General features: G+C 46.2%; 2 protein-coding genes across 3 annotated transcripts; both read left to right on the top strand.

Annotated features, from left to right (window-relative positions):
- The first annotated feature begins 2,949 nt into the window (after positions 1-2,949).
- Positions 2,950-8,603, top strand: LOC118782361 (aromatase-like). 2 transcript variants are annotated; one of them, XM_036535681.1, is made up of 9 exons: positions 4,183-4,351; positions 4,886-5,036; positions 5,284-5,438; positions 6,113-6,289; positions 6,387-6,501; positions 6,742-6,853; positions 7,133-7,295; positions 7,847-8,088; positions 8,346-8,603. In XM_036535681.1, exons 1-9 carry the CDS (start codon positions 4,183-4,185, stop codon positions 8,583-8,585), a joined length of 1,524 nt encoding a protein of 507 aa, XP_036391574.1. In that variant the 3' UTR covers positions 8,586-8,603. The 2 variants fall into 2 exon arrangements, with proteins under 2 accessions (XP_036391575.1, XP_036391574.1); XM_036535682.1 differs by lacking the exons at positions 7,847-8,088; positions 8,346-8,603 and adding an exon at positions 2,950-3,012 and having other exon boundaries at positions 4,192-4,351; positions 7,133-7,503.
- A 30,226-nt stretch (positions 8,604-38,829) lies between these two features.
- On the top strand, positions 38,830-69,434 carry LOC118782342 (tumor necrosis factor alpha-induced protein 8-like protein 3). The gene is made up of 2 exons (XM_036535659.1): positions 38,830-38,928; positions 68,872-69,434. The coding sequence occupies exons 1-2, from the start codon at positions 38,883-38,885 to the stop codon at positions 69,432-69,434; spliced, it is 609 nt and encodes a 202-aa protein (XP_036391552.1). The 5' UTR covers positions 38,830-38,882.
- The last annotated feature ends 2,655 nt before the right edge of the window (positions 69,435-72,089 follow it).

Here is a 72,089-nt window from a genome sequence, read left to right as displayed (position 1 = left end):
TAACAGGTGCATAAAATCAAGCACATAGCCATGCAATCTCCATAGACAAACCCTGGAAGTAGAATGGGTCGTACTGGAGAGCTCCGTGACTTTAAACGTTTCACTGTCACAGCATGCCATCTTTGTCACAAGTCAGTCTGCGAAATTTCTGCCCTGCTAGATCTGCCCAGGTCAAATGTAAGTGCTATTACTGTCAAGTGGAAGCATCTAGGAGCAACAACAGCTCAGCCATGAAGCGCTAAACCACGCAAACTTACAGAGCGGGGCTGCCGAGTTCTGAAGCGGGTAGCACGTAAAAACTGCCTATCCTCTGTTGAATCACTCATTACAGAGTTCCAAACTGTCTCTGGCTGTAACATCAGCACAAGAACTGTGCCTCAGGAGCTTCATGAAATGGCTTTCCACGGCCAAGCAGCTGCTCACAAGCCCAACATCACTATGTGCGATGCCAAGCAATGGCTGGAGTGGTGCAAAGCATGCCACCACTGGACTCTGGAGCAGTGGAAACGCATTCTCTGGAGTGATGAATCACTGTTCACTATCTGGCAGTCTGATGGGCGAATCTGGCATACCTACTGGAATGCACAGTGCCTACTGTAAAGTTTGGTAGAGGAGGGACAATGGTCTGGGGCTGTTTTTCAGGGATTGGGCTAGGCCTCTTAGTTCCAGTGAAGGGTAACATTAATGCTACAGCATACAAAGACATTTTAAACAATTGTATGCTTCCAACTTTGTGGCAACAGTTTGGGGAAGGCCCTTTCCAGCGTGACTGTGCTCCTGTGGCCCTTTCCAGCGTGACTGTGCTTCCAGCATGACTGTGCTCCTGTGCACAAAGCAACATCCATAAAGACAGTTTGGTGTGGAGGAACTCCAGTGGCCTGCACAGAGCCCTGACCTCAATCCCATTGAACACCTTTTGGATGAAGTAGAATGCCTGACATCACAAATGCTCTTTTGGCCAAATGGGCACAAATTCCTACAGACACGCACCAAAATCTTGTGGAAAGCCTTCCCAGAAGAGTGGAGGCTGTTATAGCTGCAAAGGGCAGGACAACTCCATATTAATGCCCATGGTTTTGGAATGGGATGTCCAATAAGCTCATACAGGTGTGATGGTCAGGTGTCCAAATACTTTTACTTTCCAAATGTAGTGTGCATTCATTGAACATCCCTCAGAACTATCCATGCAGTGTTAAGTCAATGTTAAATGGTGTTAAATTTCTTGTTTCTCTTGTTGCTCTGCCATCTAGTGGCAAAAAGATTTGTTTCCATGGCAGACAAACCGATCTCTTTGAAACCTGATTGGCTCCAGTATGAGTTTTTAAAACCACCTGCCACTCATTCATTGACTAAATGGATTGCATTAATAGTACCACCTACTTCATACCCATAATTTTGTCTTCCCAGTGCTGTGCATATTAGAATAGTTTATCTGCATGTTAGCCCAACAAAATTAGTAGGTATTTCTCACTGTAATATGATCTTATGTATATAAATTAAAAGTCAGAAATGAAATAATATCTGACAGGAAGAAAGTAATGTATTATTCACCTCTTGAATAAAGAATATTTCTGTTCATGTGTTTTATTGGTTATAGTCCCTTTTTCTTCTGACTTATAGTACATGCACTGATGACTATTGGTGTACACAATAAAAGAGAAACTGTACAGCAGCAACCATCAAAATGCAATCAGAGATAATTTTATGCATACTTTAGATTTTTCTATGTGAAGTAGTGTTATTTTCTATCACCACAAATAATAAATGTGTTGTACACGTGTTCATTTGGGCACATGCTGACAAGTGTTGGGGGACATCACAAGTGCCTCATCAAAAACATCTTAATGGAAAAGAAAGGAGGCACCAGTTAGTTTGTGTCTGTTTTTGTTTTATTTTTTAAAGGCATCCTCAAAGAACTCAAAGAAAGTAAGAAAGCTGATTGAGTCCACTCTGTAGCACTGACAGCGATAGGGTGTCCGTTTCCCTGGTGACAAGAAGAGACGGAACATGACTGAATTGGCATGGTGTTTCCCTCGGCTTTTTGTCTGTGATCACAAAAATTTGAGACATAATTAAACTGTGACCTCCATTGCACCAGCCACTGTGAGTGCAATGACCTTACAGACACTATATGGACAAAAGTATTTGGCCACACCTGTTTCATGTTTCATTCTTCAGTCATTTTCAACATTTACTAAATGATTTAGGCATTTTCTAAATATAGTATAGAACGCAAGATGGAGGGAACACAGAGTTGAATATCAGTCTGTACAGGAAGTGTGTAAGACCATACACCTATGTGAGGACAGGCAGTCCTAACCACCGTGGGGAAAGGAGAAGTAGAAGACCTGGACAGTGAAACGCAAGACCTGGAATTCTTTCCCATGGGCAACATTGGTACTCTGGCCTGGCATACAACAGCAACTTGTTGGGCATGGAAAATTCTAAAGGGATGCAGATGGTAGATTGAGAGCCTAAGTGCCATTGTGTTTTTTTCCATCATTACTCAGCAAGTTTTTCAGAATTATGAGACAAATAAAACCTCCCACAAGGATTTAGCTGGGTCAAGCTGACCCACGTTATTTACTTGCACTTCAAAGGCCTCTTCAGCTGATGGATTAGATGGAGATTTGCCCAGCGCCAAAGGTGAGGTAACTAAAGAAAAATTGAAACACCACATCCAGGCTTCTGGGTCCTCATTTTTTAGTCAACTTAATTTGAGGGGTGTGAGTGGGTGTGTGAGGGGTGCAGCTGGCGGTTTTTCCCTCTCACCAAAAAGGCTTTGCTTCACTTGTTGTGCTTGAGGGGGCTTTAATGCCAATTTGGAACATTTGATGGCATTTGAGACCACATTTGAAGGTGTATCCAAGCAACCATTAAATTAGAAGCTTCCCACACTATTACAAAAGCTGGAAGGATAGAGGGGAGAGAGAATGCAGAGAAGGAGAGGATGGCCTTAAATATGCATCTGAACTAATCAGAGCACCCTCAGAGTGCCAAGGAGAAAGCTGGGTGAGTAAGAGCTAAATGATTATTAAATTTAATAATGAATAAAGCCAAAATATTCATTGAGGATTCAACAAGAATTTGGTTGTTTTTTTACTTTGATGATTGTTTGCCATAGTTCTGGCTGTTTTGTAGCTGTGCTGTGCCTGTGTTGTTCCTCCTGTGATATATAATCGTACCCTGTCAGCCTTACAAGTAGTTCCAGATTATAGCATCAGACAAGGAAAAAAATGTTTGTAATGTCAGTAACAAGAGAAATAATAAAAGAGGATATCTGATAATGTGATATATGTATTTTTTGCCCTCACCGCCAATGACACACTGGACAACAGTATGTCAAGACTACAGATGATACCAGTGATGTTTTCAAATGCATGTAAATATACATATAGCTTTTTTAGGATATTGCAAAACGATGTCTGGATGGTTACTAATTGCAAAGCATGTGTTAGCTTCCCCTGAAGAATGTCTTTCTACAATCCCAAAGATTCTGTTCATCGAATGACATTATTGTGACGACTCAAATGCATGGGCTGGAGTTGGTAACCCATGTTTTCATTTGCAACTGAGGGATTTTTAAATGTTATAATGCATTCAAGGAGATAACACTGCAATACTGTCATGCAGGCAAAGAAGACTGCCAAGCCCCAGCTGAGGAGATGTACAACATCTTGAGCACAATGATAAAAATATAAACATAGAGATTTATTGCTGGCAGATAAATGCACTTTAAAACACAACAGGTGTTCAAATATCTTTTTCTTTGCTAAGCGTTTGGCACACTGTAGAGAGTAAGCTAAACTTGTACGCTTTGATGTAGAAATGAATATATCTCCCACTCCACCCAACAGCTGTTGGCAGGACGAATAAGAGGTCAAATGAGAAAACTTTAATGTCGTGTGTTTTCGTAACACGTTTCACATCGTGCACCAACTTTTTCAAAGCTATAAGATGCTCAAGGGCGATGTGAGTTGGAAAATTCTGAAAAAAACAAGGTTATCCACGTGTTTGTTTAAAACTTTCCCCTTTGTTTTGACTTTTGAATCACCCTGACCTGTCTATTAACCAAACGTGCCGCTATATAAGTGTACATGGGGCCAATGAGAGCCCTAAGCTCAGACCGGCTGAATAGGTTCCCTCATGGCGACAGGACTCTTCTCACCCGACCTTCGCACCATGAAACAGGTGCATCTAGAGGATGAGGTGATGGAGCTCCTCATCCCGGTTCCGCGCAACCTCACGGATACGGCGTGCAAGGTGGTGTCCGGGTCGACGGCCACCTTGTTCTTCATTCTCTGCGTGCTTCTCGCGTTGAGAAGCCGATCGGACAAATCGCCTGTGCCAGGTCAGTCACTAATACCGAGCATAGCAACAGCGCCAAGAAACGTTAAGACAACGCACTGCTGCACACTTTCCTTTGTTATTTACTTATTGTCACATCGAATGCAAAGTGAAGTCGCAGTGCCAAAACTCATTAGCAAAAGGGGTGGAATCTTTTGCACGTGTAAGCATATACATACGCTGGCTGAAGTTCATGCTTATGTTATATTAACGCACTGATTCATATTTTTCACAATATTAATTTCATCATAAATTCTAAATTCTAAACTAATCCTTTCAATACCGTGATCTAGAGCAACGGTTAGGCAGTAGTTAAGCAATCGTGAAAATTATGGAATTTTATAAAGCATGAAAGTAAGATCATGAAAGTACGAAATAGCGTGTGTAAATATGTGCCATAACTTGCTATAAAGTTGAGGAATGAAACAGAAGAAAACCACTGTCTTGCAAGTTTCACTAAATTCCAAAGGAATTTGTTTCTTTGTTATGTTGCTGAATTGTCCTGGGTTTATCTGCGGTGTCTGTCGTTGAGCCTCAGGTCCGTCCTTCTGTTTGGGAATCGGCCCCATTCTGACTTACTGCAGATTCATCTGGACCGGCATTGGCACCGCCAGCAACTATTACAACGAGAGATACGGAGATATAGTCAGAGTGTGGATAAATGGAGAGGAGACGATCATCCTTAGCAGGCAAGCACAGTCACTGATACACAGGACATGGCATGCGGTGGTTGTTATCGAGAAGCAAATGTCACTGCAAAACGCCACTCTGTTTTACTGCAACAAGAAACATGAAGTTTCTGAAACAAGAAACTTTCGGAAAGTGGAAAAACGGACGATAAATTAAAAGGTGTAGCCTACCATTTTAACACGTTTTAACGTGCTGTTTTCTCACTATCGAGTTGTTAAACGTGTGTTTTATTATGACGTTCCCCAGATCCTCTGCAGTCTACCAGGTCCTGAAGAAAGCTCAGTACACCTCTAGATTTGGCAGTAAACAAGGGCTGCGGTGTATCGGTATGAATGACAAGGGCCTCATCTTCAACTGCAACGTCACTCTGTGGAAAACAGCCCGCACGTACTTCGCTAAAGGTACAGACCTGTCCGTCTCGGATTAAGAAAAGAGAAAAGAGCATTGCTATGATACATCAAACACAAGTCATGACAAGAACGTTGAGCCTGAAAATACCAATCTGCATTTGATCGGAAAAATCATATATTATTCGTCAGGGCTATCAAACATAATTCCTGGATGGTCAGTGTCTATGTATTGTTCCAAGCAATAATTAATCATTTAAACAGCCGTCTTCAGAGCATGGGTCCCTAATTTTGTCATTTTAAAATCACAATTCGTCAATTATCAGGTATATAAATATCAGGATTGTGGACTCACTCATGCCTACTTGGTTCTCTGCATGTGGGCATTTGGGGTTGGCCTTTGTGCTCTCTGTGATTTTTTTTTCTTTTTTGGCTATGCCAAGTCAATGAAGAGCCTTTCTATATTTCTTTGTAACTATCTCTCAGGAATACCTTGGATTACTTTCATACGAAAGCTCAAGTTCCCCGTTAGAGCGTGTTCACTGACTTGTGATAATTGGATTTTGGTTGGACATGTTCAGCCTTAAACTGAAATGACCCGAATGGACAAGTCAAGTCATTGAGCAATATGGCTGGAGCAACAAAATAAAGCACGCCTTCCGTTTCTCTCCAAAGACGGAATTTGCGTCCGAAGCCTTTGAATTTCAAAATGTCCACTCTCTCACCAGCTCTCACGGGTCCCGGGCTGCAGAAGACTGTGGCTATCTGCGTCTCCTCCACGGACAACCATCTAGACCGCCTGAAGGAGCTGACCGACTGCGCGGGACACGTAGACGTCCTGAATTTACTGCGCTGCATCGTGGTGGATGTTTCCAACCGACTCTTTCTGAGGGTGCCGCTGGACGGTCAGCCTCATTCCTGCGCAAGACGTCATGCGTACTTGCTGCGAGTAGTTACACCGTGGGAGCGCGGTCTTTACAGTTTCTTTGATTTTCGTTTCAGAGAAGGAGCTCCTTGCTAAGATTGAGAAATATTTCGAAACCTGGCAGACAGTCATTATCAAGCCTGACTTCTTCTTCAGATACGAGTGGATGTATAAGGATCACAAGCGTGCTGTGTAAGTCAGCTCCAAACACATTCCTCATCTGTGGCTTAATGGTCCCTTCATAATGGCAACGTCCCGTTTCAAACCGTCATTTATCATAGGTTACGTACATGTTTGCTGTTTATTAGACTTTGTAAATCACTGATAACATTTTGAATCTATTTTTAAAATATCTTTTCAACTCGTGTTCTTTACAAAACGTTTTCCAATTGGTTTTGCTGTAAGCTTTCCCTTTATTTATTTATTTTTTAGACAGGATCTGCAGGATGCAATTGAAAGCCTCGTAGAGAAAAAACGGAAGGCACTGCTTGAGGCAGAGAAGCTGGACGAAATTGACTTCACCACCGACTTAATATTCGCTCAGGTGAGACGCGATCTGCCTGCTGTAAGGCTACAATGGGAGGGTGAGGCCTTGTGAACCCCAGAACGGATGGAGCCATCACGTTATGTAGGGAATCAATTATTTGAACCACTCACAGAGCTTTGTCTTTTAACTGGGTTCAGACGAGCCAGTGGTCGGCAGCATATTGTAGCTCCTCCAACAATAAGGTTTCCAAAGCCTCACTCTCATGTCGATATTGTCAGTGTAAGAGTTAGCCATAAAAAGCAGCGACGATTTGACTGTGCACTGCGTCTGTCGCAGAACCACGGGGAGCTGTCAGCGGACAACGTGAGGCAGTGCGTGCTAGAGATGGTGATAGCTGGCCCAGACACGATGTCCATCACTATATTCTTCATGTTGATGCTGCTACGACAAAACCCCAACGTTGAGCAGGAAATACTGGCTGAACTGGACACTGTTATAGGTGACTGCCACCTGAATCTCTGCTGCAAATGACACCAAAAAAGGACAACCAGTGTGATGTCACAAATCACCACATGAACAGAGCCGCTTGCTTCAGCTGAAGAAATTACATTGGTTCAGCCTCTCTTAAAATGCCCTTTGCTTTAAATCAGTCTGTTGATGATGGATTGTCTCAGCATGTTTGGTGATTTGATCCATGAAAAGCCTCTTGAGACAATGTTGTGCACTACATACACTACAGCTGCTTTGCAAACACTCCTATTCAGAAGGAATTTCATATCTCACTATGTTTGTGTGTTACTCGTTTGTAAAGCCGTATATTTACTAAGGCAAGTCGAAGTAAGTGCCTTGCCGTTGTGTTTAATACATCTTTCACTCATATCGACAATACACGAAAGTGAAACAACACAATGAACTCTGTCCTTGCGAGATAAACGCATAATCATTACTTTTTACCTAACCCCAATTGCTTGTAAAATAGAATGGAGTTCTTTGGAAGTTCTTTCAGAGTGTGTTGCCATGGTCTCATACCGTTTAAAACTGTGTTTACAGATGACAGGGCTATACAAAACGCTGACTTACAGAACTTGAGGGTCTTGGAGAGTTTCATCAATGAGGCTCTGAGGTTTCATCCTGTGGTGGACTTCACGATGAGGAAAGCATTGGCAGATGACGTTATTGACGGCTATAAGGTGTCAAAGGGAACAAACATTATTTTAAATATTGGACGCATGCATAAAACAGAGTTCTTCCCCAGACCAAACGAATTCAGCTTAGAAAACTTCGAGAAAACTGTGAGTAACACTTTGGGAATTTTTTTATTTGTTTGTTTGATTGGTTGGTTTTTGATATTCTACGCGTGTACAGCTAAAGTTCCATCCTTATAACAACGATGAATTATCATGCCGCGATATCACCGAACTATTTCTATCTTTAAAACGTGTTTAATCCATTCAAAATGTGGAGCGTCAATAAAAATTCAAGATGCAACAGGTTTAACATGAAGTCATTTTATCGTATAGCTCAAATGGTCTAATCTCTCACGGCACAGGTACCAAGTCGATTCTTCCAGCCCTTCGGTTCCGGTCCTCGCTCATGCGTGGGAAAGCACATTGCCATGGTAATGATGAAAGCCATCCTCGTGACCCTGCTGTCACGGTACACGGTCTGTCCCCGTGACGGCTGCACCCTCGACACCATCCAACAAACCAACAACCTGTCGCAACAGCCGGTGGACACAAATAACGATCTGACGATGATGTTTATTCCCAGACAGAAACGGCTACGTTAACAGGAAAACACCGACATCCAGCAGTAATGTAGAAGTTTTGTCCACTTTGCGTTAGTGTTGTAGGAAATTCTTCGTCGATTCACAGCTTTTATATTGTACAGTGTTTTAAATTTTTTTATTTTAGTTGCTTAAAATATTAACCTTAAAGTTTCGTTACAGGTACGGTATTTAGTACTTTTGTGTTGAGTATTACTGGACAAGTTTCAAAGCGTATAACTGTTTGAATTAATTCCTCATCGCTTAACATTATGAAAGATTTTTTTTATCACATTATTCCTCAAAGACAGAGTGATATGCCATCGTTCTCTATCTTTCAATGTACCCAATCGCTAAAATAAAAAATGAATATTAACTGGGGTTGTGTTCATTCTCCATTTTTGGCACGTAATAAACCTCATGCAATAAACCATTTAGACATACGTATCGTAATTATGCAATTGATATAATCCATCCCCATATAACACCTACTAGGGCATTTGTAATAGTATGTACATGTACCGTTCCGATTACTATGTGCTTTGTTGCCAACCTTTACATTGTATCTGGAAACTGAAAATGCATGACAAAATAAATATTTTAACATTTATATGACATAGCAAGTATTGTATCCTTGTCAAAGTTCTTATCAGCTATGAACATTTAATTATGTACATTGTGCGCAAAGGGCATTTACAGTGACTATGACTGCCTCTCCCGAAAGCTACGTGTGCTCGGTTTAATCAACAGAGGGCGACAAAGAAAACAATAGAATATTCAACTGAGGTACAGGTTATAACAACAGGAGGGATCAGGCACAGCTGGATGCGACACGTGAATAACCAAAATTGCAATACGGGGGGGCGAGGGGTAATTGAATCAGTTTTTATTAAAACATTATTTTATATAGTGAACTATTACAAAAGATGAAAGACATGAAGATGCATATGAAACATTAGCTAGTCAGTTTGGTCACTGGAAATCCCAGAAACTAGAAACACGATCGAAATGATGAGTATATGTGTGATGTGTGCTCTGAGTCATAGTTGCTGAGTGCACTTCATAATCTCGCCCTGACCCTGGTGGACAGTTATGATGGTGCTTCGAATCACTTCCTCGTTGCTGGAACATACGGGCAGGCATGTTCGCCAGACTCTAATCCTCAAAGGATGGGCGATACTAAGGTCTAAGCACACAAATGATCCCTCGGGGCACTGTCGTCACAGATGGCTTTGTGTCCATGACTGGAAATGGGGATCAGACACTAGCAAATCCTCCCGCACCATTAACGCCTCATATTTTCCCAATAAAGAGAAAAATGTTCTCATGGATGTTGCCTTAAAATACATGCAATCCACTGTGGGGTTCTTTGCTTTCAGACTGGCATTTTAAAAAATACAGCACAATTAACTGATTAGAACAAGCAGTGAACACAGATGGCTACCTATTGGGTGTGCCTTCTCTTCTTCCCTGTCATATGACATGAAGTGTAGTTTGAGTTCTGTTGCAAATAAAAAGGTGCAACATCTCTTATCAGTTTTTGTTTCATTTGAAATTCATGAAAAAGGTTGTGAGAACAGACAAAAGTGGATAAAGCAATTGCAATTGTGTCTCGTCTAACCAGTTCCATAAGTTGTCTAAATAGAAAAATTGGTTCATAACAGATTCATTATTTGCAAAGTCTCTCTGCATTGGAAAAGTACTGGTCACTAGACCAAATGGAATTGCCAGTGTCCCCAGTACTTTTCTTGGGAAGTTATTAGATCCTGGATGTTTGTGTCCTGTGATTTCCCATGAAAAATCTGACTGTAACCTGCACCAGGCTTGCTATTGAGCGGTGGGGGTGGGGGCTTTGCAGGTGTTGGTTTATATTTATATTTTTAGTGCACAAAATAATATGATCCCTTGTTCCTCTCCAAAAATGTTTAAGAAAATTTCAAGCCTTGTCATGTCTAAACATAATACTGTCCTATAAGAAGCAAAGCCTCTAACTTGCATCTATGAAAAATGTAACTCAAATGCTACTCTCTGTCATAGGGGTACAGTATGCTATGAACGACCTACATCTTGATGTTTGGGTCAAGTATTGTCCATTTTAAGAACACACAGAAGTGTGCAGATTTAAAAGGTGAAAGGCTTAGATGGATTCCACCAGAGCTTTGAAAAGTCATCTCCAGGCACTTATAAAAAAGTGAACTTTCTCATCAGACAGGGAGATCAGACATGATGTGAAACTGAGGGGGCAGGTTCACTGGTGCGCTAGGTTGAGGCTAAGGTTGCTGTTGCAGTGGGATGTCATCAGGATACAGGAGTCAGGTTTCCGGTTCAGAACTTTTTTGAGGGATTTGCGTGGTTTGGAGTGTGTGTGGTGCGTGTGTGTGTGTGTGTGAGAGAGAGAGAGAGAGAGAGAGAGAGAGAGAGTCCACCTTACAGAGTGTTTGTTTGTGAGTATTGTCCAAAATCCTTTGTCCTGTTGGGGTTCCCATTGGTGGCCCAAGGGTATGGACAGGTCAGAGGGCAAATGGTGACCTGGGGGCTGTCTTTGGGGGTGTGCCTCTGCCTTTTGTTACCTGTGGGGGTCCTGCTGATAAGGGGAGCAGCAGGACCGGCTTGGGAAGATTCAGACTGAGTCATAAACAAAGGGTCTGTGAGAGGTGGGGGTTGTGTGCACAAACAGGGACTAAGGAATGTGGCTCTTTTCTACATGATGCACTGTAAAATGCATGTATGGCATAAAAACATGGGACACATGTACACATCTCTCAGGCAGTACAAGGCAACACCATGTGACTCAGCCTCAATGTATACCCCATGTTCCCATGATGACCATAGGTTGTACAAATAGAATCCTTTTAAAAGGTCACAGGAAAGTATCACATGTATTAATACAGCTATGTGCGGTAGTAGTAAGTGACAGGGTTCACTTCCCCTGTGGAGTGCTGCGGATGTACCATTGGGAAAGGGGCACTAATGGCCTTAATCCAGCTGTTTAAATGGGTAAAAAACAAATAAGTTACATACTCACTATGGATTGGAATGCCCATTAGGTTACTGTAATATTAAACTGTCTGTATCACAGACAAAGGCCCACAGTTTATACCTCTGGGGACAGCTGTTAAAAGTGCTACATCTGGCATTCCTCATCAGGTATGTTTCTGAAGTGAAAAAATTATATTTGAGTGTGGGTATACTTGAGTTAACATTGATGGCATGTGTGCACATATGTGTGGTTGTGTGTATTTGTGTGTGTGTGTGTGTGTGTGTGTGTGCATGTTTGTAAGTCAGTTAGAATACAAACCAATACTGACAAATTTCAGATAGGTCTGTAGTGTGACCATAACTCCCAGCCATGCCTCTTCCATAACTTTTGATGCCGTTGAGTGCAAATGCATGATTTTCAGTGAATATTTTTATTGCAAATCAGTGGTAGCTCACTTGCAGTTCCTTCCTTCAGGTCCTCCTTAATTTGAATAAACTGCCTCTAGCTGGGTCTCAGGATATGTGAATACACCTGTGGATGGGAAAACATTTTACCACCTAGTCTACTTCACTGATGTATGGCAGGGTAAAATCATCTCTAAAATCCCTTCGGTTGCCTCTGTTTGTTCACACCAGTGGTGTACTGGCCATGGGGTATACCTGGACAAATCCCGGTGGGCAGCCGCATCGGTGGGCCGGTGGACCGTCAAAAAATCCATAACGTTTTTACGGGCCCTGTCTGTCTCTTTACTGGCCCTCTCTGTGTGCCTATCATCTGATGAAATGGTTCAATTGGGAGGACTTAGAAATGAACGTTTATTTCAATAACAAGATACCATAATTTCATTAATGCTTTCACTAATACATGTTGCACAGCAGTTTTCAATGACACATGTTAGTATGTAATCCTTTACTTTGACACAAGTCACGTCACGATTAGTTCAAACAGAGCTTAGTTGCGTAAGCTTACCAACAACGCTCTCATCTAACCTAAGTAAAATATTGCATTGTCACCGCAGTTTTTTAATTATCGCTAAATAAAATGAGACAAGTTTTCAATGTTAGCTGTGTACCATTATGAAGGCAAGACAATGATATAAAACTAACTACGTGACATATATTCAGAAGAATATAATCGTTTGTAACGTCCATGCACATTAACTAATTAAGAGGTAGTCTCAGTTGTAGACAGAACTTGAGAATCGTAGCCAAAAATACTTTAAATCCCGAGGTATTTGTTTTGCTCACACACACAACACATTCAACCAAACACACAACACACAACCAAACACAACCAAATACCAACAAACACTCTGTAAGGTGGACTCTCACACACACACACACACACACACACACACACACACGTGCCCCACACACTCCACACCACGCAAATCCCTCAAAAAAGTTCTGAACCGGAAACCTGACTCCTGTATCTTGACGACACCCCACTGCGACAGCAACCTTAGCCTCTTGAGGACAGATTGTTGTGTTGTTGTGTGCATCCTTGCATATGAAACCACACACACTCACACATCCTGACAACCACATACACCTGCACCCCCTCAATAAAGCTCTGAACCAGAAACCTGACTCCTGTGCTCTGACCAACACACCACTGTGACAGCAAGCTTCTGAACCCAGTTCACGGGTAAAACTGCCCTCTCAGTTTCACTTCAAGGCTATTTCTATCCTTGGTTATCCTCAGCTATTGAGTTGACATGATTGGTGTATGGTAGTAGAAAAAGAAAATTAATGTCAGGAGTGACACTATGCCCAGGTAGTTCGCCCTCCTAGGGATCCGCCCGCCACAAGAATGCCAGGACAAGGTGAGTAGGAGCAACTCTTTATTCTTTTAAAAAAAAACACAAAATTTAACAAGGCAATTCATAAAATCTGAGACGCCGCTATCCCTCTCCCAGCGAAGCCCTTCCCCCTATCCTTCTATCCACCCCTGTCTGCCCTCCCCGGCTACAAACAGGCGGGAACGCTACCCGGCCGCTCACACCAAAAGAAGAAAAGAAAAAGAAAAAAAAGAATCCCCACACACACACTTAGCCTCACTGCACACACCCGTGATCTGGCGTCCCCGCCCACTTGGACGCCGGGAGAGAGAAGACTACTCAATCTCACTGTCGAGGGGGAAGTGCTGCCGCTGTGGGGGAGGCTCCTCACACGCACGCACACACACGCACGCACACCACACACGTACAAAAATGAAACGAAAATATAAGGGGGGACGTAGCTCAGCCCGCGCCACACTGCCGGGCTTCGCCTACGTCCCAAAAAAACAAAAAAGAAATTAAATAAACTCCAGACAAGGCCCCCGCGTCACTCCTGCGGGGGCTGGCGGCTCCGGCGGCGACCCACGTCTTCTCCCCGGTAGTAACTCCGCCGGCTCCGCGGGATCGCACTGAGGGAGACACAGAACAGCAGCCGGTCAGCCCTCCCTCTCCACCCCGTGCTGGTGACCCACGCACTCTCTCAAGGTTTCGCGGTGCCACCTCCCTTCCAGCTAGGGGATCACCTCCCCAGCACGCGCTTCCACGGGGTGGGGGCTCCCTTCGGCCCCGGCTGCGTCCGGAACCAAGCGTTGTTTTCCCCGCTCCCTCAGGGATTCACCGCTAGAGCCCCTTCGGTCGCCGCTCTTCTGAAGCCGCCTAAAACACACAAACACACTCGCGCATCTCGCACACCAAAGCAAAAACCGAAAGAAATTAAACAAAACAAACTCAAAACCCGCTCTGGGTCGCGACTCCCAGAGCTCAAAGAAAAAAAAACAGCAAACCAAAATAAACCCTAAACTCAGCCGTGCCAGCACGTTCAAAAAAAGAAATCAAAAAAACCTGGCTCCACGCTAAAATCCCGTGTGATAGCCTCCGTTAGCGTCTCTGGCGTGTTACTCCCACTCACCTGCCTAAATAGTCCCAGCGAAAATTACACACAGACAGGCAACAGGTGCGGAGCACACACCAGGCAGCGAACACCGTCAATTACCAATTATTCCATCCCGAGCCCCCTCGCTCTCCCAGGGAGTGCAGCGCGGTCATGTCGGGAGGAACTCCTGACAGATTTCCCCCCCGCTTTATGGGTAGTCGCCCCCGACTACACCTCCTCAATGTACCGGCGCGGGGGCTGGCCCCTCGTCTCACGGGAGGAGCGACGAAGGGACGCATCTTCCGGCTGTGCAGGAGGCCCTGCCACTGCCTCCTGCTCCTGTTCCTCTAGGGGAGCAGCGGGCACCACTCCAGGGTTCCGGGCCGGGACCCACACCGGGTTCCACCCCCATGCCCGACCTCGCTCCTCCGGCTCGGCCACCCGGCGGGTCTCTTCCACAGGGGGGCCCCCCTGAACGTCGCCCACCGGGCAGGTGCGCAGGTTATTCCGGTGTAGGGTCCGTTCCTCACCACCGGCCTCCGGGCGGACCACATACACCGGCTTCTCCGGATCGACCTGGCGCAGCACAACAAACGGTCTGGGGCTCCAACGAGGGGCCAACTTACCATGCTCCCGCCGCCGGAAGTTCCGCACCAACACCCGGTCACCAGGCAGCAAGGGGAGGTCCCGGACTCGCCGATCATACCTCTCCTTGTCCCGGCCCTGTTGGCGCCGCACCCCCTCCAGCACCCGCTGGTACACCCGTAGCAGGGTCCGATGGTGATCCTTCACCCATCCCTCCAGGGTCCATCGCCGCTCGGGGGGCGGCACGTTGAGGGCCAGGTCCACCGGCAACCGGGCGTGGCGCCCTGTCAGGACAAAATGCGGGGCATACCCTGTGCTGCTATGGACCGAGTTGTTATAGGCCTGCAACAGGGCCGGCAGGCGCTCCGGCCAACGGGACTGCTCATCCTCTCGCAATGAGCCTAGGAGAGACAGCAGTGTCTGATTAAACCGCTCGCAGGCCCCATTGCCCTGGGGATGGTAGGGGGTGGTGCGGATCTTTGTGCATCCGTACAGCTCACAGAAAGCCGCGACCATGGAGGACTCGAACGCCGCCCCCCGGTCAGAGAGGAGTCGCTCAGGGCAGCCCCAGTGCTGTATCACCGCACCCCATAGTGCCTTGACCGTGGTCGTCGCCGACTGGTCCCTGACAGGCACCGCCCACCCGTACTTCGAGAACAAATCCGTCAGCACGAGCAGGTAGGGGTACGGGTAGCCCGGGCGCCCCAGCGCAAGGTGGTCCATGGCCACCACCTCTAAGGGGTAGGAGGTGGAAAGAGGGACAAGGGGGGCCCTTACCTCCGGGCCGGCCTTGGCCACCACACACTGGCCACAATCTGCCGTCCAACGCCGCACGTCCGCCCCCAGACCCGGCCAGTAAAACCGCCGGCGTAAGGCAGTCTCCAGCTTGTTGGCGCACAAGTGACCCAGGGCCTGATGGTACCGCTGCCAGACACCCTGGGCCTCGCCCCAGGGCACCAGCACCTGCCACAACGGCTCCCCAGCAGCCCCGTCCTGCACCCGGCGGCAAAGGACCCCCCCTCGTAAATGGAGCCGCTCCCATTCCCTCCACCACCTACCTTCCTCGGGTGAGGCCTTCCTCCGCTCCTCCCGCCGAGGGGGCTCCCCGCTCTCAAGCCGCGCCGCCAGAGCCCGCAGATGCTCATCCCTCTGCTGTAAGGACGCCCAGTCCCACGCACCCTCAGCTGCGGCATCCAAAGCCACCTGCGCCACAACCACCTCCTCCCCAGGCAACCGAGACAGGGTGTCCGCATTAGCATTGCGGGACCCAGGGCGGTACTTTACCTCCAGATCATAGCTGGCCAACTGTGCCACCCACCGCTGCTCGGTCGCCCCAAGGCGCGCCGTCCCCAAGTATACTAAGGGGTTGTGGTCAGTGAAGACCGTGACCTTTGCGCCCCAGAGATAGTCCTTAAATTTCTCGGTCACGGCCCACTTCAGTGCCAGCAGCTCCAGCTTGAAGGCGCTGTAGTTCTGGTCATTCCTCTCCGCAGGGTGCAGGCTCCGGCTGGCATAGGCAATCACCCTCTCCTTACCCTCCTGAACCTGCGACAACACAGCCCCCAGCCCGTCCATACTGGCATCCGTATATACCCGGAAGGGCAACGAGAAGTCAGCATAGGCTAGGACTGGGGCGGAGAGCAGGGCAGCCTTCAACTCCTCGAAGGCGCGCTGGCACTCGGGGCCCCACTCCACCCGCTGTGTGCGCCTACCCCGAGCTGCCGTACCCACCAGCAACCGATGCAGGGGAGCCGCGATCTTAGCGAAAGCGGGGATGAACCGCCGATAGTAGCCGGCAAACCCGAGAAACGCCCTTACCTGCCGCACAGTCTCAGGGGCCGGCCAGTCCCGCACTGCAGCCGTTTTCTCCGGATCCGTGGCTACCCCCGCCCGACTGACGATGTGCCCCAGATATCGCACCTCCTTCCTCAGCAACTTGCACTTCTGAGGCTGGAGCTTGAGCCCAAAGCGCCCCAGGCGCTCAAACACCGCCTCCAAGTGCCTCAGGTGGGTGGAAAAATCTGAGGAAAAAACCACAACATCATCAAGATATATCAGCAGAGAGTCATGCAGCAGGTCACCCAAGCACCGCTGCATGAGGCGTTGGAAGGTAGCCGGGGCATTACATAGCCCAAACGCCATCCGCTCAAACTGATATAAACCAACGGGGGTGGCAAACGCGGTCTTTTCGCGGTCCCGTGGATCCACCGCCACCTGCCAATACCCACTGGCCAGGTCGAGAGTGGAATACCACTCTGCCCGCCTCATCCCCGCCAACGACTCCTCGATGCGGGGCAGAGGGTGGGCGTCCTTGTGGGTAACGGCATTCAGGCGGCGGTAATCAACACAGAATCGCCACGCGCCGTCCTTCTTTTTCACAAGGACCACGGGGGCTGCCCAGGGGCTGGAACTCTCGGTGATCACCCCACTCTCTAGCATCCCCTGCAACAGAACCCGCAGCTCGGAATAAAGGCCAGGGGGAAGAGGGCGATACCTCTCACGGCTGGGTGGAGCATTACCGGTCGGGATGCGGTGATACACCGCGTCGGTACACCCGAAGTCCTCCTCGTGGGCTGCGAACACCCCCGCCCACTTCTGCAGCAGCTCCTGTGCCTGACGGTGCTGCTCCCCTGTGAGTCCCTCTAGTTCCGGCGGGGACAATGGACTCCCCACCCCCAAAGGGGCCTGGACGGTCCCCACAGTCACCTCTACCTCCCCGGGGCGGGGGCTCCGCAGCACCACATCGCACTCACCCTGAATCTGCGAGGGGTCAAGACAGGACAGGGTTGCCAAGGGGCGTCGTCGGGGTAAGGTCAAGGGATGGGGGTGCACATTCATCACACGGAGGGGAACCTTGCCCCCCCGTGGCCGAACCACGGCCCGGGCCACCTGCCACTCACCACCTTCCTCGAGCCCCTCCAACAGGCAGGGCAGGCCCTCTAGGTGTTCACCCCCCTCCACGCGGACCCACTGCACCACCTCGGAGCCGGCCGGCACTTCAGTGTCGTCGCTCCGACCCAGCCGCAGCGTTCCACGTTTCGGGGAGAGGGCCTGCACCTGGGCCCGGCGGCACAGGGCAAAAGCCCGCTCCCAGGCCCGCCGAGCACGGCCCTGCTGAGAGGCAGAAAAGGTTAGGGCACCAGGCTGTACACCCCTCATCACCTCTTCCCAACACTGGGAGATGATGTTCATCCCCAACAGGACGCTATCTGACCCTAAACAATGGTCCTCTACTACAATAACGCCCTTATCAGGGATGCGGACCCCCCCGACTACAAAATCGAAAACCACATACCCCACAAAGGGTATGTCTAGCCCATTGGCTGCCCGCAGGGACAACCACTGCAGAGCACCCGTGTCCCGCTCAGGAAGGCCCCCAAACCACTTCCTGAAAAACCCCTCACTCATCAGGGTGACCTGTGAGCCCGTGTCCAAGAGACACGGCACCTTAACCCCACCTACCTCCACCTCCACCTGGGGGCATGGCCCCAGGACCGCTACACGCTCAGGGCAGTCCTCGCCAGTGTCCCCTTGTACCCCGCCCGCGTGCCCTACCGCGGACGGGGTTGGGAGTTTAACGGCGCACGCTTGAGACAGTGGCGCTGCACATGCCCGGACTGCCCACATGCAACACAAATGGGCTGGCCATCAGCGTCCCACTGAAACCGCGCCGGCCCCCGACCCTGCCTGGCAGAGCAACGGCTCTCCGGGCCACGGGCCTGGGGCTCCCGTTCCTCTATGGGCGGGGTGGCTGGAGCCTGCGGCCACTGCTGTCGAAGCTCTGCGATCAGTGCTTTGCCCAGTGCGGCCACCTGTTCTTGGAGCTCCTGCCGCATTTCAGCCCGCACCTCGTCCTTCCAGCACTCCAGGTCCCCTGCCTGGAGCGGAACAGCCGGCAGCCGAGGTTCCTGCGAACGAGAAGCACAGCACATTGCCCCGTCCCCCCCCTGGGACTCCAGCTCAAGCTCGCGGGCCTCACGACTCACCTGCTGGAAAGTGAGCGCAGGCTGCCGCCTCACCTGCCTCTGCAGTTCCTGTTTAAGGGGGCCCCTCCGCAGGCCAAGCAGAAACTGGTCCCGCAACACCAGGCTGTCACCATCCACCGCCGGCTCCCGGGCCCGCCATTTGGCGTGCACCTCCCGTAGCCGAAGGAGGTACCCATCCAAACCCTCCTCCCGCTCCTGCGCACACTGGAAGAAGTTCTGGCGAACCACGGGTAGCGGTGTGGGGCGGGCAAACAGCTCCTCCAGCATGGCCCACAGAAGGGCGACCGTGTTGCGCTGCTCCACCGGCACAAGCAGCACCTCCCGGCGGGCACGTCCCTCCAGGGCCCCCATCAGAAAGTCAACCCTTTGTTCCTCTGTGAGCCCTTGTGCCCGGAGCATAGCCTGAACCTGTGCCCGCCACTCCCCATATCTGACCGCGCCTTCCTCCCCGGAGAACTTAGGGACCCAGGGCGCGCACATAAACCAGGGGACGGTGACACCACCCGGCGGAAACGCCGCACCTGCTCCTCCCCGCTCATCCATTCTTGTGACAAGGCGGATCCTGCCGACTACGCCAAATTTGTTAGTGTCAGGAGTGACACTATGCCCAGGTAGTTCGCCCTCCTAGGGATCCGCCCGCCACAAGAATGCCAGGACAAGGTGAGTAGGAGCAACTCTTTATTCTTTTAAAAAAAAACACAAAATTTAACAAGGCAATTCATAAAATCTGAGACGCCGCTATCCCTCTCCCAGCGAAGCCCTTCCCCCTATCCTTCTATCCACCCCTGTCTGCCCTCCCCAGCTACAAACAGGCGGGAACGCTACCCGGCCGCTCACACCAAAAGAAGAAAAGAAAAAGAAAAAACAGAATCCCCACACACACACTTAGCCTCACTGCACACACCCGTGATCTGGCGTCCCCGCCCACTTGGACGCCGGGAGAGAGAAGACTACTCAATCTCACTGTCGAGGGGGAAGTGCTGCCGCTGTGGGGGAGGCTCCTCACACGCACGCACGCACACCACACACGTACAAAAATGAAACGAAAATATAAGGGGGGACGTAGCTCAGCCCGCGCCACACTGCCGGGCTTCGCCTACGTCCCAAAAAAACAAAAAAGAAATTAAATAAACTCCAGACAAGGCCCCCGCGTCACTCCTGCGGGGGCTGGCGGCTCCGGCGGCGACCCACGTCTTCTCCCCGGTAGTAACTCCGCCGGCTCCGCGGGATCGCACTGAGGGAGACACAGAACAGCAGCCGGTCAGCCCTCCCTCTCCACCCCGTGCTGGTGACCCACGCACTCTCTCAAGGTTTCGCGGTGCCACCTCCCTTCCAGCTAGGGGATCACCTCCCCAGCACGCGCTTCCACGGGGTGGGGGCTCCCTTCGGCCCCGGCTGCGTCCGGAACCAAGCGTTGTTTTCCCCGCTCCCTCAGGGATTCACCGCTAGAGCCCCTTCGGTCGCCGCTCTTCTGAAGCCGCCTAAAACACACAAACACACTCGCGCATCTCGCACACCAAAGCAAAAACCGAAAGAAATTAAACAAAACAAACTCAAAACCCGCTCTGGGTCGCGACTCCCAGAGCTCAAAGAAAAAAAAAACAGCAAACCAAAATAAACCCTAAACTCAGCCGTGCCGGCACGTTCAAAAAAAGAAATCAAAAAAACCTGGCTCCACGCTAAAATCCCGTGTGATAGCCTCCGTTAGCGTCTCTGGCGTGTTACTCCCACTCACCTGCCTAAATAGTCCCAGCGAAAATTACACACAGACAGGCAACAGGTGCGGAGCACACACCAGGCAGCGAACACCGTCAATTACCAATTATTCCATCCCGAGCCCCCTCGCTCTCCCAGGGAGTGCAGCGCGGTCATGTCGGGAGGAACTCCGGACATTAACATCAGTGCTTCTAGATGTGGATTATTTCCTGTGACTTCTGAGCAGTGAGATATATGATCCTTTTCCAGGACCCTCCCTTGACATTCAGCCCTTATATGTTTTCAAGGATTTTCAAGGACCAGGGGAAAACTGTGTGGGATCCACAGCAACATCAGGCTTATGGTAGAAACAACCCATGTTAGTGCTGTTGTTTACATCCACTAATTCCTTGATACCTGTTAATCAAAATCCCATTGTTTACCTACTCCTCACACATACACCAGTCAAGGTCAGAAAGTATAACACTGACAGCCAATTATATGTGCACTCCAATACCACCGTCTTACTGCAAGTCAGGCAGACGAGTTATCACTATATCTGAGTTTGCAGTGGTTATTTAGTTCAGAACTGGGTCAGGCCTGATCCTAAATTCAATTCCCCCAAGTAGACATATTGCTGGATAAAGCCTCAATCTCGCCCCTCACCATATTAAAATCTTTGGATTTGCAAAACCAGACAATGATTACACAGTGACCTCACAATTCATTCGGTATAGTCATGTTTGTCTCAAATTTCCATATTAATGGTTCCCAAAAGCCAATATTGTCTGAATAACATTAGAAGACATAACATATTTGAATTTTCACCTTTAAACAAGGTTTCCGTCATTATTTTTTATTTTTAGCTACATGAAACCCAATGGCCATCCATGAAACATAGGCCTAATCTGGATAATAAAGTTTAAAAAGTTTGAGAACTTAAATGCCGAATGTGGGGTGAAGATGACGATGATGATAATAATATTTAGACTACTGTGATGGTATCTTCCATTTTTTTACAATCTGTTTTTACAGTACTTGTGCTGTAAAGGATTAGGGTTATGGTTAGTATAGGCTTGTACATAGCTCTGTCCAGCACTGATATTCGCGGGTTTTTCGGGCAGCAGAATTTGTGTTTTATCGCGCTCACCTTCTCTGAACGTAAGGCACACGATTTTAGTGATCGCGTATTAGACAACTAAAGCTCAAATGCCTTTCCAGGTGAACGTAAAATCCAATGAGGAATTCTTTCAATTTGGATGGTTTTCCTGACTACAAATGAATCATTCCGAGGGGCTTCGTGACCCCTGACACCACAATTTCACCCTAGCAATACCGTGTCAAACTCCAAACTGCTGTTTGTTTACGCTTCGAATGAGTCAGTGAGCTATTTCTCTGAGAAACATTTGGATGCTGTTGTCAGTTTAAACAGTTGAAGCAGTCATGAAAAGCAAGAGCGAATCTTAAAATTTTTTGTCTGTTTTAACTTTCTTGAAGACTTCTAATTAGCTGCCATCTCTTCGGATTCAGAATGCAATTAGTTACTATAGTTGCATGCCTAATTAGAGCATATAAACATTTTTTTTTGTATATTACTTTAGATTTAATTGCAAATGTTTACTTTTTTACTGTATTCAGTATGACCGTGGTTATTATGGTGCTGTATGGTGGCATGATTGACATGATGTGTCTGTTGTTTTGTGCATGTGATGACGCTTATATGTTCTTACGATACATAGGCTTACTTCTTTAGCTTTGTATATCACTCAGAACAAGAGATGCCAAGGGGCTAAATATAACGTAATATAAACAGATACTTAAACATCAATGAAAACGGTTTTGTTCATCTTGAGATGTAACAATTCAGTTACTCTACATTGACAGAATCACACCAGTAGGTGGAGTAGCGACTCAGGAATACATTCTGTAGGCCTAACTGTACCTATGATTTATGCAGGTCTGCTTAATTAGTCAACGTGACATTTCTACCTGTGTTAAGACCTGCTATTTGCAATTATCACCTATGCAGCATGTATTTTTACACACAGCACCGCATCGCTCCTTCGCGATTCAATTATCATGATCAACTTCCCATGTCCATCCGCAATACCTTGGAAGATGGGTCGCAACGGGAGCAGAAGCAGGAAGTGCCCCATCCTAATCGAAACACAAAGGGCGAGAGGTGGCACAGAAGACACGTGGGGGTTTTCGTGAATGCGCGAAATGCTGAGCGGCACCTGTATGAATAAAGAGATGAAAGCGATTATTTATCCTATTTATGCAACAGAATCTGACACCATGTTATTATAACAACTGAGCAATGAATGGAGCTCTGTCATGTGGTCCTTTCAGATTGGCATAGCGATAACGAAATCAAAGGCCTCTGGAACATAGATCAGAAATAACTTTGTGTGTGTGTGTGTTGGTTTGGGTGTCTACAACGTGGCAGGATAACTCAGGTCACTACTTCCAAAGTCCTTTATGGACTTTGGGCACAAAACATCATATCTCAAAAAAAGCGTAATAAATAGGCTACTACTTAGACATTGGGGTATAAGGAGACTACTGGGGGTGTACTGAGGTCCGCCTAGGGGTGAAATGCACCCATAAGCACATCCATAGTACCGGCCCTGGCTGTACCTCATAAGCAACTTTCACACATGCACTGAAAGCCAGAATGTATCCGGCCCTTAGCCAGAGGAGCTGCATGTGTGAACGCAAATGTCCGAATAAGTCATACCGGACATGTGACGGACTTTGTTCTGCCAGCTCCCTAGTAAAAAGTCCGCCTCATGTCGGAGCGAGCCCATATGTGAACAGAGCAGGCAACGTTCTGGAGAATCCACCGCGAGCGAGTGGGCGTGTTGATGACGTTTCTGTCATGCAACTGACGTGAAACCGGAAGAATACAAACATCTGCCTCGTACTCTTTTCCGCCTGCCTGTACATAGCTTTCCACTGCTTTGTTGACATTGCGGATACATCCAAATACATGCTATTCTGAGTCCAATGATCATTAAATAGATAGTTAGCTATAGCTATACTGCCAAAACTTGTCTCTTACGATGATTAATAACATTGGTTAGTAGTTTATTATCTGGTTAGTAGCTAGCTAAGCTATAGCTAAGTAATAGTGATAGGTATAGTGAGATAGGTGAACTGGTGACCTAACATTACATAGCGAACAACAAAAACTTACCTCCCTGTTATAATAAATGTATAATTAATAATAAATTATGTGTACCGGTAGCACCATTTGGATGGATATGTGTGATTTTTTTATAGGCTACCCAAAAGTACAATAGTTATGTTCACCTTCTCCTCCTCCGTGCCACATTATGTGCCCATACCACCGAAAGGTAAGATATTGAAAAGAAAACACTTCAACTCGCGAATGCTTTTCGTGAACTCGTCAACACTTTTCACTTCTGAAAATGCAAGCAGCGTCTAACTGGAAAATACAACGAGGAAATCTGGACGTTTCTAAACTCTAAATGTAATTATTAATGGTCACATACTGGGTACTACACTGAAGAATAGCATGCAGTATACATTATATACTTGTGTAGTATGCAGTACACAGTATGCAGTAGGCATTTTCGATTACAGCTACTGCGATTTCTGCAGCGTACTTTTTGCGTCATGTTCTGCCTCCTGCACGCTCTACCTAGGCGCCGCCCCTCACTTAAACCAAAGCGGAGTATTTCCTGTAGGCGAGGACGCGTCTGTCACTGACAATCTCCTGTTGCGTGCTACATGTGTGAAAGGGCAATTCCGGACAAGTTGCGGACCTGATTTTCCGCACTTTTTCCGGAGTTCATATGTGAAAATGGCTATACACTACTTACTAAAACATAACACACATAGTACATCGTATAGCACTGTGAGACATATAGAGATTTGTTATTACACCTTTATATAGGAAAATGTACATAATCACCATCAGGTAATATAAGGATTCTGAACAGCGTGTAAGGACAATGATACCTGCTAAGCACATAACCAGGAATTAGTCAGGAATAAAAGGACGTTAATTAAGGAATGATAATGCACTTGTGGGATGAGAAAATTAACCCAGAATAAAGATATAACCAGAACATTACACATTCTGTTTAACTGTATACTATTTAATCAAGTCATATTGTGACGGGATGACCACAGCAGCCAGGCAAAAAGATTCCAAAATGGAGCCAAACAAATGAAGTGGCAAGGGTGTTTATTAGTTCCCAAGCATGCAGGTGAAGGTGACGGCTATATACAGTGTGCGTGGCAAAAGCATCAAAATAAACTAAACAAAGCTTTAGCAACAAAGATGCAACAAAAGACAAAAATAAATAAATAAATAAATAAATAAAATAACAAACAGGTAAACAAAACTATTTACTGGGGTTTCCAATAATTCCCCACCAACTGTACCTGCACAGACTCTGACCAGTCTTCCTCTCATTCAACCAACCACCCAACTAACCAACCCCAAAATGAGGGCAAAGACTCCTTTATATACCCTCTCAGCTGGCTGGGATGATCCAAACAATGTTAATTCTTTTCCAATCCAAAATTGTTAATATTGTAACAAATCACAGAAATACTTTACAACGTTACAAATATTTACAAATAATTCTTTATTGTCATTGTAACATGCACAACGAAATTTGAGTGCAATCCTCAACAGTGCAAAAGATCAATAAAAAAAGCTAGTAAAATAATCTATAAAAATAATTTAAAAGTAAGGCTATATAAAAAGTAAAATGGTAGAACACAAGTAAAAACACACAGAGGTATCTACATTGAAAAATTGCACAGATCAGAAAGATTGCACAGATCCCTTGTTGCAGAGTAAAGAACCCTGAGCATTAATTGCACAGATCCCTTATTGCACAGTGAATGTGAACATTATGTTTTGTGGCATTTAAAGCTTGTACAGCTGTGGGATAAAAACTGTTTGTGAGTCGGTTTGTCCTTGTTCTAATGGCTCTTATACAAGTCTATATGTGTGTATATGTATGAATGCGCCCATTTCCATATGTATCTGTAGGAACATTTCATAAGTATGTGTGTGTGAATGCCTTTCACATGTGTCTATATGAGCGTTTCACATACATGTGTGTGAGTTTTCAGTAGTGTGGATGCGTGTGTGAAAGTTTCACATGTGAATACGTACGTGTTTCATATGTGTATGTGTAACAAAAGTAACTAATATTACCTGAACGGCCCCTCATAATTATGACTTTTTTCTTGTAATATTACAACTTTATTCTCGAAATCTCAGAATATTTTTTTCCTCAATGTGGCCCCAATACTCTAATACTCCGTCATATATATATATATATATATATATATACACACACACACACATTTTGAAATAATAAGTGGAATGCTTGAGATACTTTTTTTTTTTTCAATTAATACCCACGCATTGACTCGGTCAGCAATTTTCTGCTGCTACTATACTATATACTATGCTATATATACTCAAATTCTGCATATGCATTCATTAAGATTTCTAACTCCACTGGGGAGAAGTAGGAGGATCGAGCCCTTTTTTCTCTTGCCATGATGCCATTAACTTGATTGAACTAAATGTTATCAACTGTTCTGAAACCGAAAACTCTGGAGATTGACAGGTCAGGGTTAGTCAACCCAGAGTTCAGGTTTGAACTCAGAGTTTGTTAAACCTGCTTTCTGAAACACCCCCCCTGATGTACATTAAATTGTAAATACAGTCCCAGCGCAATGTACCACCCTTTGCTCCCCAATGACCTGGAAACAGTGGATGCGAACTGAAACATCAACAGATACGCAGTAAGGCGTTTGCTTGTTAGCACATTCACACAGTACCATAAAACATTTAAAACAAAGTTAAAACTGTTTAGCTATGTTCTTAATAGCATGTAGCTTCACTGCCGTGTTAGTTGGCCACCCTAACAACAACATTGTCACCTGACAGTAATTTATAACTTTGTTTTTAAACGTGCACGGTGCGCTTGGTTGCAGACTAACAAACTAATTCAATGAACTGTTTTTGTATAATAAAACGGGTAAGTTAGACTCATGTACGGCGTTATTTTTTTAATGTCCCAATTACAGACACATTCCATAACGGGCTAGCAGGTCCGTTACACATATTATTATTATTATTTTGTTGTTGTTTTTGTTGTTGTTACTGGAATAGTAAGGTCATTAGAGAGCAATATTAGCGAACTTGAAGGGTGTGTTTTCAGGCTCCAGCATGGCCTTGTGCCACAGCAGTGCCAGGCCTCCGCCTGTACTCAGGTCAGTTGGGTATGTGTTAATGTAGTTGGGTGGTGACGGTGGGCCGTCAAACTTGTTCATTTTCTCCTGCAGCAGCTGCTCCCAGTTCTCCAGCATCTTCAGGATGGCATTTACTGGCGGGGATGTGGATGTTTACAGAGCGATTTCTGTGGCTATGAGATGGTGACTGAACGTTCAGGTCATATCATTCATTTGTCTGCATACAAGGTCAAGTCAGTTAGGAGTTGATGCTCAGTTCCTTTTGGCTGTGGACAGCACTGGAGAGGGGTTAGGAGCTGTACCTGGAAACTCCAGCCCCGTCAGAGGAAGGCAATTGTTGATGTTGTGAAGCACCAACTTGACCATGGCAAGTCTTATGAGAGCCCAGCTACATCACTCCAGTCTCTGTTACTCCAGCCATCCATATTCACACCATGCAAGCAGGCACATGGAGGAGACCTTTAACGAAATTATGCAATGATAGAATGACAGAGGTGGTCTTGTGAAATGAGTAGAGATGGGGGGTGGCCTCACTTGTATGAGTTTGGGTCACTGTGCTCCATGATCTGCTTGTCGGACAGAAAGGCTTTGTTGTCTTCCTCCTCCTCCTCACTGCCATCACTCTCATCTGAGTCATACAGAGCACCAATGTCTGAGAGGGGCAGGAAGGGCTGTGGGGGGTGGTCACCAGTCACAATATGATGTACTATCACAACACAATGCTTTTCCAATCAAAATCTGATATCTTTTTTTAAAACTGAGATAGCATCAATTACAGTCAAACTGTCACACCTCACGTTGATCATTTTGCAGAGGAAACATGAACCAAACAGGGAAAAAAGCATATATGTTGAAAAAATGTAAAAAATATTCCCCGACCCCTTCTCAATTTGACAGTAGCTGTTAATTTCTTATTGAAATACTTATTCTATATTCCGTATGGCCCTGGGTATTACAGAACTAAGTGTTCACATATCACATTTCTGTATGAGCTGTTGCAAGCTTACGGTACATACTTTTCACATTTGCTCTGTAAGTCTTCTCTGAATAATAATAATGTAATAATAATGTAAACATTCTTTTAAAAGTCATCCAGTTAAACTTTCTATGGTGTACAGAATGCCAACGTGATTGAAATTTCCGAGGAAATAAAGCACTATAAAGCCGTACTTTGGCTACAAAGTAGTCCCACATGCTAAGCTCCGGTGGGATGAACTTCTCCCTGTAGGATGGCCTCTCCACTGGCACGGGAGGGGGTGTGGCAGGCACCTCTTTTATCGGCCGTCCTGGGACAAGCATGCGCATATTGAAGCGCCGCCGGTGTTTGTCAATTTCCTCTCTAGGGGGTGGAGCCACTGCAGAAGGATGCATTACATCAGCACCATGGAGACTACATCCAGGATTAGGTTAATGGAGTATTAAGAGTATTGCAAAAAAGAGTTATGTGGTGAAAATAAAACTACAGCTGAGCAACATTCAGTGTGTAGAGAGAGATAAAGGTAAAACAGGAATAATAGAATACAGGAATAATGACATACTTTAGTGAGCTGGGTCCTTTCGGAAAGGATGATGCTACACATTGCTAGCTTTAGCTAACCAGCTGTTTATTAAGCAACACACAGAACACTCACACACAGATAGGAAAGGAGGGCACTACACAAAAGGGGAATGCAGACACAGTCTCGGTGGGTTGAACACCGTCACAAAGCATGCTGGGCAATGCTCTACCCACTACCCCCAACACGCCACAATATATACCCTGAAGAGGACTAGTTGTTCTTAAGGGTAGGACAGCATCACATAAGATCTTCCTATTACTGTTCCTTGTTATTTGTTAGTGCTTTTATTATGAAAGAGACAGAGGGAGGGGGGAGACAGCGTTACATGAGTGTCATTAAAGAGCAATGGAGAGACAGAGATGATGTGAGTACTTCAACAGCACCCTAGAAGAGAGGGAAAATGAGTATAAACAAATTATTTATATTATTTACATTTACATTTACATTTATTTAGCAGACGCTTTTATCCAAAGCGACTTACAAAAGTGCATACAGCAAGTATAGCGACAGTACGGGGACAGGATGTGTACAGTTCCACAATGAGACAGTTCTCAGATGAGAGCAAGGTCTGTTTGAGGACACAGTATTATCAGATTTGTACAATTACAGCCTATAGGGACAATTAATGACATTCAGGTGTTACTCCTTAAATCCTGGCAAGTTGAGGAGTCAACAGAATTCATAAATTGAATTGTAACGAAAACGAAACATCTGCGTTTATTTCTTCGTCAACGTTTGGGACAAGTGTTAGTTAAATCTAGGCCAGGGGTGTCCAAACCTTTCCTGGAGGGCCACTTGTCCTGCATGTTTTAGATCTCTCCCTGCTCCTGCACCCCTGATCTAGGCCTTGCTGTTGACTTCATACTCCAATGAAGAATTAAAAGAACTCATGTACATGTGATGGGGTGTAGTGTCAGTATTATTTTCCCCTTCCCCTTTTTAAGTTCTGCTTAGTTGTTTATTTAGCACTGGGGTTTTAGGACCCTGAAGGAGCCTTTTGCTGCCTTCCCCCTTTCCTGTTTCTACCCACGTAATACTGGGTGAGCGGAAGAGGAAGCGGCATAAGAGAAGCGGCGTTAAATTGTTTGTTCGCAATTTTTTGTACGCTAGCCACAAGTGAAAGGGGGATGTTTGCCAGTTATTCGCCGTGTGTTAAGCACACGATTTAATTAAAGCAGACGCTGAGAATATTTATTGCTACGCGAAGTAGTGTCAGCGTGCTACATCTGCAGCCGGGGTACAACGGGATAGATGACCATGGATTAGAGTGGGGAGATTTATAGGAAGGATTCAGGTGCCCCCAAGTGTAATTTCCGTTTTTCCCCATTGTCAATTATTGTGTGCCTCTACCACAGGTCTAAACTTTAGTGTTTTTATTTTTTTTGTTTTCTTTGTTTTGTGTTTGTTCTGTTTAAAGGTCCGGGCAATGTGCAATCCTTTGGCACAGTCGACTAGCCTTTAGCACCTCAACCTGACATGGGCATTCCCTTATTTATCTATTTATTGGCGTGGTTTGCTGAGCTACAAACTATCATACTGAGTTGGCAGTATATATATATAGAGTGGTGTCTTATTTTGAGTGTCTGCCTGTGGTTGTTCCTTTTTGATGGGATTTTTTTGGCCCTGTACAAGGAGGCCCTGCCACTTGATAGCTGCTGCGCTAGTTGACTGTAGCCTTATTGCCAGCTTTTAGTAGCTATATTTTTAATCTGTTTTCGAATCATGACACAATAAAGTATATATTCTTATATCTTTGTAACATCAGCCTCTTGTCTGGGTCATTGGAGACAGCTACTGCAGGGAGCCTAGCCGTCACGACTAGCAGGGTCCCTCGCCCCGTTAATGCGAGGGTGGCGTGGTCTAATCTATGTGTAGTTGCCATCATACTACATACATTTAATTTTTTTTAATACAGGCGTCACGCAGTCCAGACATCCCCAGTCTCAGAAATGGAACCATCCCTCTTTGGTAAATTCCCCCGGTTCTTCCCGTGGCCATGTGTGAGTTCCGGAACTCCATGGCGAAAGGTACAGTTGTATCCCAATTACATGCATTTACTGAAGCGTTCCCTTTTTGCTGCATATTCTCGAGAAACACAAACAACCAGTCAGTACTTCGATTGCTGCTGGTAAATCCTCAAAGCTGGTGGCGGCCTCAGACAAGGAAGACAATTAAGTAGGTAATTAACATGAATGAATGTGCGGTTTGTGCTAGCTTCTGTCAGGATGCCATAATGTCAGGAGTGACACTATGCCCAAATAGTTCGCCCTCCTAGGGATCCGCCCGCCACAAGAATGCCAGGACAAGGTGAGTAGGCTCCTCACACGCACGCACACGCACGCACACCACACAAGACGTACATACGAAAACGAAAGTATAAGGGGGGATGTAGCTCAGCCCGCGCCACACTGCCGGGCTTCGCCTACGTCCCAAAAAAACAAAAAAAATTAAATAAACTCCAGACAAGGCCCCCGCGTCACTCCTGCGGGGGCTGGCGGCTCCGGCGGCGACCCACGTCTTCTCCCCGGTAGTAACTCCGCCGGCTCCGCGGGATCGCACTGAGGGAGACACAGAACAGCAGCCGGTCAGCCCTCCCTCTCCACCCCGTGATGGTGACCCATGCACTCTCTCGAGGTTCCGCGGTGCCACCTCCCTTCCAGCTAGGGGATCCACCTCCCCAGCAGGCACTTCCACGGGGTGGGGGTTCTCTTCGACCCCGGCTGCGTCCGGAACCAAGCGATGTTTTCCCCACTCCCTCAGGGATTCACCGCTGGAGCCCCTTCGGTCGCCGCTCTTCTGAACCGCCTAAGACGCACAAACACACTCGCACATCCAGCACACCAAAGCAAAAAAACCGAAAGAAATTAAACAAAGCAAACTCAAAACCCGCTCTGGGTCGCGACTCCCAGAGCTCAAAGAAAAAAAACAGCAAACCAAAATAACAACCCTAAACTCAGCCGCGCCGGCACGTTCAAAAGAAAAAAAAGAAATCACAAAAACCTAGCTTCACGCTAAAACCCCGTGTGGGAACCTCCGTCAGCGTCTCTGGCGTGCTACTCCCACTCACCTGCCTAAATAGTCCCGGCGAAATTGCTTACAGACAGGCAACAGGTGCGGAGCACACACCAGGCAGCGAACACCGTCAATTGCCAATTATTCAATCCCGAGCCCCCTCGCTCTCCCAGGGAGTGCAGCGCGATCATGTCAGGAGGAACTCCTGACAGATTTACCCCCCGCTTTATGGGTAGTCGTCCCCGACTACACCTCCTCAATGTACCGGCGCGGGGGCTGACCCCTCGTCTCATGGGAGGAGCGACGAAGGGGCGCATCTTCCGGCTGTGCAGGAGCCCTGTTCCTCTAGGGGAGCAGTGGGCACCACTCCAGGGTTCCGGGCCGGGACCCACACCGGGTTCCACCCCCATACCCGACCTCGCTCCTCCGGCTCGGCCACCCGGCGGGTCTCTTCCACAGGGGGCCCCCCATGAACGTCGCCAACCGGGCAGGTGTGCAGGTTGTTCCGGTGTAGGGTCCATTCCTCACCACCGGCCTCCAGGCGGACCACATACACCGGCTTCTCCGGATCGACCTGGCGCAGCACAACAAACGGTCTGGGGCTCCAACGAGGGGCCAACTTACCATGCTCCCGCCGCCGGAAGTTCCGCACCAACACCCGGTCACCAGGCAGCAAGGGGAGGTCCCGGACTCGCCGATCATACCTCTCCTTGTCCCGGCCCTATTGGCACCGCACCCCCTCCAGCACCCGCTGGTACACCCGTAGCAGGGTCTGATGGTGATCCTTCACCCATCCCTCCAGGGTCCATCGCCGCTCGGGGGGCGGCACGTTGAGGGCCAGGTCCACCGGCAACCGGGCGTGGCGCCCTGTCAGGACAAAATGCGGGGCATACCCTGTGCTGCTATGGACCGAGTTGTTATAGGCCTGCAACAGGGCCGGCAGGCGCTCCGGCCAACGGGACTGCTCATCCTCTCGCAATGAGCCTAGGAGAGACAGCAGTGTCTGATTAAACCGCTCGCAGGCCCCATTGCCCTGGGGATGGTAGGGGGTGGTGCGGATCTTTGTACATCCATATAGCTCACAGAAAGCCGTGACCATGGAGGACTCGAACGCCGCCCCCCGGTCAGAGAGGAGTCGCTCAGGGCAGCCCCAGTGCTGTATCACAGCACCCCACAGTGCCTTGACCGTGGTCGTCGCTGACTGGTCCCTGGCAGGCACCGCCCACCCGTACTTCGAGAACAAATCCATCAGCACGAGCAGGTAGGGGTACGGGTCGCCCGGGCACCCCAGCGCAAGGTGGTCTATGGCCACCACCTCCAAGGGGTAGGAGGTGGAAAGAGGGACAAGGGGGGACCTTACCTCCGGGCCGGCCTTGGCCACCACACACTGGCCACAATCTGCCGTCCAACGCCGCACGTCCGCCCCCAGACCCGGCCAGTAAAACCGCCGGCGTAAGGCAGCCTCCAGCTTGTTGGCGCACAAGTGACCCAGGGCCTGATGGTACCGCTGCCAGACACCCTGGGCCTCGCCCCAGGGCACCAGCACCTGCCACAACGGCTCTCCAGCAGCCCCGTCCTGCACCTGGCGGCAAAGGACCCCCCCTCGTAAATGGAGCCGCTCCCATTCCCTCCACCACCTACCTTCCTCGGGTGAGGCCTTCCTCCGCTCCTCCCGTCGAGGGGGCTCCCCGCTCTCAAGCCGCGCCGCCAGAGCCCGCAGATGCTCATCCCTCTGCTGTAAGGACGCCCAGTCCCACACTCCTTCAGCTGCGGCATCCAAAGCCACCTGCGCCACAACCCCCTCCTCCCCAGGCAACCGAGACAGGGTGTCCGCATTAGCATTGCGGGACCCAGGGCAGTACTTTACCTCCAGATCATAACTGGCTAACTGTGCCACCCACCGCTGCTCAGTCGCCCCGAGGCGCGCCGTTCCTAAGTGTACTAAGGGGTTGTGGTTAGTGAAGACCGTGACCTTTGTGCCCCAGAGATAGTCCTTAAATTTCTCGGTCACGGCCCACCTCAGTGCCAGCAGCTCCAGCTTGAAGGCGCTGTAGTTCTGGTCATTCCTCTCCGCAGGGTGCAGGCTCCAGCTGGCATAGGCAATCACCGTCTCCTTACCCTCCTGGACGTGCGACAACACAGCCCCCAGCCCGTCCATACTGGCATCCGTATATACCCGGAAGGGCAACGAGAAGTCAGCATAGGCTAAGACTGGGGCGGAGAGCAGGGCAGCCTTCAACTCCTCGAAGGTGCGCTGGCACTCGGGGCCCCACTCCACCCGCTGTGTGCGCCTACCCCGAGCTGCCGTACCCACCAGCAACCGATGCAGGGGAACCGCGATCTTGGCGAAAGCGGGGATGAACTGCCGATAGTAGCCGGCAAACCCGAGAAACGCCCTTACCTGCCGCACAGTCTCAGGGGCCGGCCAGTCCCGCACTGCAGCCGTTTTTTCCGGATCCGTGGCTACCCCCGCCCGACTGACGATGTGCCCCAGATATCGCACTTCCTTCCTCAGCAACTTGCACTTCTGGGGCTGGAGCTTGAGCCCAAAGCGCCCCAGGTGCTCAAACACTGCCTCCAAGTGCCTCAGGTGGGTGGAAAAATCTGGGGAAAAAACTACAACATCATCAAGATATATCAGCAGAGAGTCATGCAGCAGGTCACCCAAGCACCGCTGCATGAGGCGTTGGAAGGTGGCCGGGGCATTACATAGCCCAAACGCCATTCGCTCAAACTGATATAAACCAACGGGGGTAGCAAACGTGGTCTTTTCACGGTCCCGTGGATCCACCGCCACCTGCCAATACCCACTGGCCAGGTTGAGAGTGGAATACCACTCTGCCCGCTTCATCCCCGCTAACGACTCCTCGATGCGGGGCAGAGGGTGGGCGTCCTTGTGGGTAATGGCATTCAGGCGGCGGTAATCAACACAGAACCGCCACGCGCCGTCCTTCTTTTTCACAAGGACCACGGGGGCTGCCCAGGGGCTGGAACTCTCGGTGATCACCCCACTCTCTAGCATCCCCTGCAACAGAACTTGCAGCTCGGGATAAAGGCCAGGGGGAAGAGGGCGATACCTCTCACGGCTGGGTGGAGCATTACCGGTCGGAATGCGGTGATACACCGCATCGGTACACCCGAAGTCCTCCTCGTGGGCTGCGAACACCCCCGCCCACTTCTGCAGCAGCTCCTGTGCCTGACGGTGCTGCTCCCCCGTGAGTCCCTCCAGCTCCGGCGGGGGCAGTGGACTCCCCACCCCCAACGGTGCCTGGACGGTCCCCACAGTCACCTCTACCTCCCCGGGGCGGGGGCTCCGCAGCACCACATCGCACTCACCCTGAATCTGCGAGAGGTCAAGACAAGACAGGGTTGCCAAGGGGCGTCGTCGGGGTAAGGTCAAGGGATGGGGGTGCACGTTCATCACACGGAGGGGAACCTTGCCCCCCCGTGGCCAAACCACGGCCCGGGCCACCTGCCACTCACCACCTTCCTCGAGCCCCTCCAACAGGCAGGACAGGCCCTCCAGGTGTTCACCCCCCTCCACGCGGACCTACTGCACCACCTCGGAGCCGGCCGGCACTTCAGTGTCATCGCTCCGACCCAGCCGTAGCATTCCACGTTTCGGGGAGAGGGCCTGCACCTGTGCCCGGCGGCACCGGGCAAAAGCCCGCTCCCAGGCCCGCCGAGCACGGCCCTGCTGAGAGGCAGAAAAGGTTAGGGCACCAGGCTGTACACCCCTCATCACCTCTTCCCAACACTGGGAGATGATGTTCATCCCCAACAGGACGCTATCTGACCCTAAACAATGGTCCTCTACTACAATGACGCCCTTATCAGGGATGCGGACCCCCCCGACTACAAAATCGAAAACCACATACCCCACAAAGGGTATGTCTAGCCCATTGGCTGCCCGCAGGGACAACCACTGCAGAGCACCCGTGTCCCGCTCAGGAAGGCCCCCAAACCACTTCCTGAAAAACCCCTCACTCATCAGGGTGACCTGTGAGCCCGTGTCCAAGAGACACGGCACCTTAACCCCACCTACCTCCACCTCCACCTGGGGACATGGCCCCAGGACCGCTATACGCTCAGGGCAGTCCTCGCCAGTATCCCCTTGTACCCCGCCCGCGTGCCCTACCGCGGACGGGGTCGGGAGTTTAACGGCGCATGCTTGAGACAGTGGCGCTGCACATGCCCGGACTGCCCACATGCAACACAAATGGGCTGGCCATCAGCGTCCCACTGAAACCGCGCCGGCCCCCGACCCTGCCTGGCAGAGCGACGGCTCTCCGGGCCACGGGCCTGGGGCTCCAGTTCCTCTATGGGCGGGGTGGCTGGAGCCTGCGGCCACTGCTGTCGAAGCTCTGCGATCAGTGCTTTGCCCAGTGCGGCCACCTGTTCTTGGAGCTCCTGCCGCATTTCAGCCCGCACTTCGTCCTTCCAGCGCTCCAGGTCCCCTGCCTGGAGCGGAACAGCCGGCAGCCGAGGTTCCTGTGAACGAGAAGCACAGCACATTGCCCCGTCCCCCCCCTGGGACTCCAGCTCAAGCTCGCGGGCCTCACGACTCACCTGCTGGAAAGTGAGCGCGGGCTGCCGCCTCACCTGCCTCTGCAGTTCCTGTTTAAGGGGGCCCCTCCGCAGGCCAAGCAGAAACTGGTCCCGCAACACCAGGCTGTCACCATCCACCGCCGGCTCCCGGGCCCGTCATTTGGCGTGCACCTCCCGTAGCAGAAGGAGGTACCCATCCAAACTCTCCTCCCGCTCCTGCACACACTGGAAGAAGTTCTGGCGAACCATGGGTAGCGGTGTGGGGCGGGCAAACAGCTCCTCCAGCATGGCCCACAGAAGGGTGACCGTGTTGCGCGGCTCCACCGGCACGAGCAGCACTTCCCGGCGGGCACGTCCCTCCAGGGCCCCCATCAGAAAGTCAACCCTTTGTTCCTCTGTGAGCCCTTGTGCCCGGAGCATAGCCTGAACCTGTGCCCGCCACTCCCCATATCTGACCGCGCCTTCCTCCCCAGAGAACTTAGTACTTACGTCCCAAAAAAAACAAAAAAAAATAAATAAACTCCAGACAAGGCCCCCACGTCACTCCTGCGGGGCCTGGCGGCTCCGGCGGCGACCCACGTCTTCTCCCCGGTAGTAACTCCGCCGGCTCCGCGGGATCGCACTGAGGGAGACACAGAACAGCAGCCGGTCAGCCCTCCCTCTCCACCCCGTGCTGGTGACCCATGCACTCTCTCGAGGTTCCGCGGTGCCACCTCCCTTCCAGCTAGGGGATCCACCTCCCCAGCAGGCACTTCCACGGGGTGGGGGTTCTCTTCGACCCCGGCTGCGTCCGGAACCAAGCGATGTTTTCCCCGCTCCCTCAGGGATTCACCGCTGGAGCCCCTTCGGTCGCCGCTCTTCTGAACCGCCTAAGACGCACAAACACACTCACACATCCAGCACACCAAAGCAAAAAAACCGAAAGAAATTAAACAAAGCAAACTCCAAACCCACTCTGGGTCGCGACTCCCAGAGCTCAAAGAAAAAAAACAGCAAACCAAAATAACAACCCTAAACTCAGCCGTGCCGGCACGTTCAAAAGAAAAAAAAGAAATCACAAAAACCTAGCTTCACGCTAAAACCCCGTGTGGGAACCTCCGTCAGCGTCTCTGGCGTGCTACTCCCACTCACCTGCCTAAATAGTCCCGGCGAAATTGCTTACAGACAGGCAACAGGTGCGGAGCACACACCAGGCAGCGAACACCGTCAATTGCCAATTATTCAATCCCGAGCCCCCTCGCTCTCCCAGGGAGTGCAGCGCGATCATGTCAGGAGGAACTCCTGACAATAACACAACATTAGGTCTGTTGAAGATGAACCCAGGTGCATTGGGAAACAAATCGTACATTTGCAAATCAAAACTGAAGCAAGCTCTGAGCAGTGTAACAGGTGAGTTTGAACTACAGCAGGTAGCAAACACTAAGTTTGGAAAAAATAAGTCACAGTGCAGAAACTGTGGCAAGAGGTTGGCAAGTCACATATGTAATCAGTAGGTTGTATGGCTGAATCCTTAGGTGTGACACTTTGAGGAATCTGAACTGCTGCTCAAAGCAATCTTATACATGTATATGTAAAAGTTCATTGCTTGTTAGTGGTCTTAGGTTTCCCTTCTTCAAAGTACACCCCAAATGCCTGACAGACTGCTCCGAGGATCCATGAGGCAGGTCTGTGATGTCAACACCAGCACAGACTGCACCTCCCTCAGAAGTGAAGGAGGCAGTTAAACATCCTAACGTTTCACCCCCATGAGCCTGCTTGCACTGGATGTACAAAACACAGAGGAAATATTGAAGCACCCAAAGCTAAAGAGGCTATCTGCTTTGTAAAACCTGCACCCCATCCAGAGAGGCCAGCCAGCGCCACACTTGTATAAATCAATTACATTTACATTCTGTTTGTTGTTGCTGGAAACACACAATTACCTAAATTCACCCAGCAGCTGTCACACATTTGTCAGTGCTACTACCATATATTAATAGTGTAAAACTAACACCAAGCAGCGTGGCATAAATAAAACATTTCTTTAAAGTGCACATCTACTGAGAGGTATCCAAAGTTACCAATAAAAAAGTGATTTTACTATGCAATACCTTTAAAAAAACACACAACTAAAACAAAGACCAGGGTTTATTGAGCACAGAAATGTATTCAATATTTATTCAGTGACAGAGAGCAGGAAAGTGCTGAGCAGCCAGAGCTGTCTGCTTCCTTAGGACAAGCAGGTGTCAGGGTGTAACTGTGTGCCTCAGTTTGTGTCAGCGGGGTTTGTGTTGCTGAGATTATGAGAACTCTTGAGACTTCTCTTTTCTCAGCTCCACTGCATGAGTCGCTCTAAACTGACTAACATAAAAACTTACGCGTGCAAGCGTGCACATGTGTGTGCGTGTGTGTGTGTGTGTGAGAGAGAGAGAGGGAAAGAGAGATAGAGAGCAAGATAGGGGGGAAGCAGTGTGCCTGTGAAAACAGAGAGGCAGGGTGAGAGAGAGAAAGAGGGAGTCAAAGCAGGTAGGGGGAGAGAAAGAGAGGGAGGGTGCATGAGCAGAAGAGAGAGCAGGGTGAGGAGAAAGACAGAGCAGGAGAGTGAGTCAGATCAGACAGAGGAAGCGTCTGGGAGGAAGTGCAGAGAGAGAGACTTGAAAGGGAGTAAGAGGGAAAGAGCAGGAGAGTGGAAGGAGTCTATAAAATTGCAGGCAGCTGAGCCGCCAGTTAGATTCCTTACACAGCAACTGTTTCTTAACCAAAAAAAAAACAAAGGTATAGGAAACACAAGAGTGCCAGTGTCCCAGCTGAACAGCGTGTCTCCAGGAAGAGGGGTCGTTCAGGGGGGAAAGATGGATTCAGACTCTGGGGAGCTCAGCGAAGGGGAGCTTTCTCCAGGTAAGGCAGTTTTTCCAAAAAAAGAAGGAAAAGAATTATAATCACCTCTTCTCAGTAACTCACTGTAGCCTATTCTCTGTTGTCGAGGGCCAGCTGTAGGAGTGATACTAACCAGAAGCAGGCTCAGGCACATGCTGTTCCCCGCTCTTTATCCAAATACTACAGTTTCTAGGGATTTCACCAATTTCCACATTGCCATGCATTTAACCTACAAACAGCGCACAATTGTGAATGGTGTACAGATGCTTGTACTTACCACAAATCCTTTCAAGTTCACTGTTGAAGACACATGATTATAGGAGATTTTATCCAGCTTTGATGCTGAAACTTGAAAATGTTGGGCTCAGTGATAAGGGTTTATTTCTGGGGCAAAATGTGCAGGTCACGTTTCTGCAGGAGTTAGTCACAGATTTACTAGGCTGCACTGTGCTGCTTCAAGATATCCCTATGGTGTTCCTCAACCCCAGAGAGAGTCCAGCAATGGTGATGAGTGATACGTCAGGTCAAGGAACTGAAATGCTATAGTACCAAAGGCATGATTGCATTTAAACTGAGGACTGTAACAAGTGTTCGTTTTGGTACAAGGGCCAGAAAAGGACTTGTTTATTCTAAATTGCCTCCCAAACAGACCGTCACAGGGTGCCATCGATTGGGTGCTTGTTCTTGCTAATTTCTCACAGTGGTGCCAGTGACATAACAGTATTGAATGTCTGATTAGGGGTGAAGATATCAGTACTGGAAGCAGCTCCCACAGATCAATCATTAGATATTGAAAAACATGCAGAGAGAGTAACTATGAATAACCCTTAAAAGGGATGGTTCATAGTTCACACTGTTATTTTGTGCCTGAAAGTGATTTTTCATCTGTTTCTACACTGAAACCTCTTGAGAGGATGCAGAACTCCAAAACACACACTATAGATTCACAAAAACAATGTTCATACAATGGTTACTTTGGGAAGTGACTAATACAAACAGTGTAGAGCAGGGTAAATGACTAAATTATAATGACATGTTTTACTTAATGTAATCTTTTAATCTAGCTGTTGTATGTTGTTGTGTCACATTGCGTTGAGCAACATGATGTCATTTGCAAGCTAGAAAACCACCTCAGCCTCCAGCACCTTAAATCCTATTTTGAGCTTTGGCTTGTAGCTCATTCTGTGATCTTGCTGCTCACTGCTTCTCTTTGTGTCTCAGAGTTTACAGGTTTACATGTTTGGTTTTTTTTTTTAACTAACCCTGAGCTGATTGTTGTTATAGTGCTTTCTTCTGGGTCATAAACTAAGACTTCACAAGATCAGTCATTCAAGTTGAAACCCTTCTTGACGCATCAGATCTATCCCATTGTCAAGGAAAGCTGGGCTCTTCCCAGTTTTGCATTCATGACTGGAGAGTGAGGTTCGTCTGATTTTCATCTGCACAGCTTTGTTCTCATCACTCTACACAGCAGAACAATATGATTGGCTGAAATCAATGAGTCACTGATGATATTTAGTGGCTCCTCCCATTTCAAGGTTCACAAAGTATCTCTTTCCCATTATGATGTATGCTGTGGGACTGGAACACAAGTTCCTGATTCCTAGACCCATTGTTATGTGGACAGAGGAGGAGAGTCTTGCACACCTGTTTACTTATCACTGGAGAACAGACCACACGGCCACCATTCAGCACAAACACAGATCAGGCTAGTATAAAATAGCAGTTCACAGGTCAACCTGAACTGTTACAGGAGTTTGAAAATAATTTCAAGCTTTTGCACCATGTCTGTTATCAGCAAATGAAAAAATAGACAGCTTAAATAGTGAATGAGTGATGGATGTCAACAGGTTTGTCAACGCTGGTTAAATTGGATTTTCATAAGCACATTATAAGGAAGTTCAGAGAGAATACGCTGTGCGGCAAAGTGAAGCACAAAAAGTTTAATCTAAGCAAGGAAAATGATAGCTTCTGTCCAATTACTTTATCCTTCCCAGCTGACATAGATGTTGCAAAAGTCGAAATGAGAATATCTAGGAAAAAAGTGATTTTAAATTTACATAAGTATAGTACAGATCATAGTGAAATTGAATCAGTATTTTTAAGTGTACTATTGCTTTTTAAATTCGATTTGCCCATCTGTATTTTTAATTTGAATCTACTGTGATTTTATTACTATTTTGCAGTTGAAACCTGTGTCCTGATTTGAGGCTCTTCAAGTGTTATTATTTGGCAGGTGACAGTCTGTCTTGGCTGCTGAAAATTGGAATTTTGGTTCATAATCTATATTTTTACCTGGCGCCTGTGAAATTAATGGATGAGATGATGTTTTCTGTATTTTTGAGGCATTTCCCCATTTTGCCTCATACTCCAGAACTATGTCTTCTATTAATTTTTGCATTGTTCTGGATAAATATCATCCAGAAAAACTAATAATCACAACAATAATAGCAGGAATAATAATTATCAAATGCTCATACATCTAGATTTATTTGCAGCTCTTGTAAAGTATTAACAGATTTATATCAAATATCATAAATTATGAAAAGCAGTTATCTGTATTATCTGGATATTGCTACTGCAAAACATTAGGGAGCAAAAGTAATATAAATCTTAACACAATTCTTATCAGTTCTCCGTTTTGTAATACAGGAAACAAAATGGCTTAGAACCCTACACTATGCATTTGTTATAGTTATCAAACAGAAGGCCATTTGTAAGAGGATGCTATATTTTTTACAAGAAAGAGGTACTGTATGACGGAGCAGAGTGGAATAAGGGAATACTCTCCACCCCTGGGAATATCAGGTGAACACAGTCTCTCCTATTATTCCCTCTTATGCTTTGAACTGCATGCAGTCCAGACTGTTCAGCTGTAAGGAGTCCAGAACTTCTGAAGGAATGTGGAGAACAGAGACAGTGCTCTGAAATTCAATCCACCTTTTTTGTTTAGGTTTTTTTGTGTGTGTGTAAAATGGTGACTATGATATCTGCCTTCCTTTACACAGCAAAAGCTGGGCAATCTTCAGGAAAGCGGCCAGATGTGGCAGGGCAAATTACATGAGCCAAGCTGAAGCAAACCAATGCTTTTTTGGATGTCCCCCCAACACTTTGATTGTGATCCCCTCACGCCTTCTGACTTGGAGGCCACTTTTCAAAAACAGGCAGCAGTCAGCTGCTGAGGTGTTCTCTGAGGTGTTCTGTTTCCCATTATGTACCTGTGCCAGGGCTGTACAGCAATCGGAGGTGGCCAGAAAGCAAAGGTTTCAGAAAAGGGTGACTAATCGTGACACATGACCTGAGTGTGGTGGCAGCGCCTTTCTGCCAAATGTCTGAGAGAAATGAGGCTGATGGGAAGGGTCACCCTCCTGCCCATCCCTGCCCTATAATCTGGTCTACAGATGAAACCCCTCTTTGCAAGCCGGTGACTGAATGCATGAGCTGCCAAAAACCGAAGCAGGGGAATCTGTCAAAGTCTGACTGCTAGAAGCAGTGTATTACAGAGCACTTCTTCCCGCTAAACTCCAAAAAACTCAGCTCTATGTTTTCTTTTTTCCACAGAGTTCAGTCTGTATTTCTCAGGCTCCATATACGTGTTGCCTTTTAGTTGTAGAATTTGAAGGGGAAGAAAAAAACAAAGGAATCTCTCATGATTTGATGAGAAGGCCGGTGTGTTTTTTTCAGAAATATTTCTGGAAGTGCATGGAGCTCAATTTCATTAGGGTGGGACAGATGGGGAAACCAGCCTTTTCTTTATACCGCAGGTCATTATGAGACCTGCCTTTTACTGAGCCTCCTCCTGTCTAGTCCTTGAGATATTTGACCACAGTCATTTCCGCCTGGTGCTGACGCTGTAAGAGGAGAGAAACGAGGCATGCAAAGTAGGAGTGGCTGTTCAGCACGACCATCTAAAAGCAAACTGCTCAAATGCAATTATGGCCACATCCATGTTTTTTGTGGAAAAATCCTTCAGAAGAACTTTGTCATGTGTGAGCTCTCTCATCCATCTCTGCAGTACAAAGCAACCCAAGCCTGCGATTTTGAAGGGTGACTGTACCTCTATTCACCTAGTTGGTTAGCGTAACATTGTTGTGGTGACCACAACTTACAGAGACCCAAGGAGACACATTCATATACAGTCATACACACACACACACACACACACACACACACACACACAAGAAAAATATTTCAGGCTTAAAAAGCAGCAAATTTAATGTAGACTTTTTACCCACTTTTTGGTATTGGTCAAATTGAAATGGCACATTAACAGACTGCATTTCAATTTCAAGTATAACCAAGTACTGCATCAATTGAGGAATGGGGGAATGCACAGACACACAGAGTACAGAAGTTTGGAGACTTGGTGGGCCCCACTGGAGAAGCTTATTTGGGGAGTAATGCTCCGCTCTGAGGTTTGGCAGGAACGCGGGGGATGGATTGGCTCTGGAGCCGGAAAGTCATTTATCCGCCACTGCTACCTCCCAGTTCTTCAGGCCTCTGGGTGAGTGTAGAGACAACACACTCACCAAACACCTCCAGAACATCACTTCCCACTACCCATCAATTTATACTGCCAGACATGTTTGAACAAAAAGTAAAAAGGCTGTATCCATTACTGTACAGGTTCACATTTTTATGTGTACTCATGTACAAAGGCCATCCAGTGTAAATACCTTGTTCAAAGGTACAACAGCAGGGATTGATCTAGGAATCAAACCTGCAGCCCTCTGCCTACAAACCGTTTCTGACAGAACTTCACTAAGAATCTAAGATAGAACAAAGAGTCTTCTCACACTCCTCAAACAGTATTAACATGCGGACTGCTTGACTTACAGACAGGAGAGGCTGTATCCCAGAAACCTCCTAAACTTTGACGTGGAAGATTGCTGATAGGATCAGAGACATCTGGTATACATATCAGTTAAATAAGGATGGCAGTATGCAGATGTAAAATGGCACTGGCCTCTGAGACAGAATATATCACGTACATCACAAACTCCACTCATGAGATCACAGACTGGTGTTATCCAGACAAACACTTGGTGTATGGTGGAAATGCAGAAAGAATAAAAATGAACATGTTTTTTTTCATTCATTCAAGCCCCTTTAAAAATGAATAATAGAGATGGGTGTCCGGGTGAATACAAATATTTAGCTGATTAGTATCTCTTAGAACTAGAAATAAATGAGCTACCAATTAAACAAAAGACTACTGCGCCTAATTATGCAAGGGGCAGTTGTCCAAGAGCAATATTTTGAATCACCAAGTTTACTTTTTGTTTATATTAACACTAACACACCTCCAACAACACATTTCTTTCACAAGGAACATACGGCAGTTTAAACACAGTAATATGATGTAAAGATCCATTCTCAGAAGGGGATACCTAATTAGCCAAGAGCTCAGCGCAAATGAAAACCAGCTTGTGCAGTGGGCCCCTAGATGACCAGGGTTCAAGGAACAATGAGAGACTGCAGCTAACAGAACAAGAAAGCGGCAAGAAAGCTGATACTTCTCTCTGTCATCTGGAGCTCTGTTACCACACCTGTACCCTGATACCTTCCCTGTGAAAACCAGGTGAAATGAGCAAAGCAAATGATGTGAAGTCTTGCAGATACCACGTGCTTTTTCCATACCCCAAACACCACCTCTATAGTGTCAACATCTGCTTGCTACATAGCACTCTAAGACTCTGACGGGTACTGAAAGTCTGGGCTGCAGATTTTAATAATTCTGCAGGAATTAGGAGAGTGGAAAATGAAATGCAGTCTGCACACTCTGATAGAAACTCAGGATGAGATGAAATGAGCAAGGGCAGTGTGCCTGTCGACCTGGAACAAGAGAGAGCACACACAAACAGACATGGTCAGACCAATCAAACCAGAGACAGAAAGACTGGTCCAATTGCAACTGAAATTCTAATTACAGCAGACAGAAATGTCAAATCACAGTAAAAAAAAGCACAAATGGCAGTCACAATGTAGACATACTAATCACAAGCAGAGACAGGAATACCGATCACTGCACAGACAGAAATGCCAAACCACAGAGCAGACGAGGTATGCCAATCACAGTGCTGGGCAGGAATGCCAATCACAACACAGACAGGAATGCGAAATCGCAGCACAAAAAACAAATATGGTAGTTGAAAGCAAGTGGGCACAGAATATGCCAGTGTGGACAGACAGGCTGATCATCTCAGCGTCGCATGCTGCAGTGGCAAGGTCTGGGCCTGCTGGGCTTACCTCCAGACTCCTGCGGAGGCCACAGGCATTTGCAGGCCAATGTCTATCGCCGTGGTTAAGCGTAAACACCCTCATCTCAGCCGGAAAATCTGACCTGGCGTCTGGTTCAACCCTGCCAAGTCAAATGCGGGAAACTCTCCCGGTTTTATAATCCCTGGCCTTTATTAAGCAGGATCACATTGTCTGTCATTATGGAGATTACACTCACCAGCAGACAGTCAGGGCCTCTGATTATCATTACTGCCCTAATATGTACTATCTAAAGGCCTGGGCTAACATTCCTGTAAATTTGCCAAAATGCCAGGAAAAACATAGGTTAGCCAAGGTTCTCTTGGAGCAAGAGAACTATAATTATAACCTGAGAAAACAATAAAGAAAACAAAAAGAGAGTAAAAGTCACAACAAAGAAAATGCAGGTTGTGTCCAACTTTTTTAATGATAACAGTAAATTTCTTCATGAAATGTTGGGCACAACATGATGTAACACCAGCATGGGGTCTCCTGAGACAGTTTTTGTCCGGTGAAATAAAGGTGACAGCGTGTTTGCAAAATGGAGGGGCATGAGCGCACCACTGTGTTTTTCTTTACTCAAACTCCTAGGGGCACTGACAGAGACCACTGGACTCCACAGTGCTGCTCTCCCCCCACACCCCCCACTACCATTCCCAGACTGGGCAAGCAGACCCACACAGTGAGAATGCTATATCAAATAGTCAGCTGAAGTGCACATTAACACATGGACTCTCTCTGATCAGACAACTTCCTAGTGCACAGCTCCTTCAAACATGTGTTTCTACCCTTCCTCTCAGTGAACATATCAAGCAGACGACAGACTGTAAAAGGTCAATCTCGGAGACCAGAACCTGGTTGTCTCAGCTGTGGGTCTCTACCTGACTGTCAACTAGTAGATGCAGTCCTCACCCATCTCTCCAGCCATCGCTGTCCTATGCAGAGCAGATCAGCAGAGCGGTTTGCAGAAAATAATGAGCCTGTCCCTGCAATTACCCTGCAATTACAGATGAAAGGAAACAAGCAGTGCTGTTTTTTTCCCCATATTTCTGTGCATGATGCAAGTTTGACAACAGTAGGCATGTTACTTCTTATGTTAGTTTTTCAAATGAAATGAAACAGGCTCTACCTAGTTTTGTCTGTCGGTGGTCTGGTGTTTTGAATGTTTGTTCCGTTTTTGATTTGTAGCCGGTTGAACCCCGGTAGTGATCAAATTGATTAGGTTCACCTGGTGCGACGGCACGTAATGTGCACGTAACTTCCTCCAGTATTTAGAAGTGCCTCGGGATTGTTTGAAACTCTTGCGGGCGACCCTGAAAAAAGCTGTTTGTTGCGGGTAGCTGTGCCGTTTGTCCATGGAAGCTTGTGAGATTTATTCCAGCCGAGTGTGAGAGGTAACTGCTTTCATCTTGTTCCCAATTCACTACACTTGTGAGTTTTAATGTCATCACTCGCCACTTGGTAGTAACATTCACCTGTTGTACTGTAGTGCACCGAGAGCTCCGGGCTTCTCTTTCTTCCCTGGGTCATCAGTAGCGTTTACCCCTGAGAGTAAAGGTAGGCATGGTAGTCTCATATATATGTACATCTCCTGTTGTCTATCATTGTGATCTATACGGGTATAGGCATCCAGGCTGTTGAGATATTAAGATCTGCTCTTTCCCGCGACAGATTTTGTTGTGACTGTGGACCTGGATTTGATCACTATTTTCCCCGTCTTCTTTTTATTGTTGTTTTGGTTTAGCGTCATAGCCAGCCTTATGTTCTACAGTCTTGTTTTTTTCTTTCGTATCGTGTGCGTGAGTGTGTTTGGTGTGTGTACGTGTTGCATTGACTGAGACTGTGTATGCAGTGGTTAGTGTAGTCTAATCAATGCTGGTCGAGTAGCGTCGGTGTTTGTTTGGCTGAGTCTACCGGCTGCAGAGTATAGCCCCCTCATTAGTTTGCCCCCCTTCCTCCCCTTTCTTAGCTTTCCCTGCCATCACGGGTTCGCCCGTGTCGTATCAACGGCTCGCCTGTGTGCGGCTGCTGCGTATCTGATCCTCCCTCCTTGGTTCTACACTCCCCCTTGCCTTTGCTCCTCTTCCTCTTTTGTAGTAGTTGAGAGTGGTGTACTTTTGTTCTGTGTTTTTTTTTATTGTTTCTTTTTTTCTGAATGATTTTTTTCTTTATTGATTTATTTTGTTTCCTTGCCCCTTTGCTGCCCCCATCTCTATGATCTGTGGCCTGACTGTAACTGATCCTGTTGGCCGAAGTTTACATAGCAGTATTGTGTGGACATGCCCTAGTGGCAAGAGTGTGGGTTGCACCTTCTGTGTGCTTTCTGTGCAGTGTAGCGTGATGCTTGATAGCTCTTAACCATTGTGTGTACACATATAATATAATCCGTCACTATGAGTTTTTTTTAATACTGCTTAGCTCAGGGTACAACTGTGCTTCAGTTAAGTGGGCACAGGCTCTCAGTGAGGGAATTCTTGGTTTTGGCATCTTTGTCAGTGTGCCACCTGTTGGTTTAGTGTGTTCTCCTTGTTATTTATGAATGTATATTGCCTTGCTTGTTTTTAACTAAAGACTGAGCGAACACAAACATACATGAAATGGAACAATAATAAATTATTGATTATTTATTGACTGTAACAGCCTCCCTTCTCCATTTATTTGGACAGCCTTGGTTTAGGTCATCATCCATCACAGTAGCCTAAAAATTACCTAGGGTATTCTTGTAATTTGGGGTGTATATTCCTGTTACAGATTCTTCAGGCAGATGGACGATTACCTCCACGTAACACCTACAATAACTCATTTTAACCCCTCGTGATCATGAGCCTTCTCCTGTGTGCATTAACAAACACCAAGGCGGTTGATTGTGGTCCATTTCATTTGATTTGATTGCCATGGTAACGGGTGTCAACACAATGAGTTTGGTGGCCACTGAGAGACATGAAATGAGGGAAAAATATGTAGTGAGGGAAAAAACTGCATTGTCACTCAGAACTAAAGATAAAGTACATTGTGGTTAGACTGAATAGAGCCCCTAGTGTTTCTCGTTCACCCAAGAAGCGTGATCATGTACAGACAGGGAAATCAGGTGGCAGGGCTGCACAATGATAAGCTGGGTAGCATGCAAACTGTGGGTGGAGGGCTTAACATGCATGTAGATGTATATGAAGGTATGCTGTGAACGTGTGTGTTTGACCAGTTGAGTGGCATGCAAATTGAAAACCCTACAAAAAAGATATTCTAGGGTGAATCTATGGTATGCACAGTGTGAGTGTGTGTGTGTGTGTGTCTGTGTCTGTGTCTGTGTCTGTGAGAAGAAGAAGTTTGACTTGTGAGCATGTGTACATAAATGTATGCTTGTGCATTTCTGTGAGTGTGTGTATGCGTTTGTGTGTGCAGAGACAGGCAAATTAGGTGGTAAAGCTACCCTGGATCCTGTTGGATGGCATGCAAAGTGGAAATGCTATAAAAACCGTAGGCTTGAATTTCCAGAGTGTATCTGTGTTGTGTGCTTGTATGAGTGTATATGAGAGTTCATGTATGAGTATATATGTATGTTTATGAGAATATACTTGACAGAGTGTTTATATGATTGTGTGGGTGTCAGAGAGAGAGTGAATATGACTGTGTGTCTGTGCTTATGTGTGTATGCATCCTTGTGAGTATGTTTATGAGTGTGTCCATGAATGCTTGTGAGTGGATCAGTTTGTGTATCGGTACTTGTAAGTGTGTGAGTGTGTGTGAGCATGTGAGTGTTTGTGTGTGCATGAATGTGTGTATGGTTGTGTGTATGTATGCATGTGAGTCTGTGTCTATGTTCAAGTGTGAACAGGTATGTATGAGTGCATGTAAGTGTATGTGTATATGAACATGTGTCTAAGTACGTGCTGAGCTGGTGCTAGGACAAGGCAGCATGGCTCTGATCTGAGGTCAGTTGGTAGAGCAGCAGGCGCTGGGTCACAGGCAGTGATCAGAGCTGAGCACAGGCCCCAGGGTACCACAGCAGGGGCCTGCAGTGCACAGATGGAACCACTGAGCTCTCAGACAAAAAGAAATCATCAGAGAGTGAAATCAAATCAGAGCTGCTATAAGGATCATAACTTTCAGTTGAACCCTTTATTAAGGCCACATATACCATCTGCTTGTAGTTCTCCAGTCCTTCTTTTCAAAACTTATTGAGGAGATCAGATAAATATTTAAGTTCATATAAAATTATGAAAATCTGACCTTTAAAACTATGAGCTATGAGCATAGCATATTTTGATATATTAATATTTTATCTGTCAATTTTCAAAAGACAAAGACTGAACTACCAAGGTCTTTAATGTGCTCCGTGGCCCATAAAGGCAGTATTGTTTGATTTACTTTGCAGTTCTGAAAACAATTCCGCCATCTAACCAGTGCTTTTTCAGCACTCTGCCAACATGTATAGTTGAATAAAAATAACGTCTTTTAAGGCTTTTGTGCATCAAAATGCATGCTTTTTTTGGAAGATGTAAAAGAGTCTAATAAAAGTACTGATTGACAGTTGGGAAAAGGTCATTTTCTTTTAAACCCTTTCCCGAACAAAGCCATGACTGACTGTAATCACAGTGTTTCTCTTTCCATGGACCTCAGACTGAAAATGCAGACATGTGAATCAAAACTGTTCTGAATCAAAGATGGATGGGATTGTGTGAGTTTCAAGGTTCCCTACAGACAGAATTGATTTAAGGCTCCCAACAGACAGATCCCAGTGGGGTTCTTACTTCTCAAGCTGGGAACATTGTTCAGTTGCAGTTTGGCCTACTACAGCGCTAATAGGTTATTCATAGTAGAGCACAGACCATTTCTTACACAGATAAATGCAGAGTGTGGAAGGCCAAATCTTAACAATGCAGCCCTTTCCAAATGGATGTCTTGACAAATGATATCAGTAGGGCTGGTTTGCACAGGAGCATTGGATAGTTTTGTCATGACTGGTGTCCAGTTTGCAGGGTGAATTTGTGCCAAAATAGGACAGATTTAGAGTGAGGCATCCACTTTGCTGTAACATGGCTGTGCAGTTAGTACATTTAGTTATCGGCACTGGAGAACGTTTTCTCAATTTACTTGAAACAGGGAGATGGGTCGCTAAATGTTCATCATATTCATGCAGCATGTTCAGCAGTTCTGGAATTAGCTGGATAATCAATGACCAATAATGCAATGCCTGGACTTTCACTGTACAAGAGGGTGTATATAACTTGAAAAAATCCAGAGATGAAATACAGCTGTAGGTCTTTCCCCTGGAAAACTGCAGAGAGATTAACAATTTTAATAAGTTTTATTAATAAAGAGTTGGGATCATTTCTTTCAAATACATGGTTAATGCTCAGCTATTTAATCATTGAAATAGCTGAAAATAGTGTGTGCTGGTGATTTAGTAGGACATTGTAAACGTTGCCCAGTAATTAGCCATTTACTGTGTAACTTCACAGGTTAATATGAGATAATAAGGCATGGTGCACATTAAACAGATTAACATCTTTGTTGCCATATCCTGTGTGTTATCACAAAGTAGTGAACATTGGACATACAATTGGACCATTTCTGTGTTTCATGGAAGAGGTGAGGTTCAGTGGTGGGCAGATGACTGAATATCCTGAGCTATGAAATCTACTTGGGGGTTGTTAATTTTTCCTAAAGAAACTTCACTGTGCTGTTCTCATTCACATACCCACGCATAGATGTACATGAATGCACACATACTCAGGCACAAATGCGCACAACCATACATTCACTGTACACGTGTATACACAAAGCTGAAGCTGCAGAAACTCAGAGGTAAGCAGTGGCTCTTCAGTCACTATATGAGATCAATGATGGGAGGGAGGGAATTTGATTCAAGGGTGGTTTCTTGCCAAGTGAAATAAAAGTGATTGTGGCTTGAGATCTGAGGAGCAGTGACACAATAACTCCCTTTATGCAGTTCCTGGATGGATGCTACTGCAGCTGTCAGTGGCAGAGCTGTGAACCTCAGAGTGGAGGGCAAATCAGTGTGGAGCATAGTGCAGAGCTAAGGGTAACAGGGCCAATCACTGTTGATCATAGTGTACATCTTGGGTAAAAGAGCCAATCAATGTGCAGAGCCCAAAGTAAAAGGGCTAGTCAATGTGGATCATGGCATGGTGAGGAGTGTGAAAGGGCCAATTAGTGTGGACCACAGGACAGCACCAAGAGTAAAAATCACTGTGCATAACTAAAAAGGGCCTGTCACTGTGGACCATAGTGTACAAGGCCAGCCAATGAAGAGTCCAGAGTAGAAGGATGATGTCAGATCTTCAAGGTCTTCCGTTAATTTACGGAACGAATAAAAGACTGAAAAACTGAAAACATTCTGAAAAACTGGGCAGTAAGCACCTACAACCTTAAAAACAACAGTGTTTAAGACACTTAAGAAAGGAACCTTAACAATAATTGCATACTAAATGATCATCTTCAGTTTTTCTTTGATTTTCTGATACACAACCTTCCGATTCAAGTAAGACTAAATTATCAACATTGTGAGTCACGGATTGTCTGCCCAGTGACTGTCAGAAATGTCTGGAGCTAATGTGTTAGGACGCAATGGGCACACAGCCATGATTTATAAAATTATATATACATTGAGGGAGACACAATATAAATTCCTTCTTGCAAGTGTAGATGCCTACAAAACCATTTATTGGCTGACATATTGTGTGTGATAATCCACATGTGTCCCTGAGAGTTAGAGTCCACAAATGTCTATAAATGGTTCTGAAAGAAGTGTCTTCAGAATGATGATCTCTCTCTTTCTCTCTCTCTCTCTCTCTCTCTCTCTCTCTCTCTCTCAATTGGCTTTGGCGTTTGAAAGGAGCTCAATAAACTGTTCTGATCTCGTATGTCTAACCTTCTCATAAAGCAGAAACTGGCAATGCTACCTCAGAAACAGAGAGAAGCAGTCTCATCATGACGTCTAAAACACGCCACATATATACGCAGAGGAAATGAGGCATGGGGAGTTGTCTCTGCCTCATAACTGGTGAAATAATTCCTGAGATGAATCCTGAAAACACCTTTCATCTACTGTATCATCACAAAAGGGCTTTATGCGTTACAGGACAGTGGAATTTTTGGCTTCTACTTTGTTTACATTAATAACATTGTGAGGAGTGGGGCGTGAAAAGCCATAGGCGGTGTGTGAAAATGTAAACAGAGGCTCAGACTCCATGTAAACAGACACATTTTTGGAGGAGGATGTCGTGCTATGTTAGCAGTCTGCCTCTCCACTCCACTGGCAAGAGGTTTCCTGACCTTCAGCAAATCATTTTCTGGAAGCTGCCATAATCCCACATTGAATGCTTTTCTGTACAACTTGTAAGTCCATACCTGACTAGACAAATCACTCATTGCAGCCTTGATGTTTGAAATTTGCCCTTCATTACACAAAACTCCAGACCCCACTGCATGGCTGGCGAATGTTCCTAATGCATGGCTGAGGCTTATGAAGACTGCATATTAGCTAAGCTGAGGCCTGCCATCACAACAACATCATGATAATGAAAATTTGAGTTCAGAGGCCAAGTGTGACGACCAAGGTCATGAGGGATCAAGAGACAGCCCTTCATGTTTCTGTGGAAATGCTGTCATTCTGGGAGAGATGCTAATCTTACACCAAGACGTAGTACCCTTTTGCACCCAGTTAATTGCATAGTTCCTGCACTATGATACAAAGATAACAGGTGCTGCGCTCATTTTTAGCATGTAGCAAAAAAGCTATGTTGCTGTTTGATGTACCTCCACTTTGTGTTATTTGGCACAGAGCTCCACACCTGCAATATTAATCGCCCTGGATACAGAGTTCCTCCAAATATATAAATAACAACGATTTCCGTGAACATGTCCTAAATATGAACTGATTACAGCCTGTTACACTCAAATACACAAAAATTAAGAGCAGGTGTCAGGAGTGACACTATGCCCAGGTAGTTCGCCCTCCTAGGGATCCGCCCGCCACAAGAATGCCAGGACAAGGTGAGTAGGAGCAACTCTTTATTCTTTTAAAAAAACACAAAATTTAACAAGGCAATTCATAAAATCTGAGACGCCGCTATCCCTCTCCCAGCGAAGCCCTTCCCCCTATCCTTCTATCCACCCCTGTCTGCCCTCCCCGGCTACAAACAGGCGGGAACGCTACCCAGCCGCTCACACCAAAAGAAGAAAAGAAAAAGAAAAAACAGAATCCCCACACACACACTTAGCCTCACTGCACACACCCATGAACTGGCGTCCCCGCCCACTTGGACGCCGGGAGAGAGAAGACTACTCAATCTCACTGTCGAGGGGGAAGTGCTGCCGCTGTGGGGGAGGCTCCTCACACGCACGCACACACACACGCACGCACACCACACACGTACAAAAATGAAACGAAAATATAAGGGGGGACGTAGCTCAGCCCGCGCCACACTGCCGGGCTTCGCCTACGTCCCAAAAAAACAAAAAAAGAAATTAAATAAACTCCAGACAAGGCCCCCGCGTCACTCCTGCGGGGGCTGGCGGCTCCGGCGGCGACCCACGTCTTCTCCCCGGTAGTAACTCCGCCGGCTCCGCGGGATCGCACTGAGGGAGACACAGAACAGCAGCCGGTCAGCCCTCCCTCTCCACCCCGTGCTGGTGACCCACGCACTCTCTCAAGGTTTCGCGGTGCCACCTCCCTTCCAGCTAGGGGATCACCTCCCCAGCACGCGCTTCCACGGGGTGGGGGCTCCCTTCGGCCCCGGCTGCGTCCGGAACCAAGCGTTGTTTTCCCCGCTCCCTCAGGGATTCACCGCTAGAGCCCCTTCGGTCGCCGCTCTTCTGAAGCCGCCTAAAACACACAAACACACTCGCGCATCTCGCACACCAAAGCAAAAACCGAAAGAAATTAAACAAAACAAACTCAAAACCCGCTCTGGGTCGCGACTCCCAGAGCTCAAAGAAAAAAACAGCAAACCAAAATAAACCCTAAACTCAGCCGTGCCGGCACGTTCAAAAAAAGAAATCAAAAAACCTGGCTCCACGCTAAAATCCCGTGTGATAGCCTCCGTTAGCGTCTCTGGCGTGTTACTCCCACTCACCTGCCTAAATAGTCCCAGCGAGAATTACACACAGACAGGCAACAGGTGCGGAGCACACACCAGGCAGCGAACACCGTCAATTACCAATTATTCCATCCCGAGCCCCCTCGCTCTCCCAGGGAGTGCAGCGCGGTCATGTCGGGAGGAACTCCTGACACAGGCCATTAATATCAACACCCGGGGGTTTGCAGACCATGAGCATCTCCATTGCTGTAAGAGTTTTGCATGTGTTCATTGAATGTGGACATACATTAACACAAAGGCATGGTGCTCTTTCTGTCCTTGTGGTACTCTGTCACAGTTCTGCTTTCACTCTCCCTCTGAGAGACATGACACATCTGGGTGTTGGTACCTCTCATTACAACACATTATTTTATTTGCTCACAAGACACCGGGTCTGGGATATGTATGTGGCTAAGTTTGTCAATGGCACTCATTTCAGCAAGGTGTTTACTGAGGCAGTTCAGGTTGAGGCACCTGACTTGAGGCACAAGAGTATATTCTTGCACATGAAATAACATCTAGAAATCCAGTGGTTACAAGTCTTGCTCCTCAACGACAATGGCACACTGTGAGAAGGAGCTGTCTAGATGAGACATTGAAACTGCACACACTGGGCATTACCTTCTGACAGAGCTTGATTGACACCTTAGCCATCCACCTGACAAAGCCTGTTATTTCCCAAGTGATGGAGGAGGGTCTGGCTAATTTAAAAAAATGCACACCAGACATTTCATGAAGGGAAATTCTGTGCATGCTATCTTATGCTGAGCATACGGATAACCTCCTTGGTTACCCCAGAGGCCACCCAAAGCAAGCACACATTCTCATTACAGTGCATATACCAACCGAGGTGCTCCTGAATCCAGAAATTGCTTCTCATACTCCACCTTTCCCAAACATCTCCATACAGTGCACCAAAAATCTGCATCCAGAGCGCTTTTTGAGAGAGACAAGTAATTCCTGTATGCTTTATTGATTCCACATAACTTTATTAGTAAACAAGCAAAAAGACGTTTCAGTATTGTCTGTTTGATTATTCGTTCATAAAGTTAGGCCTTTGCTCATCTCTAGGCATTGTAACTTATGTGCCCAGCGCCTTATTAGCTGGATAAGTTTACAGATGTTTCTAATTCAGCCCAAGATTTATTGTTTCACAGATGACTTCAAACAGAAACAGGTTGCATTCTGTCATATTGACACCTGCCATTCTAGCTTCTGTTGTGACACTGAATTTCACAGTGGGTAAATGTATGTTGGTATCAAATACCCACTGAGAGAGATGCTTTATCTTTTACAAAGCTTATGGAATACAGCTCCCATCCATAAGAAGCAGCATGCGCAGGCATGCTGTAGGATATCTCTCTGAAAAAGCTGCCGGCACTCCCCGTGGAGAATGGTGCTGCAAGAGGACAGACTGAGTGAGGCGATTTGACATTGTTATAGTCCACTCCGTTAAATGCAGATGTTGGGACTGACAGCAAATGTCACTCATTCCTGTCAGTCAGTGGGTCCCCTCCTCCATCTGTAACAAACAGATTGCTGTGAATGCAGTTTTATACTCCAAAAGAAACACTTTTCAGTTTTTTCTCTGGAATTCAATTGGTCTGGCTATTTTTGTTTTGATAAATGCTGCAATGAAAACTGCTCATGCTGCCTTTTGGGTAGTTAAGAATGTTGAGCTCAAATGACAGACCAACAGTCAAAATCATTCAGCTCCTTTGATCAAGTGAAAACCAGAAACTTTCTGCAACAGTTGGCTAGCTAGGACAGGTAGAATTCTGCCCTGTCAGTTCGTTTCAATAAAAATCCCCTTCAGGGTCTGCAATTCTATCTGCCAGGCAGCACCATGAGAAAAAGGGAGTGCAAGTTCCCCTGAGGCTGCAGACCATGCTGTGGTTATTCAGACATCAGTGGGCATCATCTCAGTCATCAAAATAAGGACCTCTAATAAGCACTTGATGTGGGTGGAAAATGCTTGGCAGGTGCTCTGCAGTCTCCCTTCACAGCAATCATTATAATTAAACAGTAAATATCCAGCTGTATAAATGGATAACATTGTAAAGAACTGTAACCTATGTAAGTCGCTTTGGATAAAAGCGCCTGCCAAATGAATAAATGTAAATGAAGAAAACCTTTTGAAACCTTCCTCTGTTGAGGTAAGCCTGTGGAAACTGGTTATTAGCTTTGGGGATTTCTGTTCATGAATACACGGCCTCCAGCCACAGGTGGTCATGCATACCTGGGATGCGAGATAGAGTCATCAGATACCCTTGGTGTTGGCCCAACGAATCAGAAAGGGATATAGAGAACCTACATCTCCGGTCTCCACTTACCAGGGTGTGATGAGGTCATTATGGAGTGCAAGGATGAGTGGGCAAAGTGGCTCCGCCCACCAAACCAACACCTGCCATAAGATGTTTCCCAGCATCCTGCTGGTCTGATATTTACACACAACATAGATCCATCCATGCATGGCGTAGACTGTTGACACAAAACAGGACTGTCATGGAAAAAAAGGGGCCACCTTCCAAGCCATGGTGGGCAAAATGGAGGGCTCCCTGGGGTCAGTAAATGTCAGAATTATCACTGGACTAGCATGTCAAGAACTATCTAAAGGCTAACTCTGTCACTCCACCACAGACTTTATTATAACTGGACATTCAGATGAATATCAGACAAACTTATGACCAGACTGTCAATTCCTGTGTTCCTCCTGTCATTTCTAGTTTGGGTTTGGGTCGAGTTTGGGTGCTGTCTGTATTATTGATGTTCTGAACTACTGATGTTCTGTGTTGGACCATCCCCCTACAAAAAAGTTCATATCCAGCCAGCCAACCAATTTTCAACATGGAATGAAAAGATCTGACTACCTGGTCCATATATAAAATATAACAAATACTCACTCACACACATATATGTGCACACACAAGATAACTTCCACCTGTTCACTCTTCTCCATAGCCTAATAAAGACATGAACAGCACAATATTCTCGTGACATGACCTTTCAAACAAAAAACTGCAGTTGTGAGAAAGAAAGAACACAGATATAAGCTTCACCAGTTATGACATTATCATCATCAGCTTGCTTAGACCTGAAGACCTGAGTACCTCCCTCATGAATACTGCAACAGTGACATCACAAACTTTAGCCTTTTGGTTAGAATTCCAATTCTAAGTAATCTTAGAATCTTAGAATCTCAATCTCTCACCTGATGTTTTACCATCATAGATCTGGACATCCCAAGTTGGTAAGTGACACAGAGGCATTGTACAAATGTGATTCACTTTCATCCACCTACTGCACGTCCAACAACCATTCAGTTGCACGGTGCGGAGTTGGGACCCCTGCCTGTCTGAGTCACACATTCCTGCCCCCCATAATGTAGTTAAGATTAATTGTAGTTAAGTTTGCATTTAAGACCTTAACTGAAGTTAAGGTCAAGAGTGTAGTGACAATGTCTGAGATTAGAACCTACAGCCTTCTGGTTACATTTACATTTATTCATTTAGCAGACACTTTTATCCAAAGCGACATACAAAAGTGCATATAGTGGGAAAACAACAGGCACAAGGGCAAGTACATGTGTACAGGTCATACAATGCAGATAGTATGACCTGCTCGCTACCTGCTGCTCGTCACCTGTTTCCTGCTTCGCACTTCCTGAACGCCAAACGCCGATCAGCTAGGACCCAGCCAGGACTCAAACCTGGATTATTTGCGGATTCCAACATCATCACAAAGTAAAAACTACAAACGTAAGTAGCCAGCTAAACTATCTACGATAGCTTCTTGCAGCTCCGTTTCTCCTATCCTCCTCCTCCCTCTCGCTGTCTCCCCTGCTCAGTGTGCAGCATGTTTAGTTACTCTTTCTCTGCCAGTACTTCTAACTTTATTTGCGATAAATGCGAGCTAAACACTAAGTCAGTGTTTCTCAATCCTACTCCTGGAGCCCCCCTGTCCTGCATATCTTCAGTCTATCCTTACTCCTGATTGAAATGATTAACATGCTCTTGATTAAATCAGGTGTGCTCAGCTAATCAAAAGTGCCACTGATGAGTTCAGTCAGGTAGGTAGAGCAGGGAAAGATGGAAAACATGTGGAGCAGGAGGGTCCCAGGACCAGGATTGAGAATCAGTGCACTAGGTTGACGGAGAAAGTAGCAGAGCTAGAATCATGCATCCGCACCTTATACGAGATTAAAGCTAGTGAAAAGTTTGTCAAGTCCTTCTCGGTACCGGATGCGTCAGTTAGCCTTTCCCCTAGCTCAACCCCTGCAGAGCCTTCGGAGCAAGGTGAAAATAGACACAAGCGTAAGCCCCCGGTGCACCACCAACCCTCGGTTCATGTTTCAAACAGGTTCTCCCCCCTCAGTAACGCACCTGCTGAGAAGCCTGTTAAAGGCGATTCCATTCTTAGAAACGTGAAAGTAGAGACGCCAACGACCATAGTCAATTGCATTCCTGGAGCCAGAGTGACCGACATAGAAACTAATTTGAAAGTGCTGGCTAAAGCTAAAAGTAAAGGTAAATACTCTAAAATTGTTAAACGTCGGTGCTAACGATGTCCACATGAAACAATCAGAAATAACAAAGCTAACTATTAAATCGATGTGTAGGATTGCAAAACAAATGTCGGAGTCAGTAATTTTCTCTGGCCCCATCCCCATGTGGCGCGGTGACTAGATCTATAGCAGATTAACGTAACTTAATCATTGGTTGTCTGAGTGGTGCCCCTCTAACAACGTGGGCTTTATAGATAATTGGCATATGTTTTGGGGGAGGCCTGGTCTTTTAAAACGAGATGGCATCCACCACTTGAGGGAGGGTGCAGCAATCATCTCTAGAAACCTGAATCATAGTCTGAGCTCCTCTAAACCTTGACTGATCAGGGCCAAGGCCAGGCAGCAGACTTTCTGTCCTACGTAGATGTCTCCTTTTTCCCTTGAACCACCACTTAAACTCAATCCCATAGAGACAGTGTCTGCTCCCCAACTCCCAGTCCCAAACTTCTTAAAAACATCTAGTAAGGGCATTTGTGCTGATAATACGATAAAAATTAAACGTGACAAACCTGAAAGTAGTACTTGTAGACAAATGGTCCTCTACGATTGGGTTAATAAATATTAGATTGTTACAACCTAAAGCTACGTTGGTAAACAAATTGATTACTGATCACCAATTTTATATCTTATGCCTGACTGAAACGTGGCTTAAACCTGATAACTTTATCGCTCTTAATGAATCAACTCCTCCCAATTACAGTAATCACCAGGTCCCTTGACCTACTGGCAGAGGTGGCAGTGTTACTGCTGTACACAGCTCCAAACTCTGTACCACCCTTAAACCTGGCTATAACTTCCATTCATTTGAGCTGTTAGTACTTAGCTGTGCACATCCTGACAAGACTGCATTTCAGCTATTTACCCTTGTAATAGTTTACAGGCCACTGGGCCCTTATAGCGTTTTCTTATTGGAATTTGCCAACTTTTTATCCGACATGGTTGTCAATACAGAAAAGGCTGTAATAGTAGGTGACTTTAATGTGCATATGGATAATGAACATGACCTGTTCAGAACAGCATTTTTGTCTATCATTGAACCTATTGGACTCTATCAAGCTGTGGATAAACCCACACATTACTGTAACCATACTCTAGATCTGGTCCTCACATATGGAGCTGATATTAACTAGGTAGAAATTATGCCACACAATCCCTTGTTGTCAGACCACTATCTCATCTCTTTCAATTTACCGCTAACGTGCTTTGCATACTCGGAGCCCAAATCTTCTTCTAGGTGCACATTTTCTTCTTTTACAGCTAATGCCATTATCAATGAGCTCCCTAGATCATACAACCTGTGTAATGACATCTCCTCTAATCTATGTTCAAACCCTAGTTTAACTGAAATAAATCTACTTGCAGACAGTATTGACTCCACTTTATGTACAACTCTGGACACCGTTGCTCCTCTCAAAAGGAAGAAAATCATAGATAAAAAAAAGCTAGCACCTTGGTACAATGACCATATGCATACTCTCAAACAAGCTATGTGAAAACTTTAAAGAAAATGGTGCTCCACCAAATTACAAGTTTTTTTCCTGGCATGGAAGGAAAGTCTCTAACCTATAAGCATGCCCTCATAGCTGCCAGATCCAAATATTTCTCTACCCTTATTGCGAAAAATAAGGACAATCCTAGGTATCTGTTTAGCACTATCGCCAGATTACCTAAGAGTCCTGCATCACAATACAAAAATTTTCATCGACTTTCATCGACTGCCTCCTGCCTGACCAGTCCCGTCCCAGACAACATAGGTACGTCTATTAGGCCTGCCTCGCACTTTGACTCTTTTATACCCATTGATCTTAGTGACTTTCTTTCTTTTATCAATTCATCTAAAAACTCTACCAGCCAACTAGACCCCATACAAACCAGCTTCCTAAAACAGCTACTACCTGCAATTGGCACACTGTTATTAAATCTTATCAACGCCTCCCTTACGTCTGGACACATACCTCAGTCCTTCAAAGTAGCAGTTATCACGCCTATTCTGAAGAAGCCCAATCTAGATCCCAATGACCTGTCAAACTATAAGCCCACCTCGAATCTTCCATTCCTCTCAAAAATCCTGGAAAAAGCAGTATCAAAGCAACTCTGTGCATTTTTACACTCTAACAACATTTTGGAAGTCTTTCAGTCCGGGTTTAGACCTCATCATAGTACGGAAACTGCTCTCCTGAAAGTGCTCAATGATCTTCTACTCTCCTGCGACAATGGCTGTATCTCTCTTCTAGTGCTATTAGACCTGAGTGCAGTCTTTGAGACCATCGATCATCGTATCCTCCTCGACCACCTCGAAAACCTGGCTGGCATAAGTGGACAGGCTCTATCCTGGTTTAGGTCCTATCTATCAGACCAATAGTTTGTCTTCAGTAACAATGAATCTTCTGCTCGTTTCAGAGTAAGATATGGTATACCACAAGGATCTGTGCTTGGGACTCTGCTCTTCTCGTTATACATGTTGCTTCTTGGCGATATCATCCGTAAACATGACATTAGCTTCCACTGTTATGCAGATGACACTCAGTTATACGTATCAGTCAAACCTGATGTCCCTCTGAATATCTCAAAACTACTATAGGCGGTAGAGCCTTGTCCTTTCGAGCCCCTCTCCTGTGGAACAGTTTATCTACCGAGTTTCAGGGAGCAGACTCTCTCTCCACCTTTAAGTCTAGGCTCAAAACATATCTATACAGTAAATCCTTCAGCTGAGCGACATGGCCTGGTGCTGGCATGGATCATAGAGTCTCTGGTGGACTAAGTGGTCATTGCTGTCATGACATGGACTCTGTGTCATGACCTGGTGTTGACTGCCTTAGGGTCGCCCTCATGACTATGCCGGTTCCTTGCCTCCTGTCCCCTAGTTATGCTGTCATAATGTTAACCTGCAGGGGTTTTTTCCTTGTTGCACGCTTGCACCTTTTTCTCTGCCCCTCCTCTCCTGCCTCTCTACTGTGCATTCATGTCATTCTTACCATCCACTAATCATTGTTCTCTATTTGTTTCCTGTACCTGCTCTAGGCTCCTGCCTGGAGCTGTAGTCCAAGCATCACATCCCAATCTCCAGTCCTGCTACCTCGCTGCTCTGACTATCAAGCCAAGTGTGTGCCAAGAACTGGACATTCTCTAGGATACATTTTATAATTGCTCTGTTATTTACTACTGTCTGTCATAACTCAAATGTCTTAAAGTACATTGTACAATTTTAAGCATTCTATGTAATTCTATCTACTCAGTGCCGGCCAGAAGCAGATGGGCTCCCCCTCTGAGCTGGGTTCTGCTCAAGGTTTCTTCCTGTAAATTAGGGAGTTCTTCCTTGCCAGTGTTGCCTTAGGCTTGCTCTCAGGGGGTCTGTGGCCTGGGAACAATGTAAAGCTGCTTTGTGACAAATTGTGTTGTAAAAAGCGCTATACAAATAAAATGGAATTGAATTGAATAGATAGTGATGAAGCTGAGCACAAGGTCAGTGTAGCAAGACAGAACTAATCTGATATAAGGTTATATTTATCAAATACAGTCACTGGGACAATAAAGTACTATCTAGGCAAAAATGTGCTACAAATACAATCTAAGAGATAGTGCTACAAGTATGAGCCAGGAATCTTAGATTTACAAGGTCAAAATGGCAAGGGTGTCAGTCCAGGTAGAGTCTGAAGAGGTATGTCTTCAGGCCACGTCTGAAGGGTTGGAGTGAAGGAGTTGTTCTCAGGGGGGTGGGGAGTTCATTCCACCACTGGGGGGCAATGATGGAAAAGCGACATTGAGAGGAGCGTGGGCCTTTCGCTCTGTTGATGGGAGGAGCGAGGCGTCCGGATGTGGCAGAACAAAGTTGTCGAGCGGGTGCGTAGAGTAGGATGAGGTCCTGGAGATAGGTCAGGGTGGTCTTTTTTGCAGCAACAAAGGTGAGGGTCAAGGTTTTGAAGCAGATCCTGGCTGCGACCGGGAGCCAGTGGAGGGATCTCAGTAAAGGCATGATGCACCTAGCAGCTGCGTTTTGGATGAGCTGCAGCGGCTGAGTGGTGCAGGCTGGGAGGCCTGCAAGGAGGGCATTGCAATAGTCCAAGCGTGAGAGCACGGTGGCCAGCTGGGTGGAGTAGGTGGTCAGAAAAGGGCAAATCCTCCTGATGTTGAAGAGAAGGAATCGTGTTATCTGCAAGATGTAGTCATTGAATTCCAGCCTGTTGTCGAAGGTGACACCTTGCCTCTTCACAGATGTAGAGGAAGTTACTGTGGTGCTGTCAACAGTTACTGAGAGCTCTTGAAAAGGAGAGAGCTTGGCCGGGATGAGCAGTTGATCGGTCTTGTCCAGGTTAAGCTTTAGGTGGTTGGAGGACATCCATTTGGAGATGTCAGCCAGGCATGCAGAGATCTTTTTGTTGACCTGGGGGGTGGAGGGAGGAAAAGAAAAGATTAGTTGAGTGTCGTCAGTATAGCAGTGGTAGGAGAAACCATGTGAGTTAATAACTGAACCAAGTGAGTTGATGTAGATAGAGAAGACGAGAGGTCCCAATACACAGCCCTGGGGGACGCCTGTAGTGAGGGGAGTGGGTGTGGAGGTGGAGCCTTTCCAGTAGACCTGAGCAGATCTACTAGTCAGGTAGGACCTGAACCAAGAAAGGGCGGTCCGAGAGATGCCAGTCTCTGAGAGTTTGGTGATGAGCAGCTGGTGATTGACGGTATCGAATGCAGTGGAGAGGTCAAGTAGGATTAGGACTGAGGACAGATCGGAAGCTCTAGCTATGTGGAGGGCCTCTGTCACTGCCAGGAGTGTCGTTTCAGTTGAGTGCCCGGGTCTGAACCCGGACTGGTGGGGATCCAGGAGGTTGTGCTTGTGGAGAAAGGGAGACAGTTGGTTAAGTTCAGCACGTTCTAGGGATTTGGATACAAATGGCATGAGGGATACTGGACGGTAAGTGTTCATGTCAGATCGGTCAGAGGTAGGTTTTTTTAGCAGGGGGGTAACCAGACCGTTTTTAAGATCTGTGGGAACAAGGCCAGTAGTTAGAGATGAGTTGATGATGGAGGAGAGATATGGGGTGATCTCACCGGATACAGACCGGAGAAGGGTGGAAGGGGATGGGGTCGAGAGGGCAGGTTGTAGCTTGGTGGGTTGTGATGAGTTGAAGAACTTCTGAATCATTGAGTGTAGAGAAGGCGGACAGGTGGTGACTGGATGCCTTTCCGGTGGTTGAGAAAAGGTAGAGAAGAGATTGCAGGGGTTAGTGATGTTAGCGTTGATTTTGTTTTGGAAAAATAAGGATTTAGCTGCTGTTGTTGCAGTCGTAAATGTTGTCAGGAGGGAGTGGTAGGACACTAGATCATCAGAGGGTCTGAATTTCCTCCGCTTCCTCTCAGCGGCCCAGGAAGTCAGTCAAACATGGGGAGGAGGGCGACGGCCATGATGTCCTGGAGATAAGGGGACAGAAAGCATCTAGAGATTGAGACAGAGTGTTAAAACAGTTGTAGCAGTATTAGCAGGCATGTTTGAGAAGGAGGTGAGGGGAGGGAAGGTGGAGAGAACAGTGGAGGTGAATGTGGAGTGTGAAAGGGAGTGGAGGTTCCTCCTGAAGGTGGTAGTGGGGATATCAGAGGAGTTCAGGGTGGCAGTGAGGGAGAGAGAGCACAAAGTCGAGCTGGTTGCCAGTTTTGTGGGTTGCAGGAGACGGGGAGAGGGTGAGGGAGAAGGAGTGCAGGAGTGAGAGCACGCTAGCTGTTGAGCAGCTCTCAGTTTGTATGTTGAAGTCACCCAGTAGAATCAGCGATGTGTCTGGGAGGGAGCTCAGAAGCATGTCGAGTTCATCAATGAAGAGACCAAGTGGACCTGGGGGGCGATATAGAACAACAATGATGAGTTTAAGGGATTGAGAGACAGTTATTGCATGGAATTTGAAAGACGTGATAGAGAGGCACTGGAGGGGTACAAGACAATATCTCCAAGATGGAGATACAAGCAGGCCTTAGAGGCCTACTTTTCTGTGAATGTTCAGCAAAGGGCTTTTCTGTTCTGTATCTTAAATCTGGACTAATCCCCCCCCACCCCCCACCCCCCAATGCAGAAAACCTCACTTCCCTTGACAGGGACAGAGAAACTGTCATTTCACCTCCCGCGCTTCACCTCCGTCTCTCCTCAGGTTCCAAAAGCTTTTGAGAAAATCATTACTGACCTTTTCTACCCACAATGCAGTTGAGATTATTAGGTATTGTGGTGCTTGCCCTTCACTGAATGTCAGTTTCTTGCATCTCTTGTGCATTTTTTCAGCTCTTTCTTTTTGGCGTTGTTGGTGTGCAATACCCTGTTTGCAATGTGTAGGCAGAGTGTAGGCAGAAAGGGGCGAGATCAGCCAGACCTGCCGAGAGCTAAAGAGGATGCACATTGGAGACCTGGCACTTAGCTATTAATCTCTTCGAAAAGATTTCACAGGGACACAAAGTGTGCCCCTGAAAAATACAAGAGAGAACCACAAAACCATTATTCATTTGGCAGACGTTTTTATCCAAAGCACCTTCAAGTGAGGTAGAGCACAACACAAGCAAAAAAAACATAAGGAGTCAACAATATTAGAAGTGCTGCATGACCAGGTTTCAATGGTTGGCCAGACAAGGTACAACCTAGCTGGTAGAGATAACAAGTGCGTTAAACCATTAGATTACATTTTTTATAGTTTAATAGAAAACTGTTTTGAGACATGAGAAATTCCTTTAGGGGGTCTTCAGATGTTTCTTGAAAACAGAGAGGGACTGGGCAAAAATAAATTTTTTGTCATGGCCATTTTATAATTTTTTCTACCAGATGGAAAAGCAACAGCACAATAAATGAAGTTTTACTCTATATAGCAGCTTTAAATCAGCACATATTTCTTTGTCTACCTCAACATGGCCCCATGTCTCTGTCTTCTTTCACCTCCCATATTATTACATGCACCCACAAGTTCATGTGTATGACCCAAAAACATGTCTTCGCCTCTCACTGACACAAATTGTCTACATATTGCCTTGATATCCAGTTTGTCCATCATGTTCCTATGCACATGGCAGACTGCAGAATGGTTTAAATGCTCTTGATTGTAATGTTAACTACAGCAACCCTAGGCTGTAGCCACACAGATGGGATTTTAAACTGGAGAAGACAGAATAGCAAACTAGCAATCCTGGAAGAATTACTAATGCTCCTCTTGTTTGGCCAACAGGTATAATGCCAACACGAGAAGAACAAGAACAGTTAATGTTACTTAAGTCAAAAGTAATAGCACAAAATCACCCTACAGCACACCCTGTCACAACAACATTTAGTTTGTTAGCTAACTACGTTATCTGTTAAAGTTGGCTAAGTATACTAGCTACTAGTATAACGTTAATATGCCTATTTTTTATTTGTACAGTGCTAACATTACAATACCTGGTCTGTATGCCCAGGACAGCTGACTGTGTCTTTCATATCACTGAACAATCAATGTTACGTGTTTAATTTGATACCGGTACCATAACGTTATGATCACAGAAGGCAAAGCACCTGCGACAGACAGCCTGGAATGTGCTCTAGCGATCTGTCCCCTGTGCCTAAGCACAGTGTGCACTGCGCTGTTTCCATCCAAAATGCTCTAAAGCAATCACACCGCTGCATGTAAAGGAGACGGGAACAAAGCGAACAAACACCAATAATGTTTCTTATCCAGTGGGAACATGAGAGAGTTAACCCTATGTAGAGCCGATGAAAACCATATTTGATTTAAACGTATATGCAATTAATATCAAAATAGTGGTGGGGACAATTTTAGGCAATCAGAAAAGAGGTAGGGACATATCCCCACCATCCTTACCATAAATTACACCCATGCCTGCAGGAGATGGGAGGGGATTGGGTCCAGGGGGCAGGTGGTGGGTCGGCTAGAGAGTAGAAGCTTGGAGACATCAGCCTGAACATGAACAGCAGTTGTTCAGATCTGCTTTATAAAGCCTTGGGACTTGTTGTCTGTACAGGTAACTGCATCTGTGCAGAAGGTACACCCACGGACTGGGTTCTGACCGCAAACTGACCATAAACTAACCATTCTCTGTATAGAAGCAAGAGACAGATTACAGCAGTTAACCGTGTAAATGCCCTCCCAGCTCTAGGTGAAAGTTGCCTGGAAGCCATGATCTATGGCCAGATTGCCCAACTACAGTTATAACCTTAACCATAGAAGATAAGTAGCCAACCATTAGAAGTTAAATAGACAAATTCATCCTAAATCAGCTCTTATGGGCAACCTTTGCCTGGAGCGGTGTTCCATAGAAAAAAAAAAAGCTTGCACAACAATTTCTTGTGCTTCAGCCACCCATGTGACGAGCTCTCCTGAGCCTTGTTATTTAGAATCTGGCTGCTCAGCTTATAGGCTTTCATCCATGATTCATCTGAGAGGACAGCTGCACATTGGTGGGGACAGAGAATGGAAATAAATAATTGTTCCAATTTCCCTGTTCTATTTGTTCTTGTGTGCCTTGGCAGAAGGCCACCAGGTTTAGACCTTGCACACTGATGCACCAAAACCTGAGGCCCTACCAGCATTCCTGGAAAGGCATATTCTGCCAATCAGCTCTTGCCTCTTAACTATTACTTTATTTCTCCTGGTGCTTTGTGTAATCAGGGTTTGTGAGCCCATATAGATTGGCCAACAGAATAAAATGTGAATGGATTGCACAAGTGTCTAGGCAGCATACAGTATTCATATTCCTAATACATTACCAATTAAACAATGTGAAATGAACAGCTTTAGAGCTCTGATCTTGACCTTGAAACAATGAAGTGAAAATCGGTAATAAACCAACAGTGGTCAATAACTTATAGCTATATGGTCAATAACAATAGCTGATACTTCTGCCTTTGGTTTATTACAAAGTGATCCATAGTGTACACCTGCTACGGAATCTAAATTATTTTTAGGTTGTTGGATTTTTTGTGGGGGAGCAGAGGCTGAATTTGTGCCAGCGTAAATAAATAAATAAACAAAGCAGTCTGCAGCTTTAATCATAATAGGTGTTATCTGCTGCATACTTTGCGGCTGGGCTGTGTCCAAATAAAAATCCCTCTCTTCCCTCTCACTCCACCTACACGTCAGAGGTGGTCACAATCACAAGCCTACTGTCGTTTCTCTGGAGACGGCTTCTCCTCACATTTCCCCCTGATGTGACAAATCTGTCACTAAGCCTATAACAGAGAGAGAGAGAGAGATAGAGAGAGAGAGAGAAGAAACAATCCCAGGGCCTTAGGAAAACTCTAGCTTTACCATATTGACAGTGGACAAGGCATATGACAAGTATCATATGGTCATTATGACAACAGGGCCCAGTGATGTGCCGTGATGAATTAAGTTAAAAGGACAATGTTCACATGATGGATTTATAAAAGTCTTTCATCTGAATTATCCACAGACACAGAAATACACCAGCACACGCAGATATGAACAATGGAATACACAAGCCTAAACTCACAGGCACAAATACTCTCACATGCACTTTTACACATGCACACAATAATTTAAATCCAATGGTGCTGAAAGTGAGTCCCTGAATATTTCCTAAAGGGAAATACAGCCATAGGTTATCACAGAGAGAATCACAGCTGTTATCAGAGAGATCTGATACCAAAATCAAAGGCTTTAAATGAGGCGTGAACAGTAGACAGAATTTAAAATTACACCACAGGAAAAGAACAGAAGTTTTCCTAAAGATTCAGGTACACAGGAGACAAATCAAGATGCAGGGAAGAAAAAAACCAAGACTGAAGGGATGCATTTTCTGTATACGCCATGCTCTCTACACACCATAGAGTGTTTTCACTGAAAGGTTGTAGAAATGTATCATGTCAGCATTACAGTAAAACGGCTTTGCAGTTTATTCCCTCTGCAGCACTCATATCTGCTGGGCAGGCCAGGCTCCTCTGGTTTCATGCTCTTGGAGGAATATAATCCTCTTACACTGACAGAGTTTAAGGACACAGGAAATATGAATGTGTCTACAGATTCCAACTTGTGTTTCTGTCTCTTTTCTCTACCAAATCTCCAGGCCAGGAAAACTTTAATTCCAAGAACCTAGCCCTGCAGGCCCAAAAGAAGATTCTGAGCAAGATGGCCACCATGGTGGTGGCCAACCTGTTGACAGATGACACCAGCAGCGAGATCCTGGACGAGCTGTACAAGGCAAGCCGCGAGTACACCAAGAACAAGAAGGAGGCGCACAAGATCATCAAGGATGTCATCAAGATCGCACTCAAGATAGGCATCCTTTACCGCAACCACCAGTTTAGTACTGAGGAGCTGGAGACAGTGGAGCGCTTCAGGAAGAAGATGAACCAGGCAGCTATGACAGCAGTCAGCTTCCACGAGGTAGACTACACCTTCGACCGGAACATTCTGTCTGAGCTGCTGCTGGAGTGCAAGGACCTTCTGCATGAGCTGGTGGAGAACCACTTGACCGCCCGTTCCCATGGTCGCATCGACCATGTCTTCAACCACTTTGCCAATGTGGAGTTCCTCAGTGTGCTCTACAGCCCCTTGGAAGAGTACAGATTGTATCTGAGGAACATCTGTGGAGGCATTAACAAACTCCTGGATGAGGGTGTCCTTTAACCCCACCTTCTGAAAAAGTCACGTATGTCAAAAAGGGTTTCCCATTTAAGAAATATATTTTCAATTTATGTAAAACGTATACTGAAAAAGTAGAAAACAATATTATTGCCACTTTCATAAATGTAACTTCATGCATATATGGTGGAATATATCACACAATTTCTGTACTTGTACTGCATTGTATAGGATATTGTAAAATATATGTATACAATAGCATATAGACAATTCATGGCTTTGATAAATTGGAAATATATTCCTTATATTTGGATTTCATGTTCATCATACACGGACATATTGACTTTTTCATAGCATCTTAAATTGTTTATTTTAGTTTTTGCCCTTTTGTTTTGTTTCTCTCATTCACCTTATATTTTACATTTTTTTCAAGAAATGAACATGTTTCATTTGTCTGTTGTGAACGTTTCTCTCACTGCTCGGTGTGAGATTTTATAGCTTTCCTTTTACTTTGCAGAGCCAGAATGTGAGGTTGAAAAAACGACCTCATTATAGCTGTCTGTTCCTAAATATTAGTTCATATGTTGTGTGGCGTTTAGCTCGTTGGCCTCTGGCAGCGACCAAGTAGGCTACAGCCCAGAAACGTTTATTACCTGAAACAGGGTTCATTTGAGGGAATTTCACAGATATGTGTTTTCTATGACCGTTTACCTGCATTGAGGCAACGCTTCACTGTATTACAAAGGGGTCTACATGCCGTGATATGGAATGTAACAGTCAGATGCACCATTAGCATTTAGTCAACAGATTTAATTTGGCGCGGTGTAGTAAGTGTTCAGATAGCGTGAGCTATGCTCTGAAAATTTTCTGTTCACCACACAGAAGAACAAGGCAAAACATATGAAAGGAGTGAAATATGTAAAAGTAAATGCTATATTTTATTATTCTGTCTTGTACTTTGAGATGAATTATGAATGTCACAGAGTTTAAGACACGCGGTGTCCATCAACGGTTTTGGCATTCATTCTTGCTGCATCTCCTATCCGTGGTATTTGAATCTTCAGAATTTCAGTTTGCTTACTCCCGCAGGAACCGATGGACAGACTTCAGGTAGTCTGAAGAGGTGTCTTCAGCCCACGTCTGAAATTGCAAACAACTGAGAAATTGAAAACATTTCAAACAACTGAGTCCTGACAACAAGTTCGGAGTTGAAGACAGAGTGGACGGAACAATGGCGGCGATACCTAAAGATTTATATGTAAGTGATACTGATAGATGGCTTCGTCTAACAACCCAGCAATTTACTTACTCTGAAATTTGGCTGGAACATGTAAATACCTGATGTTAGCTAATTAACGTTAGCTATGCTTCCCCTATCATTCAGCCGATTGCATGCAATAGACGTTAGAAGTAACATAAACGTAAGTAAATTGCTCGGTTGTTAGACGAAAACAGCGATCAGTGATCAAATTTGTCTGACATCTCACATGTCATAAACACTGTCTCCTATCAAAAAAAGCAAAACTCTCCATTGACGCCCATTATAAGGAAAGCGCTTTGTAGCTTAGTTTTCCAAACAGCGATCAACTAACAAAAAAGCAAGAGGACAGCGCTTAATGTAACGTCGGCCTAAATACCATATTCCTTGGGCTTTAGTTTTGCTTTTTTGTGACAAGAGATGTCCGAGAGAAATTTGGTGATCATTGATTGCTGTTTTGGAACATTGAGCCACGTTAAACCGTTTCACCTTAAGCGTTTTAGAATGTCTGCAAAAGCTAGCTTGGTCGTACTTCAAGGCGGGATTTGTTGGCGCAATTACATTGACTAGGACACCAATGGATATTCTGGTTGTATGTGTACAGGTTTGTACAAATATTTTTATTTTATTACAACTTTTATTTGGAAAACTAAGCTACACGTTTCAGTGCCTGGATTCCAGTCATTTCTGTGAATCACAGCGATCCATTTGCTTCTCTTTTCTTTAGCTTTAGGCAGTCTGTAAAAAGATAGCTTGTTGAATCTATTTGTACAGTCATTCGCACAACAGCTCTTTTCCAGTTTAGATGTGTTTTTTTTGTGTGTGTGTTTTCGCATTATTCAAGCTGAACGCTAACGCTGCCACTCAGTTGGCCCGTCTTTCTGCCACTCAGTGGGTGTAACCCACTCCGTCTACTGTGACATCACATGTGACATCACATGCATAAACTCTATATACTAACCTTCTGACAAGTAGCCTTCCGCCAAGTAGGATGAAATCGATGGGTTTCCTGCTAAACCCGAGGAACATGATGCAATTGTGATATGCGCATGCACAGTAACCGTTGGTAACACCATTTGATAGGTAAGACAAATCGGCAGACCACCTGTATCCTCCTGTGCATCCGGGTGTGACAGCATCATCTTGAATAAAGCATTGCTTACAAACTTGACTTTGGAGCACTGTCATTTATCTGAGGTGTTAGACATTGTAAGTCATCCAGTACATATTTTACAGAGAACTGTAACTGTTGCAGCTGCGCGGTACAGTTGTAGAAACAACATTCGTAACCAGTGTTGCCAGATTGTGCCTGCCAAATTGGGCGCTTTTTGACTCCACCAGGCAGGAAAACAAGGCTTTGGGCGTGTAGATTAAATTTGCGCTACTTTTCACAATATTGGGCGGTTTTTGTTTTCTAACAAATACTTACACATTATAAGCAA

The sequence above is a fragment of the Megalops cyprinoides genome, chromosome 8 (assembly GCF_013368585.1).
Source record: "Megalops cyprinoides isolate fMegCyp1 chromosome 8, fMegCyp1.pri, whole genome shotgun sequence".
In the NCBI taxonomy this organism is placed as follows: domain Eukaryota; kingdom Metazoa; phylum Chordata; class Actinopteri; order Elopiformes; family Megalopidae; genus Megalops; species Megalops cyprinoides.
The sequence above is the reverse complement of the archived record's forward strand: the minus strand, read 5'-3'. Positions and strand labels throughout refer to the sequence as shown.

Coding starts and splice junctions, on each gene's coding strand:
- LOC118782361 (XM_036535681.1), top strand. CDS start 4,183: ATGAAACAGGTGCATCTAGAGGATGAGGTGATGGAGCTCCTCATCCCG. Junction 6,290..6,386: donor TCTGAGGGTGCCGCTGGACG/GTCAGCCTCATT, acceptor TTTTCGTTTCAG/AGAAGGAGCTCCTTGCTAAG. Junction 7,296..7,846: donor TGAACTGGACACTGTTATAG/GTGACTGCCACC, acceptor CTGTGTTTACAG/ATGACAGGGCTATACAAAAC.
- LOC118782342 (XM_036535659.1), top strand. CDS start 38,883: ATGGATTCAGACTCTGGGGAGCTCAGCGAAGGGGAGCTTTCTCCAG. Junction 38,929..68,871: donor CGAAGGGGAGCTTTCTCCAG/GTAAGGCAGTTT, acceptor CCAAATCTCCAG/GCCAGGAAAACTTTAATTCC.